The sequence below is a fragment of the Lepisma saccharinum genome, chromosome 8 (assembly GCF_977018435.1).
Source record: "Lepisma saccharinum chromosome 8, izLepSacc3.1, whole genome shotgun sequence".
Classification (NCBI taxonomy): domain Eukaryota; kingdom Metazoa; phylum Arthropoda; class Insecta; order Zygentoma; family Lepismatidae; genus Lepisma; species Lepisma saccharinum.
The window spans coordinates 89,237,473-89,309,561 of NC_139236.1; the positions used below are offsets into that span (position 1 = coordinate 89,237,473).

A 72,089-nucleotide genomic window follows, 5' to 3' on the forward strand; every position below is an offset into this window, starting at 1 on the left:
TCATGGAAAGTGTTAAATTGAAAACCTATCACCGCAGCGTTTTTCGTCTAGTGGAAGGACCTACTCAAAGTTGGCTACTCTCACCTGGAGCTGAAGTGCAATGTTGCTAAGTTTACGATTTCGGGACTTAGAATTCTTTCGGGGCGGTCAAATAAGATGTTGCGAAGTGTACACTGTGATAATTTATTGTCGGAAGAGATGGTAAGGAAAGTGGTGTAATCTCAGTCACCAATCTTGTCAGTTAAAGTCCAAAAGTGTAAGTGAAATGGACTTCGTGTGCTATGAAGAGAGCCATGCTAAGGTAGGCGTGATAAGTATTTCTTATACAAATAAATTTTTATCCACCACACGCAGGATTTCTTCGGGATAGGATATACGTGCACGATCTTTCAATCGCTTTGGATCTATGCCTGTAATTATGCAAGAAAGTTAGAGTTTCCTGTATTGATATACAACCTACAGGACGATTCTTTTTAGAAAATAGCGACAATGTTGTAATACACTGTTTTGCATTGGTGAATCATTCTAAATAAAATATTGTAACGAAGTACTTAATGTTAAATATTACAATTGTAAAGTTAATGTTCTTGGTTACCATGATCTAGTAATACAAGGCCAGTCAATTAATGGTTGAAGACAGTATGGTGTATGGACGAGTCCATTACATGTTATTTGGTATAAAACTATATGCACCAAAGAAATACTGTAATCGCGTGCGAGTTGTGAAATGCTCTAGGTTAGGTACAAACCTATTCTTTCTTTGAATAAATTTATTTGAATAAATATAACGTGTGGGAAACTTATTTCATTCTTTTCTTGGAAACATAAGAAGGTTAGAGACAAGCACGTAGGTGCATTTTCAGGTCTTATGTAACATCTCACTTGTACTAATGCATAATTTGCCTTTCATCTTGGGGGGGGGGGTTATCGTCGAGCTTGCGGGTATTTGAATTAGTTGTACGAGGGTGGTCTGAAAACTTAACCATAAGGCTGTTTCTTCTTAACATATGAGGTCAACTTTTTTTTTTGTGTTTGACACTGATTTTTTTTAACTTAAGGCTTATATGGAACGAGTTCGCAAGGACAATCGCAATGTTGCGTGACCGTGCGTTGCCTGACGGTGTGTCCAAAGTACCGTGGTGCGAAAATTTTTGAGTCTTGAGTTTTAGTGATTGAGACATTGTAGTGAAAGTGTATGAGGACACATAGGGACGGGGAAGCCTCGTTAGCCTAGTCTCGTCATAACAGAATAAAATTTTATGTAATATATTTTGCGTAACGATTTGAAAGGTTGATACATTTAGTGCAGTTCAAAAGCAGTAAAGTTTTGCATTATATTAAAAAAACATTCGGTTACTCTGCTCAATTTTATTGTATTCTAAGAACATGCTACTTTGTACATCCCGTATTGCAATATTACTGTAAGAAATCTGCGTTAATTAGAATTAAATATATGTGTAAGTAGTTGGTTACACCTTCAAGATATTCAACTTGAAGAAAATTTTACGGAGATCATAGAATTATTCTTTTGTACGAACAGATGTGCATTTTACAGGCGATTGTCATGCCCTTCACCAAATATCTTACTGGTGAAAAGTATATGGTGAAGATTGAAGTCTTCTTCATCAACTTCTATTTCTTCCTCCATTCTTCTTCTTCTTCTGATTCATCCATCTGATGCCCTCTCGCTTGGATTTCGTCTTCACTGCGCGGATCCTCTGGATGCTGCAAATAGGATAAAGTAATTGGATAGTTTGTTAACAAGGATATTGTAACAATTCTCTGAATGTTAGTGACAATGGTCCCACATTAGCATGCGATGTTAATTGGAAATTATCCATTGTCTCGTGCTTTTTAACTATACTTATCCTGACACTTCGTGTCGACAGAGTGCCTCTTCTCTCGTCTTCAGGTGAATGAATTTGTATTTTCCGCTGGTGCGGATCGAACCTTATCACGGGGGTAGGGGGGAGTTTGCATGGAGAAGGTGTTTAGCGCAAAGAATTTGTAGTAAAAACCACTTGTCTGTTGTAGGAGGGAGGAGGTGCTCGCTTGAAACTTACTATTAGAATAAGTATAGTTAAAATCATTAGACAATGGATAATGTCCACATTTAACCTTGCTGTAGATATTGTACTGTTTGAATCTGAATTTTATTCCTCAATATAAACCATATACACGTACTGTACATTGTTATTTGGAGGGTTCAGTACAGTTCAGACAAAAATATAAATACATCATTTCTATAATTACAATTTAAGTTTTCACTAACGTTATAATATTCCTGATTAAATAATAGATCACGGCGCAGTGAACTGTTATTCACAGAATGGTTGTTTTGCGTCACTTTTCTAAGTCTTGGGTTAATTGTGAAGAACAGGATGAATAATGAACTGGATGATACATGAACGCAATGATACATGCATCTTGATCAGGGTTCGAACCTGGGACCTCGTAACGCGTTACGCTGACCACTCCGTTACGGAGGTCAGCCCTGGCTTCGCCCTTTTTTCCGTCTGACTCTTTTAACTGTACAGGTTCGAACCCTGTCAAACCAAAGGAATGAGGTTAGAATTCTGATAAGAGGCCATACTTATCGTTTAAGTATCTACATTGTGTATCTTCTACTGTCTCAAAAGCTAAGGTTACAGTAGTGCTTGAATACTTCTTACCATGCATATTTCTTCAAACATTCCCGTTTGGACTGAGGCTGGGGAGAATCTGAATATCACTTTGTTCAAGCGACACGCCAGCCCCTTCCTCCGACAAGTACTGGGGCCACCGAGGGTGCACAGGGCGAATGGAGCTGCAATTAGAGAGACGAATGAATGCAAGTTATGATTCACCCTAAGTCGGCACCTTGTTGGTAACCACGCGAACTTAAGGTAGTCTTACCACAGGCCGGTACCCAAGGAGTGGGACCATGCCCCTTCGAACTATGAAATATTTTAATGTGAACCTATAAAAGCCTACGAAAATAACATTGAAAATTTGAGATTTTACAAGAATTTCGATTTTGTCCTTGCATAAATGAATGGGTTGTTTGTAGACAGAAGGAAGCTCTAGAAGTATGGAGTCTGCAAATTTGGTAATTTTTAGTTTCATAAGTGGTGGCGATGATGGGGGCACTTGCCCCCCCCCCAAAGTTTCGCCACTTTTACCCCCGCACTATGCTAAACCTTATCTACAAAGTTAAATATACTGTCTTTGCCACCCCAGTTTTGCACTTTGCCATCCCCCCGGTTTTGGAACCCAATCGGCGCCACTGTAACCATTGATACAATAAGAAGACTACATTCACATTTCATACAAAGAAGAGAAGAGGTGACTCACTCCTAAACCTAGTCTATAACAACAACAAATAGTGTAAACTTCCGTTAGAAACATGATAGTGCAGATAAGGAACCTGCACCAGTCACGAGTGTAAAATATTTTTATCGAAATAAAAAGTGCCTCTACAGATAAAACGCAATAAATTAAAACAAATGTCTAGTAGTAAAAAAGGTTGAAGTGAATTTGATGATATAAAAATGTGTCTTAAAATGGCTGTAATATTAGGGTAAGATATATTTCCTTATCTATGTGAACATTAGGATGAGTAATAGCATAACATTGAACATATTTGTTAATTTGTTCTGCAGATGAAATACTTGCTTACTGACTCTAAAAACCCATTTTATCTTCCTATGATATAACTATGTAAACATTCTGATATGAAAAATATTATGTACTTACGTGTCCAACATTGGCCATCCTCTATACCGCATATCATGCCTTTCTTATCACATATTTCACATCGTGGATCTTTCACTTTTGCTGTGAAAACAAACATTCATGTATATTACTATATACACAATATGGAAATCCTCAGTATCTCATTAAGAATTTGATGGAAAAACAAAGCTAATAATAGTAATCAAACTGTAGTTTCGCTACGTAAAAGCTTCTTTTTTTCTATTCTCTTAACATTTTGAAAATTTTTCCTAAGAGTTAAAATTAATTAAATATATTTTAAAGTAAAATTTAGTTGTTTACGGATATCACCCTTTTAAGTATTTAAAACATTGTATAGGTGCATTAAGTTATTGCTAATTTCATATGAAAAAGTAAAATTTCGAGAAACAACATACTAAGATTTAGCCACGGTTGTACTGCGTATCGTACCCAAGGTATTGGGCAAGAAGTATAAAGTCTTAGCATAGCAGGTATCAGAGAAAGGAATGCTGAATAAGTAATCAGGCAAAGGTCGGGTGATTGACTTGGAAGGCGTATGTGGCATGAGTATTGGAATTGTCAGGAGGTGTGATCAGTTGGCGAGAATACGAGAGAGAGTAAGGACTACGGATTGTGAGAGAGAAGCAAAGTGGGGAACGACTATTGGACGATGGTGTGTGACAAGAGACAAGTGATAGTTGAGAGGACAAGCTAGGAACAATCTCCATATATTTGTAAGGCAAGTGATATCCTTTCCTTAACCAATCCACATCGGTTCAGTCATGGAGAGTATAAAACCCATATTCAATCTAAGCTAATTTCTATCGCCATTCCTTTAAAAGGTAACCTCTTGCATTTATCACATTTAGGCCAAGCGAGTGATAACTACCTGAGAGATGAATGAGGAATAGCTACATCACCCAATTAAATCTAGAGGTTCTAGGTTCGATCCCAAACGCAGCATGGGAGTTGCGTTACGTGGTGGAGGCTGCTTAGGGCTTCTCATCCATTTTTTTGCAAATGCGATGCGAAAACACTGCAGTACGTGAAATCCTGCGATTTTCATCATATTTCGGGATGAAAATAGAGCCTTCTAGCTTTTCAAATTACTTACGTGAGATATGGTGCCGGAATTTTCACTTGTTAGCGCTTCACGTTGTGTTAATTATCAATTGTTACCAAAGATCAAGAAAAGAAAGCAAAAGGTAGGCCTAGCAATATGCTACGCGGTAAGGCGCAAATAAATAAGAGTAGAGTTTTAACTAGGTTATTCGGCGATTGGCTTGTGAAAAGATGAGAATTAACATTAGGATGTTGCATAAAGGTTGGTTAAATATTTTAAAGATGTGTTCGGTACTGTCGTCACTCTGTTACGCGATTGTTGAACCTAACTTATCAAATTTTTGGGAGAGTAAACAATTGAATTGCTGATAATGTCCTGTCAAAGCCACGGGGGGATGAGAAAAGAAAACAAGCAACTTAGTGCTAATTTTAAGCTAATCAAGCATTTTTCCTGCGCATAGGCTAATCATAGAATTATGGCGCAATCTAGATTTATCCACCCCGACATTTTCAAAACTATCCAGTTTCAAGGTAACATTCACGAGGATGTATTAAAATTCATTGACAAATTTGAAAGTTTAGCTATTCTTAATGAGTGGAATGACTCAAAGAAAAGGCAAATGCTACCGGCATTTTTGGCTGATTCAGCATTGGAATGGTTCAATACTTGGAGTCGAACTCAGGAAGCACAGGATATAGATTTTGTAACTTTAAAAACTAAAATTGTGGAAGAATTTACGGAACCGGGGCACACTTTTCAATTAGAAGAACAAATCAGATTACGCTTCCATCAGGAAAATGAACCTGTTTCAAAATATGTAAGAGAAAAACAGTTATTGTTATTAAAATTAGATCCTGCCATGGACATTAGTGAGCAAATTAAGCAAATAAGCGGGGGTTTACAACCTAACTTTATGAAAGAAGTTTATAACAGGGAATATGATTCAGTGCATGAAATGTTACGAGACCTGAAACATGTTGAACAATTCAAATATCTCGTGCAAAAACGTAAAATTCTAGAAACTGAATGTGAGACAATGAAAGCTCTGTCATGTTCTGAATCGAGTCGAGCATACATGCCGACTCAGCAAGCTATCACGTTGCAGCGCACGGTCAATGGTCATGTTGACATAAGTTATTCTCAGGCTAATCGGGAGATCGAGGAAAGATTAAATGCACTGCAACAAGACCTTGATCAATTACAGTCGAACGCGGGACTCCAGTCTCATGAGTCAGATTTAGTTTTGCAATTTCAGAATCTTGAGGCTAAAGTAAATGCACTTGCAGAACATCGGAAAAAACATTCATTCACTGAGTCATCATTCTCATATCCAGTTAGAGAATATGAACATAGAGATAGAAACAATAGAAGAACCTATTATCATAATGGTAATCATAGAGCTCAGAATAGAAATACATGGCATAATAAGCACAATGATAATCTCGACACACATTCGCAAAGCTCGCATAGGGGGCGATGCCGCAATGGCGGTAACCCTCGATTTCAGCGTTCGCATTTTTCATCTTCATCGCCGCGAACATTTTTGGAGCAACAACAGGGACGCGAAGATCCAAATAACCATACTAATCAGGTTGTAAATACAAATCACTCTACTTTTCGTAAGAACAGAAGCAATTTTAAACGAGTAAGACCTGCATATGACGGGGACCTAGGTGCAAGGCCTTCTGGAAAAACTCTAACGGTCCCTACTTTTCCTTCTGAAGATCTGATTTACATCAATGTGAAAGTAGATGGGGAAATTCGACAGTTCATCCTGGATAGTGGAAGTCAAATTTCGGTAACTGGAGATAAGAACATACCAGTCAATGCCAAGCGATTTAATATAAATACTGCGATTAGAGGGGTCACTAATAGTCAACTGACGGTTAAGGAAATTGTGTTACTACCATTTTCTATACATAACCAAACATTTGTTCATCCATTTAGAATTGTTAAGGATTTTAATCAAATTACTATATTAGGAAATGATTTCTTGAAGGGACAAAAGGCTAAGTTAGATTTTGAGGAAAATAAGCTTACATTGCATAGATTCGGTACACCTCCTAGAAACCAAATTAAAAATGAGAATAAGAAAGCTTTTGACGTGTCAATCAAAGTTTCCCATTTATTACAGCATGTTTTGCAACCAGAATATGTAGCTGCTAAAAAGATAAAAGTGAAACCCAGGACACATTTGTGCATTCCATTGAAATTGGCTAATTCATATGACAAAGATAGGACACTCTTGGAACCGGACCTACAGTTTCAAGAGAAAACGGGATTGATGGTTGCCAGAGCAATTATTAATCCGGATTCGAATCTCATTTGGATCACAAATCCTTTAAATTATAATGTTACAATTAAGAAAGGCACTATTATCGGGAAAGCTGAAACATGGGATAGGCCAATCATGAGTAACAATAATGATGAGAATAAGGATGAAATTGGTGAACAGGCACAGGTTTTCGCGACGGAAGAGTCAGGGAACGTCAGTGACGCACGGGCGGACCCTAGTCGGTTTGATGTGAATCCGAATTTAGAACCCCAGCAAAAGGAGCAACTTTTGGCTGTTTTAATGAAATATCCACATGTTTTTGCGTGGTCAAAGGATGATATAGGTAGAGCGACGAATTATAAACATAGAATTCAACTAAAAGATGACACAGAATTTCACTTAAAATCCTATCCGATTCCAGTTCACCTTCGTGATGAAATTAAAGATCAGATTGAGACTTTATTAAAGCAAGGTGTTATTTCTCCTACAAAATCACCCTTTAACTCTCCAGTTATCCTTGTAAAGAAGGCAAAGGGGGGTTATAGATTATGCCAGGATTATCGCAGATTGAATGTTTCGTCTGTATTTGACGCTCTGGGTGTGAATAACATCAATGAAATATTATACAATATGGGGGGCAAGAAATACTACTGTACGGCAGACTTGAAGAGCGGATTCTTTAATATTCCTCTCACCGAGGACAGTAAAAAATATACAGCATTTACAATACCAGGAATGTCACAGTATCAAATGAACGTTGTGCCACAGGGCCACGTCAGTTCATCAAGTGCGATGACCCGTTGCATTCACCTTGCTTGCTCAAATTTAGATCCCAATCACTTTGCGCATTATGTGGACGATTTATTTTGCTTCGGAAATACCTTTGAAGAAATGCTCGTAACTCTGGAGAAAATGTTACAATGTTTACAGGCCGCGGGATTGAAGCTTGCAATAGAAAAATGTCACTTCGGATACACTGAGATTATTGCTTTAGGACATAAAATTTCAAAATTTGGCTATCGGATCAATGACAAAATCATTGATTCTATCAAGAAATATAAGACACCGACAACTGTGAAACAAGTTCGCACATTTCTCGGATTAACATCTTATGTCAGGAAGTTTTTAAAATCATATTCCGAGATGGCACTTCCCTTGCAAAAATTGATAGGAAAAAAGAAGAAATTTCTCTGGGGGGAAGAACAGCAAACTGCGTTTGAGAGGTTGAAAGAGGCTTTACTTACAGCTCCTGTATTAATGGCATATGATCCATCCAAAGAAGTAAGGGTATACACGGATGCAAGCAGTAAGGCTATTGGCGCAGTGATTTTACAACCGAATGCGAACGGTGATTTTCAGCCTATTTCCTATTGCAGTAGAGTTTTAAAAGACCATGAAACTCGACTTTCAACCATCGAGCAAGAATTGTTGGCAATCATATACGCATTTAAGTCATTCAGATTCTTTTTACTTGGGAGACATTTCGAATTATTTACCGACAACCAAGCAATCACATTCATTCGCTCCTCAACGCAACTTTCAAACAAATTATTTAGATGGTACACGTTGATGGCCGAGTTCGATTTTACGCCAATTCACTGTAAGACTACACAAAATATGGCGGATGCTATCAGCAGAGAAACAGAACATGATCCACAGGGAGAAGACGAGGAGCTTCCAGAGCCACGTACATTGTTATTGTTAGATGAGACAATTGATGTTGCTATACACCAACGAGAGGATTCTTTTTTTGGAAATATCATTAATATTTTGGAAGGAAAAGAAGACGAGGGGGGCAACAACCCACCCAACCCCTCCCTGCAGAGGCAAGCTTGCTATTATGTTATGGAAAATGGACTTCTTTATAGACAACATAAACTGGGAGCTACGACTAAAAAATTATTATGTATACCGAAGTCACTTCGCAACACTGTTATTGAGACATTACATAGTTTACCAGCTGGAGGAGCGCATTACGGCTTCACTAAAACATACAAAAATGCACTGGATAGGATTTACTTTCCATTTATGAAGAACCATATTCAGAAAATGGTCAAGGAGTGTGTAATTTGTCAGCAGAATAAGAGCATAAAAGGAGCGCCATATGGAGAACTTTTAACGTTCAACTCACAGAAACCATTCGATAGAATCGCTTTAGATTTTAGCGGACCGTATCCACCAAGTGGTTTGCTCCGCCATAAATACATACTAAGTGCAATCGATCATGGTACTCGATTTTTAATTGCTCAATCAGTAGCAGATACTTCAAGTGAGACAGCAGCTAACTTCCTTTTTGAAAATGTAATTCTACGCTTTGGTTGTCCTTCTCGTATAGATACGGACAGAGGTACTTCATTCACAGCAAGTTTATTTAAAGAACTATCGGAGAAATGTGGAATCCATCTTAAATTCGCTCCAGCAGCTAATCACAATTTAATTGGATTATTGGAACGATCACATGCTATTTTACAGGGACTTATGAAAAACTTCGTGAACTCAAAACACACAGACTGGCTTTTATACTTGCAATCGGCAGTGTGGTCGTACAATGTTAATTACCAGGAGAATTTGAAGAACAGTCCATTTTTTCTTCTTCATGGATTTACGCCTAGATTAGTCTGGGAGAGCGGACTACATTTAACGCCCAGTGTGAATGTAAACAACGAGATGAGATTCAAGATTCTCGAAAAAGCACGAGCAGCAGCTTATGAGAGTCTACAGAAACGCCACCGACAAGCAAAAAAGTACTACGATAAACGTCATCAGTCCATTGAATTTACGCCAGGAGAATTGGTTCTAGTATACGATGGTAGTCATCGTGTACACACCGCTAAATGCTTTTCGGGAGTATATAAAGGACCTTGTAAAATTATAGCAAAAGAAAATCCCAATGTTTACAAAGTGGAATATAAGACAAAACGGGGACAGACAGTCGTCGACTCAATTTCGGTCCAGAGATTGAAGAAGTACTACGCTTCGGAACACGGTAGCGGCGATGAGAATGTAAATGGTGATGATGAGACTGAAGAACAGGAACAGTCAGGAGTGAATGAGTGAGAACATACCTTTTACCCTGTACGTAACTTCCTTTTCAGTAATCTGATGCACTAAATAAATTTTACATCTTGCAAATATATTTTTTTAAACTAACAAACACTAAAATTATGTGAAATATTATTGTTTAGCCCTTAAAAATTGCACGGAAGTGTAAAACTAGTTATTACCACACTAAAATCATTAGTTATAACACGTAGACTTCGAGGTTTCATAATAATGAACAACAAGTACAGTAACGCGCAAAAATAATAATTAATATTATTGTATTCACGGATAGTGAACAAAGGGAATGGTGATGAATATAAATTGCGCGCAAGGAATTTTCCTCAGATTTTTGTAGGCCTGCAGAGAACTGATGGAAATAATCTTTTGTGAACTACAAAAGATAAATAGTGTAAGTCAATAATAGACTTTAGTATTTTTTATGAATAAAATGTGTTAAACACATTCGGTAAGGAAAATGAGAATTAAAATTCTCTATGATTTAGCGTGGTTAGTCAAAATAGGGTTTAAACAAGTACACATTTTAATATTTCAATTGTTAAATTTAAGTTAATTACATTTATAATTTTAATAACTAAATAAATGACAGAAATATGAGATTATCAGTTTTATAAGATTTAAATAACGTTAAAATAAAGCTAACAGTTATAATAAGAGCTGAATATGCATACAGCCAGTAAATTTGCCAATTAAACGAGCTACAGATCAATAATAACTAAATAAGAGCGATAATAAGAATTATAATATAGATAATAATAATAACGAAGAGAATAGTGAACATATTGAGTACTTTGATATCGATAAAGCTTAAATAAAATGTATCACATGGAAATAATATAAATATTAAGATTACGTTTAAAATTATACGCATTTTACATTGAGATTTAATTATTTTGTATATCTTTCTTATATAACTTTACATAAAAGCTAGATCTGAAATCTAATACGAAGATTAATCAGTCAATTAAGAGCATAGGAGAAGTTACAGCTACGATCGTGAGTTATCAGCAGCCACTTGTCACATTTTATTAACAATTTAACGACACAGTCATGAGATGAATTACGACAGTCTTAAATAAGTAAAGTATCTTTCATTAAACATGTACATTACTTTGATCCATCTAATTTGGGATACTTCATTCCAAATACGACTCAATTAGTTTATTGAATGTTATAATCAAGTTACTTAGAGTACTTCCTAAATTTTTTCCGCATGGTAGAAATTTCCCATCTTGTAAAATTCCCATTTAAAATTTCCCTCACATGTATTTCATACTTCTCGAAGCGATATCCAAAGTCAATTTCAAATGCCTTCATGGTAAAATGTCTTTCGTCAGCAAAAGGATAAAGTTCAACTCGGATGCAACGGAAATCCTTCCTCTTTAAGCAATGGGGAAACTTGAGTTACATTCAGAAAGACCGAACAACTGAAGAAATATGCAAGTTAGGCATTCTATTCGTTTCTTGCGGCAACGATATCTACCTACATCGGCAGGAGCAAAATTCTCTTTGACATGAAGTAACCAACACGTTGCAAATTAAACAGCAGATATCTCACATTCCACATTAGCCGGGGAACTGAATAAACTGCCGATAGAGCATTCTTTCAACTCAGGCTATCGACTTCAAGGATACAAAAGAACATGCAACCTTATGTCCGTTCAGAACGCTATTTCTTTGTGAGACAACATTTGGAATCTATATTGGAATTAACTTTTCATTTTTATATCATTTAATGTTAGGTGCATATACATATAGTTACACACTACCAATTGTCAACTTTCATTTTTTTTTCTCTCCATATTTTTTTTGTATACACAATTGTATATTATTTTCCTTAAATATTCTTAGGCTGATTGCAATATCATTAGGGGGGAAAGAGTCTATAATGGACAACGAGATTTCGGATTCTTAGAATATTATCTTATGTATTTCAATTTATGTGGACAATATTAGCAAGTGCAAAGGAAATTTTACAATTAATTTTTATTAATGACGATATTTTATCAATATTATACTAACAGAAGGACGATCATTCGACACATTATTTTTTTAGGTAATATTTGAAGTATTTCATTTCATTCAATTGTTATTTATAGATATTTTCAGTCAATTTAAGTATTCATATATTTTCAGAAATCAATTATACGTAATTTAAATTTTGCAGTAGTATACAGTATACACTCACAAAATCTTCAAGAGTATTTACAGCATTACGTTCAATTCATATATAAAGTTCAATTGCTTTTAGTAATTATTAGTAGTTATATTTATTTATTTATTTTTCTCTTTTCAAGATTCTAATTATATTTGGTGTGTAAAGGATGGCATTAATTAGAATTTGGGTAATTTATAGTAAGAGTAAATGTTATGACTGAATCGGTACTCCTTTTCAAATTCCATTTCCTCAAACATAACAACCCTCAACTACAAGATTTTTTCATACTTGTAATATTTACAAGTACTACTTTCTTAAAATAAGGGTGACTTAGAGGCGCCCTTGTCTCAACAAAACCTCTACACATACCGACATATTAAGTTCTCTCACAAACAACATTACACTAACGATCAGGAGGAAATGCCTGTTCGGTATATGATGCAAATTTCCTTTCCAAAACCTACCTGAATTGCCTCACAGATAATTCAAATTTTAACGGTGAAATGAACATTTTAACATATTTGAAACCATGTTAACAGTCCTCAGTTCAGCTTTTTCACAGATGTCAACGTCTAGAGATGGTCACCAGCTAAAACCTTGGAGAAATAAGAAATCAACACGATTTACACCTGAAGGACGCAGAGAAATTATTTTGATCTACGAACATTTTTGATAATTTCTCAAGATTTTTATTTCTGAGATTTTTCTTTTAATTTTTCGACACGTGGAAACAGGAATTACAATTACACCCTTCATCAATTTTAATTACGCAGTTCAGCGAAATCAGTTGATAAGCACCAAATCGTTTAACACGGATCTCCTTCATTCTATTCTAATTAACTCCTACTAAAGTCAAGTAGTAGTGAGACCTGATATTCAACGCTGATAATACATACATCGATTTGAAGGAATATTTACATACAACTAAATACTTCACATTCACAATTCCACGATATGCAGTTCTCTACTATACATTTTTCATCAATGACAATATTTGTAGCTGCAAAGTTAATGCATCAAAGTGAAAAACATTTTTCACGGCCACAAGGAACTAATATATACATATATACGTGGTTTGGTTCAAGAAGAAACTTCATTGCTATACGCAGAGACTATTAAGTGATGATAACAAGAGTAAAATTATGGTATTTTACTTGAACTCTTTATGAGAATCAGGATAACTCAAGGATTATTTTATGGACAAATGTTAGTGCTGTGATTTTATCTATCGAACACTATTATATTCTTATTTTCAAATACATAAATTCATGTACATATATTATTACTCAAGGACAGTTATTGATACAGTGTATATATTTTGATTAACTTCAAATTTTCTAATTAAATATTTACTGTGATACTTGACATATATTATAAATAAAAACAACAGCGATATTTAAATGATACAATAAAGTAAGAGACGGTGAAATTTACATCGATAATATGACATACGTATGTGTGCAAGTGTAACTCGGATGAGTATCACAAACGTTGCTGATTTTGTAAATATTAACTTCAAAATATTTAATAGTGTTGTGCAGTGTCAGTGTTTACAGGATCAATTACATACTACTTCGCTAGTGTCTCTTTGAGACATCAATTTTGACAAGATCCATTCTTGTGGAACAATGCTTTTATAATTTTCTCACGTGGTGTCAGAGTATTGCATGCTTATGCACGGCCTACGTTACGTCATCATGTAGTATTGGAACTTAGGTGTGGAGCGTAAGACTCTCAATGAATACGCGCACGAGCAGATTGACGAGTTAGCATAACAAACTCAAATGTCAGTGTTTACCTTTCATATGCTGACAAGTTTTGTTTATTTATTTTGTTTGTTTATTGGTTATTTTTCTCCATTCTTTTTTTTTTCCTTTTAAAGAACTATATTAATCAAATTACATATTTTTGGTTCTGGTATGTTAATCCAATAATTTTGGGACTATATTTTATAATAATAAAAAAAATCTCTCCATAGAAAGGATCGATATGGAATGCAACTTTAAATCTTTCATATTTAAGTGAAAATCAAAAGATTTTCTTTAGGGGGTAGAGGAGCGTATCGTACCCAAGGTATTGGGCAAGAAGTATAAAGTCTTAGCATAGCAGGTATCAGAGAAAGGAATGCTGAATAAGTAATCAGGCAAAGGTCGGGTGATTGACTTGGAAGGCGTATGTGGCATGAGTATTGGAATTGTCAGGAGGTGTGATCAGTTGGCGAGAATACGAGAGAGAGTAAGGACTACGGATTGTGAGAGAGAAGCAAAGTGGGGAACGACTATTGGACGATGGTGTGTGACAAGAGACAAGTGATAGTTGAGAGGACAAGCTAGGAACAATCTCCATATATTTGTAAGGCAAGTGATATCCTTTCCTTAACCAATCCACATCGGTTCAGTCATGGAGAGTATAAAACCCATATTCAATCTAAGCTAATTTCTATCGCCATTCCTTTAAAAGGTAACCTCTTGCATTTATCACATTTAGGCCAAGCGAGTGATAACTACCTGAGAGATGAATGAGGAATAGCTACATCACCCAATTAAATCTAGAGGTTCTAGGTTCGATCCCAAACGCAGCATGGGAGTTGCGTTACGACTGTTACTGTGGTAGTAAGTTGCAGTTCTAACTACGAACTAAATGCTAGCCAGTACAATTGGTGTAACACTATTCGTCTACTGAGAATATAAATGCTCTATGTCCATTTTTTTTTTCAGGGGAGCCCTTTAAAGTTTGACATGATATATTTATTGAACCTTTGTCAGCATTGTGCTGAAAGTTTGTATCATTGCAAAGGCTGATATGTTGAAGCTTCTCTGAAAGGAAGTGGTTGTTTGGTTAGGTATTTATGCTGTAATTCATTGTTGAAATTTCAGATAGAACAATTGCGCACAACACTAGTCTTGATTTGAGAGTGCCAGTGTTCTATCTATCAGATATAACGCTGCATTCTGGAAACGAGATGGAGATGAAACAATTATAAATTTGTCATTCGGTAGCAAAGTGAAATAAATAATTCATATTTTGGGAAGTCAATCAACTAGTTTGATTCCACTATTATTATAAATTTTTGTCTGTTAACCACAAAAGTAAGAACTGAAGACCATTACTATAGCTAAGCATCTCCCACAAGTGACTGAGGTTAAAATGCAAGTGATTTATCTCACACTCGGATGGTGCTTGTAGCTGGTTGAGGAAATTGGCATAAAGTTTCATTGGCTGTTGGAGTTTGCATTCTTGTGGCTGCTTCCACATTCTACACATGGACCAAAAAGACACTCAATATATCAATATTGGTTGTATGTAGACATCAGATGAAAGCAGAGATGAAACAATTGCATTCTCAATGAACGAATTGTTGTTGATTTCATACTTATGGAATTGTACTTTGAAGAACATTCATTATAGGAACAAGTTTAAGCAAAATCGGACTATAGTCTGTGAGATACGGCCGTTTACAGTTTTCCAATTGAATTCCAATAAAAACATTTGATCTTCATATGTTTAATAATATGTTTGGTAACAATACTTCATAACTTGACACAAATAGATATCTTCACCGGAAGTTAAACTTATTTCCGGTATCCAGAAGCTCTTGAAATATCAAGAGTCTGGCAAAGAGACAATATCTTATCAATCTCTTATTGAGTTAGTATCCAAGGAAACAGGTTGTGATTACACGGAACTAAGATTAAGATGTAGGAGGTGTTAAGTTTATGGAAAAGACTATTTTAAAAAAAGATTGAGATTGTATTTGTGTTGTGTATGGCAATAGTGACATTGTATTGTTGTGAGTGTACATAGTGATAAGGCTTCAATAAATCTTGAGCATAAGGTAAGGCATTATGAATTCATATCTGTCATCATCGCCTATTAGTGCAACCATAATTTAAGGAGAGTCTCAAAACCAAGGAACGGATTTATATGTAAACACATTTATGTATGAAGCTGAAATCAGTTATATTTTGTATTATCTTTGCGCATCATGGCATGTAAACTAGAAAAATTCTGTTTTATTTTCCATATTTGTACATGGCTCATGTTTTACATATTTTAATTATCTTTACATATTATTTCCATATTTCAGAACATTTCTCAGCATATATTCGACATTCGTTCATTAACTAACAGTTGGGCTGAAAAGTTCGTAGGCTGACTCATAGATGGCGTTACTAGAATTAAATCCATGTGATTTTTACTTAGTACTAACCTACAAAAGATACGTGTATAAATTTCACAGCTGCCGGATAATTAGTACGTGAGATATAGCATTGTGAGTGAAGCAGCTTTTGTTATTGTGAAAAAATGAATAAAAAAGAATTTCGTGTGTTAATAAAGCATTGCTTTTTGGCGAAAAAAAATACTGTTGAAGCCAAGGCTTGGCTTGATAAACATTATTCGGACTCTGCACCAGGAAAATCAACCGTGGAGAAGTGGTTTGCTAAATTTAAACGAGGCGAAATGAGCATCGAAGACGATGCACGCAGTGGACGCCCCAAAGAGGCTGTTACCGACGAAAACATCAAAAAAGTCCACAAAATAATTTTAAATGATCGTAAAATGAAGTTGATCGAGATAGCTGAGACTTTAAAAATATCAAAGGAACGTGTTGGACATATTGTGCATGAATATTTGAACATGCGAAAGCTGTGTGCAAAATGGGTGCCGCGCGTGCTCACAATCGATCAAAAGCAACAACGTTTTGATGATTCGGAGCAATGTTTAGCGATATTCAACCGTAATAAAATTGCTTCCCCATTCAACATATTCTCCAGATCTGGCCCCCAGTGACTTTTTCCTGTTTGCAGACTTTAAAAGAATGCTCGCTGGAAAGAAATTTAGCACTGATGAAGAGGTAATCGCCGAAACTGAGGCCTATTTTGAGGCTAAAGAGAAATCGTATTATAAAAATGGCATTGAAAAATTGTATGACCGCTATAATCGTTGTATCGCCCTCGAAGGCAACTATATTGAATAATAAAATCGAATTTTGTCAAAAAATATTTTTTACTATGTTAGCCTACGAACTTTTCAGCCCAACTGTTACATGTCTGCGTGTGACCGACAGCGTTGGGTGAATTTCTTGCGAATAACTGACAAAGTCCGAAGCGACTTTAAACAAACTAAAGTTTGACTTTTTTATACCATCCAATTGCGATAAATACAAGTTTTCTGTCATCTGAACATTAATGTGTTTTTTTTTGTAAAAAAAACTTGAAATTTCTGTTTATTTACAATTGTTGTCAACAATGGAGAATGAGGGCTCAAGCATCGGCTCCTGGTTGTCACAAATCTTATTTTGGAAACGTTAACTCCAGCAGACATTGCGATATTGAACGCAGTTTTAGTCGATGTAGATCCATCTTAAGAGACAACAGAAGGAAATTCACGTTCGAACACTTAAACAAAATTTTGTTATCCATTGTTGTGGAAACAGAAAATGAAAACACATTTGCGTAGTTTCACAATTTATGTCAACGTACTGTATTTTGTGTAGCTCGTGTAGCGTCATATTATAAAAAAAGGTAAATGTTTACAATTTTATTTTCATATTTAACTCCATATTTTGGTGAAAATAATTGAATATGCATTTACATGTTTAACACATTTTTGCTACATATAAATCCATTCCATGCTAATAACCATACCACACAAGTAGACTGGGCACATTACAAGAGCAAACTGAAACTGATTTCAGAAAGGAACGTCACAACCTTCAATGTTTATGTTACAACCGAGGATTGTCTGTGAGTGTACAATGATGTCAATTCGACATTTATGCTAGCAGAGAGGTATTCATTCAGTTACACCAAGTCTTGAATATTTGTACATATTAGAGCATTTTACACCAAACTTCATGTGAACTAATGAAACAAGAATCAGCAAAGGATCATATTATAGGGTGGCCCGAAATACGAACTAAAATACTTTCGATCATCATTTTTTTTCTTGTATAACGTACGTTATCATTGGAAGTAATGGTACTTACCAGCTACATTCTCGCACTTTGTTTTCACCTCATATCTTATGTAAGCGGATGGGGGTAGGCAGGGATTGTAATATCCGCAGGGTCGACCTTGAAAAACCAACAAAAAAAAATCTTGAAACAATATATAATATGTAATCTAATTATTATTATGTGATGTGTACGTACTGTATATAGCAGGAGCGTATTTATCAATTCTTTTCTGTGATGATTTTTGCGCAAATTTTGTATTGTAATCGAAACATTCACAATATGCGAGTAGTTATTGCAAAATAAGAATTACTGAGCAGGGGTGGGTTTGCCACTAGGCTATCATAAGCTGTAGTTTAAGGGGCGCAAGTCCAGAGGGGCGATTAGCCAAAAGTGTCAAACGCGATATAATCAAATGAAAACCATTCTCGTTCATTATTTTGTTATTCACTCTCTTTTTCTCGCATTCACTATCTCATTCATACCCTTTTGCACAGTCACTATCTTTGTCACTCACTCGCTTTCTGACTCTTCAATTCTCTGCCATCATCCCTTTCTCAGTCATTCCGTCTATTCACAATCACACTCTTATTTTATCTCTCTAAAAGAACCAAAATGATAGATAATCTCTCTTATTTATTACTATCCTCTACTTATTATTACTATACATTTCTACTTGCCATCACGTTCCAGATCAATAATATTAATGGTTCTTTTGCAGAATTCATTTTCCTTACAGGTTTTGTTGATACAAGACACAGACATATCTGAAAAATAAACAAGTATATATTCACTTTTAATGAAAATTGTGCTAAATTTATTTCTGTATTAGATCTATTTACATCATATGTTTAAGTGAGATCGAACCTAATTTTGTTTATAATCAAATATTAACTTTCACAACAGACTTTGTATTTTGGAGACCTCAGGTTTACAAATCGAAGGTCGTCCATTCTAATTGAGGGTTTTCCGTGGTTAACTTCTGTCTCTAAATGTCACGGAGTATTTCTCCCATTTTGTTGTAACCTTTGTCTAGTGCCAAATCTAGTAAAATTCTCTGTTAGACAATGACTGTTATACATTACCAGCTCTATCTGAACACAAATTAATATTTAATTGTATCAAAACACTGAAATCGGCTTGTTAATGTAATATTTCAAACTTAGCTCATTAAATCTTGTTGGTTATACTCTTGTTCTTGTTTGTAACTTAACTTTTAATTTTCACTTTTTAAATAGTTATTTTTGTTCAAGGGTAACATAGTTTATGACTATCTTCTATGGGATAACTTTGGTTTCTACGTTTTTATGATTTTCATGGGTATAAAAGTATTGTCGATGCAAATTTTGGTTAAATCCTGTGACAAGCTGCACAGCCTTAATTTCTTCATGGAAAACATGCCAGGATGAATAAAATAAATAAATTTATACTTTAGAACTAAATATCCTTACCCATTCCTGCTTGTTCTTCATTTAAAATCATGTAGGTGTTGGACGTTGCAAAGGCTTGGGTAGCCATGAGGCACAAAGCAAACGTTATCCACATGTTGTGTCCAGCTGAAAAAAGACAGTTTCCCATTTACGCATTGTTTTCTTCGGATGATTACATGAATGAAGATGTACAGTTAACGAAAGAATAACGTATTTCGTAGAACGGACATCACGGAAGGCAAACAACACATGAACAATGTGAACTTTTTGCAAAACAGAAACTTGCTTACTGTTACTTTTACGTGACATTGCTTTATATATGGTCAATGTTGTCGTTTGATGTGCAAGGGAAGAGTCCGGAGCTTGAATTCAAGTTATGTTTGTCCAAAGTTTCTATGTAACTGTCAATTTGTGGAGATGGGAGCTCTGTACATTAAAAGATAAAGAAAGAGCACTGTGATGTTTTATGGCATTAGCCTGTTGCGTTTTCTACACAAAAGAGCTTTTTATGAATGTTCTAATGCGATTTTTGGAATCCAAACAGAATAAATATTCTTGTATTTCTCATACAAAGCTTAAAGTTTGGACAAAATCTTGATTTTATTTCGTCAATATGATGGAGATATGATTTTACAGCAAACTTAATTGTGATTTAGCATCAGTAGTGTTTTTTAATCGTTTGAAATGCCAATGAATACAGTGTGTGTGAAGCGTGCTCCAGGTGTTGATATCTAGAAGTGTTTGGCTATTGTGAGAAGTGCAATTTGTAATGTAGAAACCTTTTGGTATAGGCAATAAATTTTGAAGTGGCATTTCCAGTTACGGCTAGCCATTGTATCAAAAGTCTTGATTGCTAGTCGTCGGTGAGTTGATATTTTCTTCTTTTATATGTTTGCAAGATAATCTTTATTGTTTGATCCTTAACCGGGAATATTATTTAGATTAGCATGTTAGTTTGCACAAGGGACTAGATATCGACAGTACTCGAAGTGTAAATGGCTAGGTTGCGAGGGATGTTTGCTTTAGCTTTGGGGTTTGCTGCGGGATGTTCTGATGCTTTAACATGGGGAGAATGAGAGTGTTGGGGAGATGCCATTCACTTCGAGCCCTGGTTATCAGATAAACATGTTACAGATAACTTATTGTGAACTCTGAGCTAAGGACGGCACCAATGCACCTTGGAAGTCACTATTATTCATCATCAGCCTCATCTCGAGTTTCAAAAGCTTGTATTTTTCTTATATTAGTCTCGTCTTGAATTTGGGAGACCTGTCTTGGCTTTATCGAGAAATTGCAAATATTGTTTTCCTCGTTGCCGCAGATGAAAAGTCTCTATATCCTTGATAATAGATACAAAAAAAAAATATAAGAAGAAAGTTTATCAATGAAAACCAACACCGTAAGTTCTTGCACATCAAGCAAATTAAACTTATCTATTAACACTTAAAACACTCTCCCCTCGTCTGGCATGTCTGAAGTAGCATAGTAAAGTAGTTTTGAATTAGGCGAAGCTTTTTTCATCCATAAACCTTCCATTGTTATAAAGTAGAAGAGGCTCTTGTGTTGCAGTGGCCAGCGTAACGTGCTTCGAAATCAGACACCCCATGTTCGAACTCTGGTTTAGGGATGGATGTATCATCGTGTTTGTATAATATCAGTTCATCAGTCAGCCTCATGGTCGTGATTAACCCAGTTGGCTTCCCGATGGCGTAGTGATAACGTCTTCGCCTTGTAATCATCCTTAATCCGATGCCCGGTGAAGGCATATAGTGGTTCGAATCCCATTTTAAAGTTTAGGTCCAGTCCCGATTAGCCTATCTGTGTAAAAAGTGAACTTAAAGCTCAAAAGCGATTAAGCCAAGAGGTAGAAATGAGACTAAATAGTTATAAAAGAGTATCTTGGTCTCGCCTTGACAAGTCTCGAAGGCCATGTTCTCGCTCTTGTTGCTGTTTCGAGATGTGACCGACGTTTTCTCCACATTTGTGGCCCAGCTTTATAGTAATATTTCTAACAGAGGTAAAACAAACCACAACATAATCACTTACCTCATACGCAACCTACAGCTGCACAAAAATCCACTTCAATACTTGAAAAGCGGCGTCACTAATCAGAGAAATAAAAACTCTGTCTAACACTTAGTTCTCCATGACTGCTTGGGACCTTCGAAATCGAAAATACGTCCATGTAAAACCCATACGATGTTGTTAACTGTCCGCAAAATGCATTCATAATTAATAGTCTAATTTGCACACCGAGAGCTTGAATTAGAATACAAAAGGCCTCATTATTTTCGATTTATGGCCACCATTACTTTGGACACCTATCAGCCACTAGTGCGGTCAATTGCACAGCAATTAAAACACAGTGAAAAAGGCGACACACTAAACAGCCAACAGTTATGGACGTTTCGAAGGGAATCATGCTGATATGCAATCTACAAACTCGATGTTCAAAGGAGACTTTAAATGCAAAATAGATTTTTGATAATTGAAGGTGCAGTTGTTGTCTTGTATCGAATATGTGCTTTGAAATGGTTTCATAAAGATGGAATAGGCGCACAAGTGCAACCATTTTTCTAGCCATAATTAACCCAAAAAGAAGTGTAAATGTTCAATATAAATTGGACAAGCCAAAGCAACGGCTAATGAGAAACACATGCTCATGCCAAAAGTATGCATGTGTATTTTTTGTTTTACCTAACTAGTGGCCGAACTTCTTAAGTGGTCGACTGTATATTTCCCGGGTTCGAGTTCCGACCTCTGCAAGGATGTTCTTTGTGATTGTTCATTCTTCAGTTCATCTGATCATCACTCATCCTTATCGTCGCGATTAGCCAAAGATGGCAGAAAAGTGACGCTAAATAACAAAAATTTAATACCAAACCGCATATTATAAGTTTGTTTGCCTATAATAACAAAGAGATGAATTTACTTTTCAAATTGTAAGTAGCTCATTTTGATCTGAACTTAAATTGTTCCATTAAATCATTAAAAAATGGAGCTTTAATACCGTTTTCGGAAAACAACTATTTTTTCATGTCGATGTAACAGCGACGATGGTTTCCCCTGGCACTTAACTAGGTACTATATTACGGAAGGTACTTTGAAACATTTCGGCATGTTAAAAATTATCATCTCCGACGTTCTGGATGTTTTCTTTGTTTCCTAGAAAGTGCGGGTGGACAAAGCTGACAGACGATGTATGACACACACTTCGGTACATAGCAAGTATTGTATAGATACATGTAATAATTGTAATATACACTGCTTCACAGCGTGCTGCATGAACTAAATAAGTTCTACCCAATACTTTACCTATACCCAGTTCATAGTATCACAAAAATCACTATTTTCAGAACTTGTCATATTAATTTTATTCACTTTTCTTTCCAACTTCTTCGCGAAGCACAGTTGCTTCTTTACAATATGTAATGGTATGTATATATTTTTGTATATTCACACAATAGTTATTGTCGATGTATTGACTAATGAACGAGCTCTGTTCGTGGTTGTTTTGCAAAATGATACATTCTTCGAAGCAACTAAGCAGGAAAGAAAGCTGCTATCCCATCTGTAAGAAAATATAGTTTTTAATTTATGAAGAATTAAAGTGTGAAACGTTTTACAATGGAATAAAAATGTCTTAAGTTGTGAACTAGAGTGTGACCAAGACAATTGGAACATGATCGTTTTAATATATGATTGACTAATATAATTATGTTGTGCACAAGATTACTTTTATTACGCGCCTTCCCAACAATTACAGTATAAATTAACTGAGTTGAAAGGAAACCGCGTATTGTGTGACCAGCTACTAGGAAAATTAGACAATGACTGAACCTCAACGGGGTTCTCGAAGATACAAGTGTTAGCGTACAGATTAGTGAAGTGTTAGCGTGCAGAACAATATATATAATACTTGATTCACAGTTTTGCTGCTGAAAATACTACGTTCGATTTCCAGCAGGAGCATAGGTATTAATTTTCCATTTAATAGTTATTTATTCTCATCGTCCCGATTAACACAAAGAGGTGGGAAATCATTAAATACCAAGGATAGTTAATGAATAAAAAAATCACCAATTGGCTTATTTTTGAGTTTTTGTTTCAAGTCGACTTTATTCACAGAAAGGCGAATCGGGACTGGATCTACAGATTTAAAGTAAGATCCAAACCACTATGTGCCTTCTGGGCTCCTTGATTAAACGGCAACGACGACGTTACAACTACAACACCAGGGAGGCCATTGGCTTATGGTTTATTTTCAAGAAGAATCTGTAACTCAATTGACTTTCCAAATGCGACATTATCCTGCAGTCACGTACTTGTTCGGCGGTCCTACAATCTGCCTTTTGTCATACTAATGAACTAAGGTAACATTAGGAATTAATACTATGTTGTTATTACATGGAGAGAGTAATTTATCAATTAAAAGAAAACTCACGAAGCAGTGTTCCTCGTACATGAAGTGACTGTCGCTCTGGTTGAAGTCCACTATTCTCAGGCGACATGATCTCCCTCTGTTGGGGCAGGTCGCGTCGCCTCCCTTCTCACACAGCCCGTACGGCGCTACAATGACAATAAAACATTTCAGATATCTACGTCATCTGGATATTCTCATTATTCATTGATTTCAGAATGGACGTAGGAGAAGTTGAAACCCTTACCGGGAATTGACTCCCGGTCAGTCCGTATTTAAATTCATCCGGAAAAAGGTTTCTGGACCGTAATTAAATTGATCGGGAAGAAAGGTTCCTGGGACCGAATTGAAATACTTTACAGATAAAAAGGTTATTTACGGTCCAGAACCCATTTACGCTTGCTCATTTGCTCTCCTGCACCGGAATTGAATTTATTTAAAATTCCTGGACCTTTAACAAGCCTGTTGTGCAGGCCAACGAGGCTCTGGCGTCTGGACACACGGCCAGTGTAATATTCTACAGGGATGTGTTTTGTCCTTACAGGAGCATTTTCGGTATCAAAAGTACTCAATAAATCAAACGTGTGCAGTGGCGTGCCCAAAGGGGGAGTTGGTGGGGGTCATAGCCGTCTCTTTGGTTTAGTAATCCTAAAAAAAAAAGCACGTCAAAGGCAGGAAAGATGGTAAAATGAACTACTACTAACAAGTATACGTAAATCCCCCCCCTCCTTTCGAAAAATCTGGGCACACCACTGAACATGTGCTGAGAGCCCCATTACTTCCTCAGATTTTATCCTAGGGAATTTAATTCTCAAGATTGATTGATTTAGTTTATTTTACTTTGCGTTTTGTGCCTCTTGGCTAATTTGCGAAGATGGGGATGAGTGATGAAATGATGGAATTGATGAATGGACATTCACAAACAACCAAGCCCGAGCGGGTCGAACCCCGAACCCTTGGCGTCGCAGCGCGATGTGCTAACCACTCGGCCACAGGGCCCGGCAGTCCTCAAAAGACACGTGTTCATTTTAGCTACGGTAAGGGACTTGGTCCCGTATAATGTGACGAGTAAAAATAGCCCATAATTTTCATTTAAACAATCAATCTATTCGATTGAAATTTAAAATCTTAACTGCGAGTTAATATTAGGGAGCAGAAAAGTAGTCTGCTCCCTTCCCCCCTCGACATACTTGCAAGGGTACAATGTGCCTTGCACCCACAACTACAGCGCCAATTGTGTAGATATTATACCAAACCTTGTCTCCTTACATATCATAGAAGGCGAAATTTTCGTGATATTGTTTCTAATTATAATCTAATTTAATATAATCCATTTTATGTAATATGTTGTACCTTTCTTTTTAATTTAGATGCTATTAATATAGGTTATGGACAGGATACATGTGACGAACTCACCTCTGGGTTCACATACGTATGTTGGTATGCACCTCAAGCCCTCTTCGTTACACTCTGAACAATGTAAGTCGGCATCTTGCGCTGGAAGATAATAATTTAGCACAATGTATTAATTCATTTTGTTTTATACACACTCATTTATTGCTATTAAAATATGTGTACACAAGTGTTTTCAAATTTCAAAAACATAAAAGGCTAAACAAATTGCATTACGTAAGAATAATTTGACATTAGAAATTGAACTGTAAATTAGTTTCTCGTCGCAATGCAGTGGTCTCAAAAATTTAAAGGAAAACTATATTCTCAATTTTTTGCTTATATAACAACATGACAAGAATTAGTTCGTTAGATATTTTTAGGATTACTACAAAACAGCGTATTATTTAGGTAAATTGATGAAACTTAACAAATATGAAGCACGTTGGCTAATATTCATTTTCAAAAATTATATTATTCGTGACGAATTATAGGATATTTTACTTTCTTATTTTTTAATTTCACAAAATAATGTCTGTTTCTGTTCCTAAATTGTGAGTAAATGTTTCAAAACGCATGAATACTCAATATTAAAGTACTTCGGTGCGCTGTGCAGTAGTGGCTAGCCTACCGGATTTGTAGCAAAATCACACGTCTGTCGTGGGTTTGATCCCTGGCACCGGCAATAAGAAAATTGTTCATTTAAAGACGAGAGAAGAGCTGGTCTCTCAAAACCACCCATACAAATATTTCTGGCGACGACCATGGCCCTAACACTGGCAGATTACAGCATATATCAGTGCTTTCTTTCATAGGTGAATTATGTAAGTATTATTGATTATGTGCCAAAATCAGGGTGCTTACAAAGTACACAGTAGTCGTTAATGATGCATTTCTTGTCTGTTTCTTCGCATCTCAGACATTCATCGAATCGAGATCCTGCAAGTAGAAATCATGCACACACACATCAGATTCCTAAAGTTGCTGACCAAGGCAGTTTATTAAAAATTAAAAGCACTTTACACGTTACGTTTCTATCTATATCAGGATCTTCCTCAGATTGAGATTTTAATAAACAGCCTTGGTCAGCAACTTTAATATTTAAGGCTTAATTGCGTTGCCATCAGATACCTTATCAATTTTTGTCAAGTGAATATCATATTTTTTGTTAAATTTATCTTGACCTTGGAAATATTATGTACCGTTGGTTAAAATCCATGTAAAAATGTTATTTTTAAATATTCCCCTAAAGCAGATTTATTATATTTTAAGCAGGCTTTAGATTAGTAAATTTTAAATACCAGTAAGAACAAATAAGTTAGTGATGTACACTTTAGCAAATTATCTGATGTAAAGGTGGTTCTTTTGTCTGGTACGTATTAGAAACAAATCTATATTTATATTTCGCTATCTGTTTACTATAATTTCCTCAAAAATCCGTCCGAAAGAAAAATTATACAAAGTAATTATCACATCAAATGATTCTATTGCAAAATACTTATTTTAAACTTTGTCCTTCAATAAAATGTTGCATTTCTAATATTATAAATTTTGCAAATCTGAATGTATCTACTCAAAACAGTAAATGTTCCTTGTGAATAGGCCTACATGTCTATTAAGGGCACACAAATATGTAGTTGTAACAGTATTATAGTTATATGCAGAATAACAGAAATGAAGTATGTGGAGAATATTAGGAACTTGAAACGAACTTGAAAATAATTTATAAGATTCCAAGAAAACATACTATCAAAATGAATTTAAGAAAGATGAGTTTGGTGCTACATACTTAGCATTAGCTTCTCACATGTCGCCGACATATAGAACGACTGTTCGCCTTCGATTCCTCCGATCCTTTTCATGGCTCGCTTGCAATACTCGTCCTCTGGACACTTCATGTTCTTGCAGACGACTTTTAGACCTGCGAGAGTTCAATATTTAAAAATTCTCGATGCTATGGTTCACCAAACCAAAGTTCTTTGAAAATATATTCCTGCATAGAAAATTTGGAGCAAAGAAAACTTAACATTATGTATCTATTCACTACTGATTTCCATGAAATTTTACTATTTTTCATGGATATACCAAAACAGGAAAGAACCGGGGAGTAGGTGGAGTGGCTGTAAATATTTATTACAATACTCGAGCACAATTGTTCACCAATTTTGTTAACTTATTTGAACATTATCCACCTGAGAAATATAAGTTATTCGCTCCGAAATGTATTTAGGAACTCTTCTAAACACATGTTCTTCAACAATAAATAGATAACAGATTAACCGAGAATGTATCATGAACTTCATGGAATTGACTTGGAGTAAAATGTAAAATTTGAATCTTACACCTAAACACATGGGAAAAGATAAAGTTTTTTTATACCAAACTAATAGTTGGGATAGAAAAAAGTTAATAAGAGTTCTACTCATTGTATGAACCCCTCTGATTAGTTATAGAGAATCATCTTTAGGTATAATATAATCCATATAGTTACATGAAATTATGATATTGTATGAGAACGTTAAACCAGTGATCGCAGACTGAATAGTAAACTCTGAAAACATATCCAAAGCAGATAAATCTCATGTTTATAGCGGTTCATAGCTTTAGTTTATTGTTTGAAAGTTCTTTGAAGTCAATAGATACTCACGTTCTTTTGCCTTATCCTCGTCTAAACAGTTGATGTCAAAATTCAGTCTCGATGCCCAAGCCACCACAGCCAGGGCCAACAGGAAGTAGAGTGTTGGGCAGTTGTAAAGGTGCGTGAAGTCTGAAACTGGGAGATCCACAATTGAGTACCCCGTAGGCTATCCAAAGATAGAGTAATAGCTGCTAAATTACAAATATTAAAGAGAATTTTGCAGAACCATCTAATTTAGTGGTCATCGCAGTCATGGCAGAAGGCGTTCTTTGCTATAGACTAGAAGGCTTATCTTGAGAGGCTTATCTCACCACCCTGTGCGCTGTCGTCTGCGGGCTACCTGATGAGGACTATCCGGGAACTTATCTCTAACTCTTACAGTGACTTCTAGAGGTCGCTATGACCTGAACAACAGATATAAAAGGAGAAAGGAGCTACGCTTTGTTCAGTACGAGCAGAAAGGGTAAGTCAAAGAAGCTTAGTGACTTTGAACGTGGCCTAGTTATCGGAGCAGGAAATCGATCAGAGACATTTCAGTCCTCCTCAGTTTGCCCAAATCAACTGTTAAGTGACGTTATTGTGAAATGGAAACGTGAATGCACAACAAAAACAACGCCACGATCGGGTAGGTTACGTGTAATGATAGAAAGAAACAGCCGTGCGTTGAAGAAAATCTTCAGCCATCGTGTGGTGTGAAAACATCACCCAGGAGTTCCGCAACTGACTCAAGTTGCCAACCGGAAGTGGAGTAAGGAAGCAGTGACAGGGCACCACCCTTCATTGTCTTTTTAACTTCAGTTTTAACCTTTCTAACCCCATGTTTTACACTTTGACTATTCTTACCTTACCTTCTGAAGATGCCACTTCATGTGTCGAAAGCTTGAGTAACTGAAAAAGTAAGTGTGTGCCTAAACTGGACTTCAGCTACTTCACACATCAAGGGCCTCCCCGATGGCGCAATGGTAACGTCGTCGCCTTGTAATCAAAGTGACCCGGGTTCGATACCCGGTGGAAGCACAAGTGATTTGGATCCCATTTTAAACTGTATGTCCAGTCCCGATTAGCTTTCGTGTGCATAAAGTGGACTTAAAACTAAATTAAATATAACGGTATGGAGCATTTATATGTAGGTCTATACCTATTGATATATTATGTGGGTCTCCCCGATGGCGTAACAGTAACGTTGTCTTCGTGTGATCAAGGCATATTGCAAAGTGGTTCGAATACCACTTTAAATATTGTAGGTCTAGTTCCGATTAGCCTATATGAGCATAAAATGCACTTCGATATTGACTTTCATATTATATTCACTCGAAAAGCAAAGAATAACTTCCATTTCATAAATTCAAAAATTTAAAAATCGGAATGCTAGAATGTTATCAAAAAAGTTTGTCTTGAATATACCTAAGTTAACCTATGTACGGACAACGAAGTTAGTAATAAGGTGTGTTTCATACAGTGCATATTGATACACTTGTAGGTTTAATTGTATCGTCTGCAAATATGTTGTATAAAGAAACAAACTGCCGGAGTACTAAGTGAGGCGAGTATACAGTTATGTTAACCTCGAGTAGACACATTTTAAAGTGGGATCCAAACCACTATATCCCTCCAGCGGGTGACGTCACAGCGTCATCGCATCACTATGCCATCAGGTAGGCCCAGAATCTTTTTTCCATATTTCCCTCTGCAGTCTTTCCTTGATTTTATTTCAACAATACTTACACTAAAATTGTTTGCTTCAATCTTTTTCTTGCAGTATATTATCGTCACAGCGTAAAATATACTTACGGAAAAAATACTTTGCGTTTTGTCGAGTCCGCATCTTGCTTGAAGGAAGTTTACAATTGTGTTACTATTTCAGGTACAATGTTTTAGGTTACGACTTTGGTACATGCTGTCACAGTCAATATAATGTCGTTTGTCTTCTTAAGCACATCGAGTGATGTAATTATATAAAAAAATTAAAGAATAAAAGGGAGTTCGTGACTGTCTTTAGTATTAATAATTTGTCGCAAGATTAATGAGGCTTTGATGCTCGTTACAAATTATATTACATCATCACTATACAAGCACAGACTTACTTTCACCTCATCACCTCTCGTGTAACTCGGTCTCCCCGATGACGTAGTGGTAACGTCGTTGCCTTGTAATCAAGGGGTATAAAATATTCTTGCCGAAAACAGCAAGAGTTGATATGAGTTGAAATACAGAAAGATATGAGCTGAAATACAGGAACATATACAATATACTTTTTCTTCTGAAGACATGCAACCCATTAGGTAATTGGTGACGTGAAAGCTTCTGTTTTTCTGCAAATTTTTATTATTTCATTTACAGTTATGTTTGCACATGAATACATGTTTGAAGTTTTTTTCAGTACAAGTTACTTTTTATTTTGCCTCACATGAAGGTATCACTCTTAGAGTTTCAAAAGAAAATTGTTCCATTTTCGGACTGAAAGAGAAAGAAAATCATGTTATTTCATGGAAGAAGAGGGAAATTTTGTTGCATAACGAGCATATAAATGAGTTCTTTTACTGAATGTCGATTTCTACCAACCTTTCTTGTGATAATTAATGTGCTCCCTTTATGGTGAAGAAATAGAGCATAATCGCCATATCCGACAGCAGAGCTATACTCTGATGAAATGTTGATGGGACAAACACAGAGTTACATCCAAGGTTCGAACCTTGGACCTCTGATTTCGTCGGACAATATGCTTACCACACGGTCAAGGAGGCAGGATACTAAAGCAATTTGAGAGGTCATTTGACTCCTATTGTCGTAACACGCTAAGCTAACCACTCAGCTACATGGACTGGCAATTACGATTTCAATCTAAACACCTTACACAGACATTAAAAATCGAAATATTTTCTGCGTGAAGTGTGATTTACTCCTTGATACTCACCCAGGGTATCCTTGGTTGAGCAACGCTATTCTTGCACTTACCACACACCGTTCCTCATAGTACATGTGCTTATCTGTCGTGTTGAACCCTTTCATTACGATCCTGCATGTCATCCCTCGCCCCACACAAGAAGTGGGCCCAGAATCTGTGCACAAGCCATAGTACTCTTCGAGATCTGAAATTAGGGTAAAGATAGTAGTAGGATAGGAGCCAAAGAAAAAAATCTATCTATATATATATAAAAATGGATGTACGTATGTGTGTGTGTGGATATTTGTTTGTTCCGGCATAACTCTCCAACGCCTGGAGCAATTTCAACCAAACTTGGTACACGTATCACTTGCAATCTGAAAAGAATATTTTGGGGTAAGACACCCCTGGCACTCCTAGGGCTGGGGTAGGAAGGGGTGACATGTAAAAATAATCGAGAACCACCGATATTAAATTCCGCACAAACAGACATCCGCGACTCTATGCAATCCGCACAACGATAGTGTTTCTCGGGTTGTCTAACATTCAGGCTGTGTTGCGAATGGAATCCATAGTCTTCGTGACATTCCCAGTGCGGTTCAACTCCATGTTCCTCACCTATCGGCATGGAGGGTGAGAGGGGTTCAAAAATAAAATGCCACAAATGACCTAGATTAGTGTCGAATCCATAGTTTTCGGAGTCGCTAAGCTAATTGGTGACATTCACGATAATATTTAAAATTAGTTACATTTTACACTATAGTTAGAATTCATTATTTTCCCGTCTAATGCAAGATTGGGATAAATAAACACTCGGGCAACGCCTTGTTATCAGCTAGTATATATATATATATATATATATATAAAGAAACTGTTGGTTCAAAATGGGCAGGCGTCTAAAGTTTTCATTTATTCTAATCCAAAAGTAATAATTATTTGAAATTGACATTGGAAATTTGATAAGTAAATTTGATCCTATTAAATCAAGCTGATGGAATCGTACCTGATCTAACTAATAGAGGACGTGGAATCCTATGGCAAATTCCTTTGAATTTATTTAATTTTAGGTAAACATTTAGGAGCAGGAAAATATTAATACTTTGCAATTAGAGTGAAGATATTTTTTCTTGAAATTATGATACACATTTTACACTTTTCTTTTTTGTTAAAAACGTTAAGATCTAAATTTCTGAAATTTTTTAAAGTTATCAAACACAATTTTAAAGCGAGAACTTCCTTTACATAAAGTAAGTTTATTTTAATTTTCTCAGTTGATTGATTGAATTAAAAAATTTGGGTGCGTCAGCACTTAGGCTATTGTGCACCCTTTACATGATACGAGGTCCAGCCCCTTACCTTATATAAAATATAACTAGTAACACAATTGTAATGTCGGGGATTAAAATATTCTAACTTCAGTTAAAATCTGATGCTGTAAAGGGGCACTCCGCACAAAGGAGGACAAAACACAGGACAATACACGCAAACTCCTACGAAGATTATACTGGCCGCGAGTCCAGACGCCAGAGCCTCGTTAGTCTGCAAAATGAAGACCAGAGTGTACTACGTGGAAGTGAGATTGACAATTGGGTGTGCTACGTGGAAGGTTCACCCTTTACACCCCTTAATTTTCTTTGCGGAAGAGACAGGGGATGGATTTTGAATAAAAAGTGATTCTATTTTGATGTAGAATTCTTTCTCATAAATTTTGATAAATTCGAAAAATTGTTTTTTACAGCAGAATTTGTTGAAATAGGTTCTCCCACAGAGCGTTCGTAGAGAAATAATGAAAGAACCTTTTGACATTGATAAAATAATTTTCCACTTAAACATTAAGAACGTTATAGAGGAAAACGAATCCATCCCACTATTGGTGAAATCTTACCATCTGGAGAAAGACACTCCCCCTCCATTTTGCACGTAGCGTCCTTGCAGTTGTCACACACAAACATCTCGCCATCTGGAAATGGAATCGAAGGTTGTCAAATGTAAATCAACACAAGATAATGATTCTTCAATAGACACACAAACCAGATGATGCAAGAAAATGTCTAATATTATACTTGCAGTCAATGAGGTTTCCTTTCATAAGTGCTAATGCTATCCGCTTACTATTTTTTTTACTATTAGAATTCCAATGAGGAAGATGAGTAATGATTTGATTATGTTGGTGAGTAGACACAATGAACACTCATATCCAGACCAGGACTCGAATCCAGGAATTTCAGTCCCGTCCGCAGGAATTTTTCCACGGAAGGGCATATTTTGCCCCTCATAGTGTTGCCCCCTCAAAAACGTTCCTTCAGTTTGTAGTTAACATGTTACTGCAACCCTGTATACCCTTATAATATTTAACAGCAATTATGGACACAGAAATGAAATTATAGGTGTCAAATATATAATTTTAGGTTGGCATTTATTTTCGAGGAATGTGAACATAGCCCCACACCACCCTCTCGAGCCGTCCATAGCGGCAAGATCGAAAATCTACCACCTAACACGCTCGTTCATCGAGCTGACTCGTAATTTATTTATCCATCAATCCTACATAGCTTTTAGGATCTGACTATTAATTACGATTAAACAGCATGAAACTATTTCCTTTCTTCTATCAACTCTATGGACTAGTTAAGGGCCTATCTTTGCACGTATCTTTCAGCAGCTAATGACCTATTACCTGGTTTCATGCAACTTCTGTGGTAGTGGCAGATTTCCTTCGTGTCCTTGTAGCAGTCTTTGCAGTGAGCCAGATCCAATAGTTTCTTGACTGAAAGAAGAGCAGTTTCATGGAATAATAAGCACTACGTCAACTGCATATACAGGTATTACAGTTATAAAAATAATGCTAACTTCAATATTTTGGGGCATTGAAGAACCAGTTACAGTTACTGCACTCACGATCATAATCATATTTTATTAATATGTTGCAATCCAGGGAAAGATACTTCTCTGAAAGTTCAAAGAATTGAACACACACAGATTGTAAAAAGAAGCGAATTCTCTGGAAAAATTAAGATATTTCCAGATTGTCACTCATATGCAGGAAACTAATTCTGGGGAAAATTTAGATATTTCCAGAGCTATGGACACTCATGTGTAAGGGACTAAATTGTGAATAAGATTAAGAGATTTCAACATTTGATGCCTTTCCTGTCTTGGGAAACTATATTATTGTTTCCCTCGCTCAATATAGGAGCGACGTTATTCCTGTAAATGTCTGAACCTTCTCCAGAATGCACTTTGACACGTCCTTTCCCATTGCACTAATATTTATTGTTATTAATTACCTTTCCTCTTGTACAAATGTTTATTGTTCTTTCCTAATTACCTTTCTCGTTGTACAAATGTTTATTGTTATTAATCTTAATCTCTGTTATTCATTTTGTTATTCTTATGGTATTTAATATTTAAACCTATCACTGATAATGTCAGGTTACTGACTGACCTTTATGTACATATCTTACATGACCTGTTGCCATGGGAATTAAGATTGTGTTTTGTCTTGATTTTGGAGTTCGGGCTTTGAGTTTTAGAGAGTGGTCAAGTTGAATTGTAAGAAGCGGTTATGAGTGAAATGGATTTTATGCATATAAGTATTTATTTTGCAAAGAAGTAAAATATACTTCTTTCCTTTGTGAAAACTTGACTGTGATTTTTATTTGACGAACGAAGAGAGATATAACCAAATAGGCTACCCTGAGAGGCATCACGTGAATTCTACGAGTCTTCATGTGATCATTTTTATTGTGTTTTATTTAAATAATGACGTTCCTTTGACTGAAAGAACGTGTCAACTTTCGACCATATGAGTGATGTTAGCTCTGGAAATCGAAATCTTCTCCACAACTCAGGTATGTGTTAACCCTAGAGAAGATCTTCGTCCTTAAGTACCTGTGATTTTTCCTTTAAATCAATAAGGTACTGAACAGCATCGTTTTGATTTTTAGGTGCAATCAGCATTCGAATAAGCGTAAATTTGTGATAGAATGTTTTTGTTATCGTTGTAGTTTACAGTGCACAGAGTTTACATGTGATACTTACAGACATAAAATTGGCTACACCTGGCCTGGGCGTAAAACACGGGGTCGTGGTTTGGGTTAGTTGAGATGACGACACTCTTCAGCTTCCTCATGCAGTACTCGTCGTGGGGACACGCAATGCCCTCACAAATCTGCGCAAGTCCTAGAAAAATGTCATAACTTGTGGCTAATCCTATCACAAAACATGTACGCTACATTTTAACGACTTGGTTTTGTAGCAGTATTGAAGAAAACGCTCAGAAATACATTCGAAATAATATTCAGCTAATCCATTTCTCACGGCTGTAAGGTTTTCCCTCCATTTTTGAACTGTAAAGTTAGTGTGACTTACTTTTCTTTTCCAGTTGTAACATAAACAGAAATAGTACATCAATAATTTCCTACAGCCAAATTCACACGAACAAAAATAAAACCTTGTCGGATAACTTGATGGAAATATGTTGTTACAAAATTTGTGAAATGTCTGCACGTGGATAGCTTGAAATGAAACACTCTGGTCCCTGAATGAACCTTATGCATTGAAGTGGATACTGTGGTACGTTTAAAGAACAACGTGTTTATTTTTGAAAATATTCTTAAATTCAATATTAAAAACAAAAAATCATGTGCCACGGATGTTACGGATGATCTATAAATTTAAGTCCAATATCAAATATACATGCTAAAGGAAAATGTGAAACAATAAACTCCTTGGATCCATACAACATTCAACATATTTTAAAGGCGTTAAACAAAAAATAATCTGGTTAAATAACAAAATTGTTCTTGAAATATTCCCACTTTTCATGGTTTTTCTCTCTTATTAATAAAGAAATTAAAGATTTTCTTTGAAAAAATGGTTTGGTGCCATTGACCTTTACAATTACCTCAATCTGTTTAATAATTACTAATTGTCCACACTTACGCGTGTTAATTTCATCCTTGGTGAAATATTCGTGGCATCTGATGGACACTGCTGTCAATGCCCAGTGCAGAAGAACTCGCAGCAACATTTTCTTTGGCCATGCAGTAGGTGGGATGGTCCCTCTACGTCAGAGAACGGCTTCTGAAGAGTACAATTGGTGTACTGGTACAGCAATCACTAGGCTATGCCTTCTTGAAACAAGACCTGTCGCTTTACATGCAACGTCATCATTGGTAGGCCATTTCTCGCAACGCGATGTGAAGATAACGGTCACAAGATATCGTCAATTGTACAGTAGTTATTATACTTTATTCACTCACATTAGAAAAACTCCGTTAAAACTATACCCTGTCTCGGGGTTCTGTGAAGAAAGGCCGCGAATAACGACAGAGAAGGGGAGAAAGCTAGTGGGCAGTTCAAACTGTTGGTAGCTGCAGCTGTGTTTTCCCCTCAATGCAGTCAAACTCGCACACCATGCGTTCATTGGTAAAGCCCTCTCATGTCCTACTTGCGCAGAGAACTTGTTTTCGTTCGCTTGCTTCAAAGATTCCATGGACAGAGTATATGTCAACAAATACGTGCGACTGTGAGACTGATATCGTTGTCGTGACCTACCAATGATGACGTTAGATGTAAACAAAATTATCTACATCGGCCTTGATATAGGAAGGCATTTACTGCGGCCGCTGGAAGTAGATAAATCATGTTGCAACACGTTCTCGTTGATGAAAGAACATGTCAATTTCGTCACCAGACTGTCAAATGGAGGTGTTTACGAGTGTTAGAGTCGAATTACTTTCGGAACATCTCCAGCGGACTACGCGAGTCTGTCTAACGAGCCTAGTGGGCGTGTAGAGCCTGAGCAGGGGGCTTAGCGATAGGTTCTGCGTTGAGATTACGTCAGCGGCTCGCTTCGTTGATTGGCTGCTTCGAGAGTTGTGACTCGTTCCAAGCTTCAAATGCATTTCAGCCAAAGATGTTTCGGAAATAATATCCCTCTACTACGTACACCTTCCAACAAATTGCATCCCATTTTTTGAAACCAGGCGTTAATGGCTCCCTGGAAGAAGTCCCTGCTCTGAGAACGGTTCCAGTCTGTTCCTCTTCATCCGATGCAAAGTGGTGAGTCTGAAGTAATTTTTACTGACAAATCGAAAGTCACAAAGGCTCAAATCTGGACTGTGAAGGGGTTGTTCAAGCACTTCCCAGCGTAATATGAGTAATTTGGCGGGGGTAAGGGAGAACGTGCCGCCCAAATCCTTCGTGCTAATTAAAATTTACTTCTCTTAACCGTCTGGGGCCTGAGGAGCAAGGTAATGAGTAATTTTTTTATGATTTCGCAAATGTAATCGTTGTTAAGCAAAATTGTCCTGGACCCTACTTTCATTGGATAGAAAACTTGTTGATTCTCCCCTCAGAGTTAAACCCAAAGTTCAATTCTGGTCTCCGATTTAAGATTGAGTTGATGTTTAAAGTCCACTTTGTGCACAGTATGGCTAATCGGGACTGGACCTACAGTTTAAAGTGGGATCCGAACCGATATGTACCTCCACCGGGTATCGAACCCAGGGGTTCTTGATTACAACGCGACGACGCTACCACTGCGCCATCGGCGAGGCCCTAATTCTGGCCTTCGAAAGTTAGGTGCCAAGTTAAACGGAATTGCTTCACAAAGTTTGAAATATTCTTTGCCACGTGGGGTTGGGCACTACCATGCAGTTCAAAGGATGGCATTACACAGTTTTGAGAAGGGATACACGAATAGTATCGACTTGCTGATCAAACCATGCTTTTGTCTGTGCGAATGTAAGCGTACATTCACTGGCTGAATGACCAACAATAGTGTGTCATCTCATGTGATTATGTGCCAGGCGTAGGGCCTCGTCGATTGCATGGTGGGAGGGTCGTCACCTTGTAATCAAGTGGATCCGGGTTCGATACCGGTTGGAGCCACATATTGATTTTTAGCCCACTTTAAACTGTGGGTCTAATCCCGATTAGCCTATCTGAGCATAACGTGGACTTGGACAAGTGTCAGGCTCTTACAGCCTGGCTAGTACTGGCTCCACGTAATACAATTTATTCAATCGAATTTACAGATTTACTGTCATTCTATTTCATCGTAGCAATTAACCTAAAGAGGTGTAAAAAGCGACCAGTTCATTTAATTTGATTGATTTTTTTTATTTAGCGTCGTTTTTCTGCCACTTTTGGTTAATCGCGACGATTAGGATGACTAATGATGAGTTGAAACTGCTGAGGAGACATTCATAAAGAACACTCATGCCCGGATTCAAGCACGGGACCCCTGGTGTCAAGCGCGCTGTGCCTAACCACACCACCACGGAATACTAATGCGTATCGTTAATCTCTAAGTACTTACTTCGCAAAAGCCGTTGTTTCGTGGATTGTAGGGTTAGTCCTATATAAAGGCAAACCATTTCTAACTCCTTAGGAGTTAGAATGGTTCTTCTAACATCCAAGAAGCTTAAACATTTTGCAATGAACAAGTTAAAACTGAATGCATTATTTACGGACAAGGTTGTGTAACTTGATTGGACGAGTTATCAAATACAGGTTTCATTTATTACCCTTCGAGTGGCTATATTCACGGGCTGTCAATTAAGGAATATGCACGTTGGAATTTTATAGCCCGTGGAGAAGATTATGACTTGCCAGAGATTAAAAAATGTATACCTGCTTGTCAGAACGTACGGTAAACTAATGTTCCTTACAATATGGTATAACCGATTAGATTTGTTGAATTTTATAAGCTTCATGTTGTGTCAACATAATATTGTAACTGATTAATGGATTCTTAATGTTTGTGTTTAACTTCTTCAAATAATAAGAACATATTCGCAGCTCTGTTGAGTTGATAGATTTTTGTGAGGAATTTGCAGAAAGACATATGCGGTAGATTGGGAAAAGCAAACAAATTATATTTTTCCAAATCAGCATATTAAGTAATAGCCGACCTCGCGTCGTTGAACTAAACCTTATAAAGAAAATATGGTAAATGTTATTATTATCATTACACTTGATGGGCTGCAGCGACATTTTCCCTTTGGTGAGCCCTTGTGTGGATTTAAAACTGCTTTGCTTTCTGTACACTTTTTTAACTTACTCCCATTAAAACATGGGTTGATTGTATTACTTTTCAAGCAATTTTCTTCAAGTGTACACAAGAAGTTAACTATTTTGAATTGAATTGTTTTTTTAAGTCCACATTATGCGCGTGCAGGCTAATCGGGACTGGTCCCAGTGTACAAATACACGGGGGGATGCCGGGGATTTTTCCCTTCAAAATATTTTATCCCCTCCAAAAGAAAATTATTTTTATGCCTGCCAGCGATGTTATAATTCCCCCTTAAAGAAAAGGGAATTGAAAGCATCTATGTAACAAACAGAATTGAAAAATCATACGTGTCCATTAATGGCCCAGTCATCAAGGATTTTCATACCGAAAGGTATGCAGCTTTGTGGATTAGAGATGCCGAGGCTTATTTTCCAGGTATTTGCACTAACGCATTTGCATGTTTTCAGCGGGAAATTTGGAATTCTGCATGCTTCTAAATTAAATGTTATATTTCCGGAACTAAGAACGTTAGAGGTACAAATGATACCTCGTTTTGTTCAGTATACTTTGGGCTATAATCCTGATGGAAAAAGATTCCGTAATCAGTTAGAAGAAGAAGAAGAACAGAAAAGGGAAAGTAACTATTTTTTTACACGAAATTTGAAATTCATCGGAACCCCACGCAGGCTACACCAGGACGTGAATTTCCAAACGGTACCCGCATAATGCTTGGTATGTTTGCCATTGATGTGGAAAAATTTACGCACTTATTTGTAATACTTTCGGAGAAAGATAATAGTTTTCAATATAGAGCAAGACAATTCGAAGCTACAAAAAAACTTCTTTGTTACCTTACCTTGACCTGCCTGGCTGCCAAAAAAAAATCATAATTTTTCGGACATCGCCCCCCCCCCCTTGAAATAGTAACAATGAAATTAGAATTTACATATTGTTAATTACATACCTCTAGACTCATGCAGAACTCAAAACATGTATCTCCGATCATTATCCAAGTTACAGTGTGTCACAAGCCGTCCTTAATGGAAGTACCTGCTGTGACACCCGTATCACGACCAGTCCTTTAAGGGGCAACTCAGCAACTTTACCGAACATGCATTGAAGTTAACAAGGAACTTGCAGGGTAGAAATTAAGGGGGCGCCAAAATCAACCTCACCCAGGTGAAAGTTTTAACTTGAACCGCCCCTGAAAACATTTGCCATTTTCTTAATATCTTAATTATTTGTTATTGCCTGTATGTGAAATAATAAGCTTTCCGAAGCTTAATTATAGCTGGAAAATATTTTTTAAACATACTATAATGCTTTGAAGACATAATTTGGTTATTGCAAATTTTTAATATATTTATTTTCCTTTCGCAGAACACCAAATATGTCCTGTCCAATGAGGTCACATGGTAAGTACATGAACCAGTTATTTTTGCTCGTACTCATTATGAGACTGTCCTAATACTTACAGCAAAAACAGAATAACCGGTGACGCAATAGCACGTGAGGGCCAGGGGCTACCTACCGACTGCCGGCCTCACTCCCACCTGCCGAGGTGGGAGAACCATTACGGGGTGACGTGTGGTCACCACGACGAATCCCTAGTCGTTGTGTTAGGTGTCCATGACCGGGTTACTCTACTCATTCGTAGCTCCTCAATTTCCTCACGATGGTCGGTAACCACCGGTCCCATACACAGGCCGAAATCTCAGGAGAGAAGTTGTTACGCTTCCCCCAGGAGACTCGAACCTGCGCGCGTCCCGTAGCCGAAAGCATGACGCATTAAGTTCGACGAGCACCGAGACGCCGGAAGCGCGGCAACAGAACGGATCAGTTTCGGTTCCGGAGTCTCAGTGGGCCATAACTCTCAAGATAACCTGCAGACTTCTAGCCGAAAATTCCGGGCTTCGGTTCCGCACGTTCGCCTGTAGTATGCGTTACTCCATTTGATTCCAATAGAAGCAGACGACAGAAGTTCTTTTGCTGGATTTGTCCGTGCTTCCTCGCGTATCAGTGGGCGAGGTCCTTTAGACTGCACGGCGACGGTGCAGGACTATACTTACAGCAATGCCTTTAGAAAACGGTCTCTTAACTGAGGTAAGGGTTTATCCTGTGGCGCAGTGGTTGCGTTGTTACCTTGTAATCAAGGGGTCCCGGGTTCGATACCCGGTGGAGGCACTTAGTGGTTCGGATCCCACTTTAAACTGTAGGTGCAGTCCCGATTAGCCTTTCTGTGTATTAAGTGGACTTAAAACAACAATTCAACATTCAAAATTAAGTCGCTATGTGCAACAAATGTCAATAGCCTTAGGGCAAATACACCCACAATAATTTGCTTTCATGCTTTCTTTCATGAGTAACACAGCAAATGTAACAGTGTGAAGTTGTCTGCACATAAGTGCACTGTCGATTTCCTAAATAAATATTTTATGCTGGTATGTTAAGTGGAAATTCATCAAAGCAAGGCTAATGCATTTTTCTTTCATAAATTGACATAATTATACGCGTGATTTTGGTTTCTTTGAATGCATTACAATACATACCGTCTTATCCGAATAATTGCAGGGAAGGACAAGGAGTTTTGAATGCCTTGCGAGTCACCGAATACTAAACAGTTGAATAACGTGACAGAACAGATCTTTTGTTATAGCCTGTGGAGAAATAGGTTCTGGAAAACATGAAACAGGGTTGACTGTAATCGCAAGTGTTTATTGAACAAACTTCCCAGAATCCTTCGTGAAGATCGCACGACGTCCAATCATCATTCAGGGTAAATTTCCTTCGAATCAGCAGACTGGAAAAAGAAAGGAACGTAAATGCACTCTTAATTCCTTTGCGTGAAATCGTATGTTACTTAATCGTGTTGCTTACTTCCAGTTAACAATCATTATCTCAGAACTAAGGCTCCTTGAACGCTTGCCGAAGGAATTGATGTATTCAAACTTTGCAAGAAACATTTTTTTTAATGCTACATGGTCATCAGGATTGGGCTGAACCTAGGTGGCTACGGGAACTGGGGCATACAATACTCGCGGGGCCTATAATCAAAATTTATCAGGTTATTGTTCGAAGTACAGATGTCCTATATAATTATAATATAAACGTTAGAAATTAGGAATTCTTTATTCATGAGCAAAGTTCAGCCTGTGGCTGCTCTACCACTTAACCCGCAAAATCTAGTACAATAAAACAAACAATAATAAATTACTACTATCATAAGAATTCCATTACATTTATCGCTTCTAAATATTTCAGTAATTAACACTAAAAAAAGATAAAATACAATTTTACTCATTCACACACATCAAAATGTTCGTCTCTGGTTCAAATCTGCTCATTTATTTGGTTTTGCTTTCAACGTAAGCATGCTGAATCTAGTCATGTGTACCGAGGCTCTGTCACTGCCCATTTAGAAGTACTTTTGTTACTGCCCTTTTAAAGCTGTTGTATGTCGCACGCGAGGTAGCATCTGGTGGTAGCGCATTCCAACAATATGCTGAAGCAATTTGAAGGATGACAGGTATATGGATTTTATAAATCTGTCCAGATGAAGTTTCATAGTGTGTCGAGTCGTGTACTTGTGTATGTTGTGTCTAAATTGGAGTCTGTCATATAAATATGTGGGTGTTTTTGTTTGCAGAATTTTGAATATTGTGCAGGCCAGATGTAGTTTTCCGCGTCGTGTCATATTCAGACAATTAACGTAATTTAAGTAAGGCAGTATGTGAACTCTTCGTTTCAAGCTAAATGCAAACCGTATGCAGGAATTCTGTACTTTTTGTACAATTTTAGCATTAGTTTTTGTTAAATTAACACCGTGAACAACGTCACAGTAATCGAAAATGGGAAGAACGAGAGCTTGCATAAGACGCAATTTAACATCAGTTGAAGGTAAGTGCGTTGATTTATAGAGCTTTTGAACTCTGAGACGTTACGTGGTTTTGCCAGTCAAGTTTCTGATTAAATATGACACCTAAGTCCTTAACAGTTGTGCAGTGTGGGACCCTCACATCATTATATTAATTGATAAACCAATTATTTGAATTTTATTTGAGGCAGTTCTAGAACCAATTAATGTAAAACAGCATTTACCGGGGTTAATTACAAGACCATTACGTTTACACCATTTATATACATATAACATCAAGGTCACGGTTCAGGAGATCAATTGCTGGTTTGGCATTTTTGGAGTCTATCGGCATCATCAGCTGCGTGTCGTCAGCATAACATTATTACATTTAACTTATATAATAATACGAAATATTTATAAGTTAAGAGCAATAAGCAGAACATGCTGAAGGTTAAAACAGAATAAATACGTAAAGATAATAAAAGCTTCAAATTATTGTTTCATTTCGATTCTGGTGTACTCCTGGTGTCACATTATATTTAATTACAAAACTAGGTGTGTTCAATGTCAAACTGTTACTCTAACTATAAAACTGGCAACATTTAATCATATCCAAAAACATAATTCTGTTTTTTCTTTTCATGAAATTTTGACGCTGTAGTGAATTTATATTCTTTGATATAAAATAATATTTTCACTTTATGATTTCATTCTATAAGTAAACGAACAATACATTGATTCAAATATTTGTTACAGATATTTGAATACTATCTTTATGTAGTACTTCGTTTAGAATATGATGTCAATATTTTAGTATATGTTTAAGTAGCTATGCCAAAATTATCGACGAATGCAGGCTATATCAGATTAGTTAGTTAATTGGAAGCACCAGCGTTCTATAAACTAGTAAAAAAACAGCACACAAACAATAATTTTTCTTTAGCGTGGGGCCTCGGACGAATGCTAATGCTACTTTTATTAGCAACGACTGTAACAAAACATAAAATATTGAAGGAAGAAAACTATATAACAAATCTCTAATCGCTTGACATGCAATTATAATGTAATGTCCAAATGAAATCTAGATGAACATTTTGACTTATTGAAAAAATGCCGTTTCAGGCATTGAATTTTATGTGCATTGATTTGAGGTAAGGATTTCCAGTTGTGAATTACCGTAAGTAAGAGAACTTACCACACATCGTTCCTCGTACACGTAGTGTTCGTCTGTGGTGTCGAAGCCCTTCTTCCAGATCCTGCAGGTTTTCTTCTTCCCGATGCAGGAATTGGGACCCACGTCCGAGCAGAGGGTATGGAAGTCCTCCGTCTCTACAAAGGATATTCGACTCAGTATAAAGAATATATTTGTACACGAGTTTTAAGTGAAAGAGAATTTTAACTGCAGGGTGATTCAAAACACCCTTAACACCCCTAGACTGGATGCAAATAGTCGTGATAGAAACAGGTCAGGCCTATGGGGAACCATATTGGTGTGTTCCAAGCGTACTTCCGCCATATTGTTGGCCGCCATATTGAATTCAACTCAAAATTTTCAAATGGGAAGTGGGTGATGTGATATATCAAATTAGGCTACAATTTCAAGGGAAATGCAGTGGTGAACGTTTTTTCAACCTATCTTTAACCAGGAAAAAGTAACTTAAATGAAAACAACAGAAGATCGCAGTTCGTGACTTAAAGCGCTGCTTCCCGAACACCTTACAAATATTAATGGTGTGAATTCATCTGCAACTTACCTTCAGAAGTGAGACATTCGTGCTCTTTTTGGCATATGTATTCCTTCTCCTCGTCGCAATTGTCGCATACTTTGGTGGTTCCGTCTGAAAGAACGTAACAGAATAGACGACACAATTACAGACGAATATGAATATATATATTTTACTCTGTAGTCTGATAGATATAACTCTTTCCTTTCCGCGGCAAGGCAGCAACTAGCGCGCCAATGGAGGAACCAATCGCAGAGCGCCTTTGAAGCAGGTAGTTGAGGCTGATTGGGTGTTTGAGTCAGTTGCGCGCCACAACGTCAAACGCTTTGGCGGTAAGCATAGACTGCGCTAGAATCCAGAGGGGCAGATTTACAATGAAGGGTGACGCCGGAGACCCTGGTTCGATTCCTGGGGTGGATGATCTAAGGTTGGAATTTAAAGCGGCTCTGGGGCTCACCCAGCCTCAAATCAATGGGTACCTGGCAGCAACCCTCATGGTAAAGGGCGGCCTGAGTGTGGTGCTGATAACATCACCTCCAAAATAACAGAGATAGATAATGTGTGAGGGCATCCCCGAATGCGCAATGGTAGCGTCGTCGCATTGTAATCAAGGGGTCCGGGTTCGATACCCGGTGGAGGTACATAGTGGTTCGGATCCCACTTTAAACTGTAGGTCAAGTCCCATTTAGCCTTACTGTGCATAAAGTGGACTTAAACCACCAAATCAATCAATCAATCGATAATGTGTGAGGCACAACCCCCACATCCCCTAAATGTGCTTTCATGGCTCGAGGCTATATGCACGGGGAACTTTACATTACCTGCTTTGACGGCTAATTTCGACACTAGGAACCATCCGGAAACGAAATTTTATCCTGAGTACATATGCAGCCAAGCAGCACAGGCTTACAGTTGCCTCTAAAATAGCCGTAAACAAAATACATAAATTAATCTATAACTAATCAGCCCCGAATGGTCTGGTCTCGTTCTCGTCTTGATTTTTACAGCTCAGTCTCGGCACAATTCCTACAACTGCAACCCAGAAATGTACATGACTGTACAAGTATCTTCCTTTATATTTCAGGCCATTGCTTAGGCTTATATTGCGTTCATGTTTTAGAAACGAGCAGATTATTTTTAGTATGGCTAATACTTCCAACATGCAACACTTACCTGGTTTTGTGCAGGTTCTATAATACAAGCATGTCTCTTCTGTATTGTTGTAGCACTCGAAGCAGTTTTTTTCGTCCACGTTCTTAGTGACTGTTGGTATATAAGACAATAAGTGAACATTGGAGGGAGAAATTTCATCGACAATTATTATATAAAGACTTCACAAAATCGTGTGCATGGTAGAAGAAAGTCTGATATTTTGAAATATGAAAGGTAATGTGGAATATCACGCTTCTGGCTCCGGCTTCACAAGTCACATGTACCGATAACAATGAAGCATTTTACTATTTTACGTATATTTTATAATAAAGAAAAACACAAAAGTAAAACAGATAGAATCATGACAATCAATATTCATCAATTAATGGAAATCAAAACCGAAACAATTACTTAATACACTGTACACAACTCAACTATTCTTCTTATAATTTATTGATATTTTGATCAGGATTGATCCTTTTGTTTTATAATACACACACACACACACACACACACACACACACACACACACACACACACACACACACACACACACACACACACACACACACACACACACATATACTAATATAATAATACTACTGGTAGTAGTATTCTATATATTAGTACTAATATATATGAACTGACCTCCCTGGCTACTACTCCATGGGTCCCGGGTTCGAATCCCAGCCTGAGTATGAATGTCCTTTAGGAGTGTCCCTTCATCAATTTTGTCATGTCATCACTCATCCTCATCTTCGCCATATCCAAAAGTGGCAGAAAAGCTAAGTAAATTAAGCAAATTAAAAAATATAAAAGAACCATAATAGAGAATAGATATAGGTTACTAATTGCCGTGTAATCTGTTATCATCCCACTGTACACTCCGTTTGAATTTTAGTTACAGGAATTCCATGTGCGGGTGTATTGCATATTTATACGAGGGTTGGGGAGTAAGTCATGGCAACCCAGTGATAATTCGACAATCGAAGGATGTATTAAAATTTTGTTATATACAACTGAAAGAGTATCCATTATGGATATTTTGTTGGTAGGAATCATGAAAGAAAACCCAATCAACCCTGTGACATACACATGTATTAATGTACAAGTTACAAAAACCTGTCTGACCCTGTGACATACACATGTGCACGTGTTACAAAAACTTGTCTCATTATGACAAACCTTTCCTCGTATTTACTTTAATACCTTGTTAAGAAAGAACATTTTCTACTTACATCTTGTGACCTTCACACATTTTGCATAGGGATAGAAGATAGGGTCTTCGTCACTGGGGTTCAGAAGTATAGTCTTGTACTTCCTCTGGCAGTATTTCTCATCAGAGCACGTCAGGTTCTTACAAATTGACCCAAGTCCTGGACATGAGAACAGAAAGTATGGATGAATCATGAAAGTCATAATTGCAAAATAATTAAACTATTCAGCGTGGATTTCTGGGAATCTAATCTGAGGTCAATTTCTGAACACATTTCTGATAGGCAATGAGACACATGGGGTTGGCGAACACATTTAGGAAAGGCAGTGAGGCACGTGGGTTTGGCGAACACATTTAGAAGAGAATGGGAGATGCCTGGTTTTGGCGAACACACTTGGGTCAGGCTGGGAGATGCATGGAGTTGGCGAACATGTAGACATTCCGGTGTTGGTTGTCTTTGGAATGTCAACATCCTCACTTGTCAGGTTAGATTATGTCTACATATGCGCTACCTTGCCTCTGCTGTGTTCGGTACTTCATATAACTGAATAAGCGCATAGAATATAGCAATTTTGGTATAGATAAAATTTTCAAGTACAATGCATATTACATTTGATTTTCAAAGTGTCGAAAGCGACCGAGAGTCCCGGACATTAAATCTAGTCTCGTGTCAATTTTCCAGACTTCTGTGTTTTGTTTTTAAAATGTCTCTGTCTCAGCACCACTCCTAACAATAATTTAACAGGTGCAGATAGAGATGAGCGTGAAATATAAGTATGTTAAAAGGTTGATAAATACAGAATACGATACATACGTCCGTTGATTTCGTCAGAGGTGAGATAGTAGTAAGCAGTGGCTCCCATGATGCAGATTGTCCAGCAGAGCACTACATGCCATTGCATCGCCTCTCTACTCCAGGTTGCAGGTTCCTCCTTCCGCTCCCACCAAAACCATGTAATAAATTCATGAAATAACTTGATTATTGGTGTAAATACACATAGCACGAAGTAACCAAATCCATGGCATTGCTGAACCAGAAGGTTTATTGCTGCAGCAACACAAAACTTCAATCCCTCCATATCCTGGGCTAGATCTATCCACTCTCATCCATTCTTATCAATTTCCTTCAGGTCAGTTCTCCTCTTGCCTTTCCTAGGTCTCTTACCATCAGGTTTTCCAACAAGAACCATGTATACCCTATCCAAGCTATCTCTGGAAAAAAGAGCCGCGCATAGCGTCATAGAAGGGGAGTATATCGAGCGGGCAGAGTTAAGCAGTACACACTGCTGGGAAGGCTGGTAACTGCAGTCGCTTCCCCTCCCTCCCCCTCCACGCAATCCCGTCCCCTCTCACGTGTTCCTTGGTGGAGCCGTCTCACGTCACTACTTGCGCATAGACTTGTTTTCGTTCGCCTGCTCAGCCCCCCCGTGGCGGAGTGGTTAGCACATCGCGCTACAAAGCGGGTTCGAATCCCGGCCTGGGCATGGATGTTTGTGAGTGTCCATTCATCAATTTCATCATATCACTCATCCCCATCTTTGCAAATTAGCCAATAGTGGCACAAAAAAGCGAAGCAAAATAAAGCAAGTCAATCGTTCGCCTGCTCCCGAGTTAGCTAGGACAGGGTATATATAAACTTCCCTTTCCTCTCCATACATGGCCTTCCCATCAAAGTATTCTTCATGTAATTATTCTAATAATGTCAGGGGATGAATTTAGATTATGCGGTTCAGTATTGTGTAACTTCACCACTCTCATTTGAATCCAAATACCTTCTAAGATTGTTTATTTTTAAAAATTCCTAAGTTCTGTTCCCTATTTAGTGTCACACTTTTAAAATACAACTGTCAAAATTCCTTTTGTCTATGTTTTAACCTTTACATTCTTTGATATTAGACGAGAATGGATAACGTGCCTTACCTGAATTGATCTGTGTACTTGTGTATAGGCATGTTGGTGTGTCTGTATGTGTGTGTGTGTTCATGTGGCTTGCTTCACTCTCTCCCTCTTCATTTATCTCTTTGCTGATAACAGAATAGAGCCAAAACGCAGCACTAGATACACAACAGATTTTTGAAATTTGACTGGTAATGAAAAATATCATTTTGAGAGACCAGTAATAGATGTCTATCAGTATCGTTACAAAAGCAATAAATTTAAACACGAATATAAGTATTAACAACTAATTGCTTATTACTAATAGTGAACAAAAATGGGTTTGATTTGTTTTGTTATTTATTGTATTTTTTCTGCCACTTTTGGCTAATCGAGATGATGAGGATGAATGATGATATGATGAAATTGATGAAAGCACACACACAAAAAACACCCATGATCAGGTCTGGATTAGAACTAAACTAAAATTAATTGAATAAAATGTAATGGTACTTAATGAAAACTATTTCAAATGTTCTGTAATTTAATGACATTTTGAACCATCTAGAAAAGAATTTCATCTGCAACTTTATATATATATAATTAAAGTTTTATTTTAAATTTACTAAAATAATAAATATTGTTACTACGTTTCCCTTATATATTTCTGTATATGAAAGTAGGCCTTGTTACATCAATTTTTTAAGGTTTTTGCACCCTGCTGGGAGGGTAGAAAAAGTAATAGTTGCACATTTTTAAAACTTATTTCTTTCTAGCCACAGATCGGTGATTACGGTCCCCTAATCCAACACTGCACTGAAATAACCTTAACAGCTATTTAAAAGCCTTATATATTTCAATGAAATCTTCCTGTGCAGACAAATAAGACAACTTAGTGTAAGATAGCAGGAGTTTGCGTGTTAATTTACCATTGTACCAACCTTCAATTCCTTTGTACCCTTTTTCGGCTGTCTGTTGAGGAAAGTGTACGTTTGGTATTACCAGTTGGGTAATAGAAAAACACTTCTGTTTATTTACGATAAGGTTGGTACTAAAGATAACACAAAAATCAAGATTTAACATTTATTTTTTATAGAAGTCGTAAAATTAGAGGTTTTATAACTTGCTTGTATGTCAGACAAATGACTGCACTAACATGAAATGGACAAGAACTGCGATGTTTATGTTATGTATTCTCACTTTTCAAATGGCTTAAATTGTAGCAAAATGTTTGGTTTCGAACATAACTCGCCAAAGCTTTTGGACAATTGCTGATACTGAATTTTCTGCATAAATATCGATTTTACAGGTAATGGACGTTTCTAATTGCTTTTGCTAGTTATTAATGTTCATCTACAGACAAGTACAGTATGTGAAATACAAAGGAATATATCTATATCTATAAGTCTTCTGTGAACTTCTTCACTCGTAAATTTTGGGTTTGTTTATTACCATTATAACCATCACATATTTAATATATCACATACTTTTTTCTTTCAAGATTACTCGTATTTGGGAGACACATCCCATGACCCCCTCTACATCGCAAGGGTAATGTGCATATGAAGTATTTACAGCCTATTTACAATATAGAAATGTATATAATGAGACAAATGATAAAAGTCCTTGAAGATAAAATTGTCATTGCAACAATTACAAATCAATTCTGTTGTGAAAGTTTTTTTTTCAATAATTACATTTTTCCTAAGAAACAGTCTTCTCTTCTTCTAGTTCTTGTTTCAGAGAGAATCGAGTTTCGTTTTTCGGGACAACTAAAATTCTTTGTAGCTCTAATTGGAGAGGGAGGGGGGGGGACGAAATTCATCCAAAGTTAAAGAGTAACTTAAATGTTGAAGGCCCATCCAAAATATTCATTGTTGAAGTCACATAAAAGTCCTTGCTTTTCTGAAGAAAAATACACTGTGTAATAATATGATTTTAACAGCATTGTACAAATAATTCCCCATATACACTCGCCTTCACTTATATTAAATTATTATCAAGGAAATGCTTTAATTGAAAAAAAAAGTCAAATTTGTGAACGCCCTCAATGAACGTCAAGCGAAAATTTACCGAAAGCAAAATAGTCAAACATGCCCACATGAATGTATTCAACCTTGAAACTACACTACAGAAAATTACTTGTACTTTGAGACTAAAAACACAAAGCTATTTGAGGAACGATTGGATCATGTATTTTACATGCACTTTAGTACATCCAATATAGAAATAACATCAAACAAATTGAACCCGACAATTCAAAGTTTTGACAAGAATTCTCAATAGAAGGATCATTTTCTGTCTTGTCTTCACACTCGGGGACTCCGTATAGATTAGGAATGCTCATATTCAGTTGTATTTGGTTGTCGTCACACACTAATGGGTTACCTGTTAAATTCAGTACTCGCAGTGTCTGCATTGTCAGAAGTACCTCGTATGCTGGTGACTGCAAATGATTACCTGATAGTATCAATGTTTCCAAGCTTCCAAGGCCTAGAAATGTATCGCTGTATATGGTGCTTATGTTACAATCCCTAATGTCAAGCTTCAATAGCGACTCTGAGTATAAGAAAGTCTCGGGCGCAAGTTGTAGAGGGTTGTTTCTGAGGTCAACTTCCAGTAAACTTGAGATGTGGCACAATAAATGGGGAGGAACAGTCTTTACTTTGTTGTAGGAAAGGTCGACTCCTTGGAGACTGATTAAATAATGGAATGCATTGGGTCCTATCTCCTCTATGATGTTGTGCGAGATGTATAGCTTTTTCACGCCTTTATTGGTGAACGTGTAGTTGGGAAGAATAGATATGTTATTGTAGGATATGTTTAGCTTGACCAGCTTCTGCTGGTCGCTCAGATAATCTTGTAGCTTGTTCAGGTTCAGTCCCGAACAGTCTGCAACACGGTCTCCCTCTTCAATGTAGAGCGAACAATTAGTTTTCTCTGTTGGTCGACTCTCATCGTGAAGACTTCCTATCTCGTGCTTTTGACTTGAAACTGTTTCCGTAGTCTCGGCTGTGCTCTGACGAAGGAGGATGAACAAGAGTAACCAATGCAGCTGATGCATCTAGGCTGTTCCAGAATCTTCTAGCTGATCTCCTAGAGACAGAAATACTGCAGTTATTAACTTGAAATCACAAAATGTTGATATCTCGGTGTAGTGAGTCTGTTTGTGTATCACCGGGACATTTTCAACATTATTTCGTGCTTTTTTTTAAGTCCCAGGAGAAATATTATGGAGGGGGAAAGTAATTGGAGCTCGGTTTACTACATAAGCATGGGCGTCCGGAAAGGGGGCCACGGCCCCCTCCGGAAAATGAATGTTTTCATGAACTTATATATTACACACACATATATATATATTTCATTTTAGTCACAGTAACTTTGTTAATTAATAATTATTGGAAGGGTGTTGCAAGAATCTGGTAACTTCAATCTGAAAGAGTGTTTTTTCAAGAGGAAACACTATTATGGGGGTAAATGTGCCTCGTTTGCCTTCCTGGAAAAAATGCTGTGGACGTCCATGTACATATTATGTATTTGTACTCATGATAGTTGGTTGTGCCATGTAGTGCTAACATTAGAGAACACCAGAGCTTTGAGTAAAGAAGTGCTTGGTCAAGATTTGTTGATTTAAACCACATTTCGAGGGACGAGTTGACAAAGAGAATATATTCTAAAATCTCATGCTCAGGAGATAGTAGTAGTGCTGGTGACCCTACATGCACTCGCAAGATTTTTTTTTTTAAATATAAATATTTTGATTAATGTGAACGTTTTCTGTCGTTCTTAGCTCATGGAGATGTGTTACAGCGAAATGATGATGGTTTTATGTGGTACTATTTATCATACCGTGTTATTGTATTAGGTTAGTGGTTTGAGAATTAAAATTATTAGAATTTACACAAATGTTTTGACTTTATGAGTGTGTGTTCATGTAGAAACTGTACTGCATTTATTTTAATTTTACTCTTCAGATATATTTTTCATTGTGTTAGTAAAAAATAATGTGATAAATGGTTAATACACTTTTTGACTCCTCGTATGCAAACTGTATTACTTTTATTACTTATTTTACTGTAGTCACTTTATTTTTCATTTATATTTTTTCATTTTTGAAATTGAATACAACTGTGAAGAAAAAATGAACACTATAATTAATGGTTAAGTGGAAAAGAAGGCATTAATGCCTTAACTTTGCCATGTTAACAAAGTCGTAAATAAATAAGTAAACTGCTCCGGGCTTAAATATCTTAGTTCTTTATGGTTTCCTCATCTTGAAGACAATTTCATGTTAGGTTAAACACCGAAATATATCGATTCATTAAAGGAAGTCGACATTTTAAAGGGCTTACCACCACATAGTTGTACTCAATGATGAGACTGTGTAATAAGGTGACCAACTTTCGGCCATGATTTTAAAGTAGATTTCCAACTTTCAGTATTGAATTTACGGGTGATTTAGTCGCGAAAAATTTTGCCATTAGAAACTTAACATGACGAACAGTGCAAGAAGATACACACACAACACACACGGCATTTTTATGCTACATTAAGCTAAAATAAATGCATTTAATGCTGGAGATACGAGTAGGAGTGTTTTAGAAATACTAACCTTGTGGATGGATGCAGCAGCTAATCTTGATCAGTGTCAGTTGTTCCTGGTTTGACTTTCAAAGCTACTGTTTCGTAAGCGACCAAGTAGCAAATATCTTCCGTGCAATATTTATCAGTCACCTATTCGTTGTGCAATATAGAGCACGTCCTTGTTTATCCAGCTGCAAAAAATAAAAAGAAGTTCCACCCGCACATTGTCCTTGATATTATATCTGAAAATGTCTCTCTTATCTAAAGTTATCTGATGACAGGAGATATTTCTGATAGAAATTGGGTTTTCTTAAGACAATTTTCCACACATTACTACAGGAAGTGAATAACTAATTCGGAGATAGTGATGGAGTTAGATTATTTTCATAACATCCCTGACTGTTCTGCGTTTGCAGCTTGGGAGGGAGTCATAACTCCAGAAGTTTCCAATCATCAACCGCGCCGCTGACGTCATCTCAACCCAGCACCTATCGCTAAGTCTCTTGTTCGCGCTCTACTGTATTGGTAGGCTGGCAAATTAGACTCGCACAGTCAGCTGGGGATGTTACGAAAGTAAACAAACTCGACTAGAAATGGCAAAAACTAGATTTTTCCTTACAACTGTCAGTTAGAACAGTTTACTTTTTTCGTGACAAATTTTACCTTGTTCATAATTGTTTCCTGTCCACGGCTATACACGTATGAGGAGAGGGTTTAACGAATTCAAATCCCTCTAATTGGTTTAGTAAATATTTTGCACTAGTTGCTCAAATCGTATCAACATTAGAGCAAATCACTATGTCATTTGAAATAATTTGAAAACAGTAAAATTATGGTGTAGAGGTGGACGTATTGAATTAATATAATGGTATTCAAGTACATAATCTTATTGTATTCACAACGTCAGTAAAACTATTTCAGAATTTATTATGTTACTGTATGTGTGCATAAGTCATATACATATTCAAGAAATTAAAAATGTACAGATTTATTGGTATTTCGATATAATTTAAAAATTTGAAAATAAACATAATTATATGTATGAAAATGTATATTGTAATTGTAATGATTATTGCACATCGATATGCATTAAGCTATTCAGAAAGCACTTCGGTTATTTCGTTCGAGTACAAACTAACTGAACTTTATTTGTTTTAATAATAAAATAACAAACTTTCTGTCAAATTCCAGTGGGGTCGACGAATTGATTTGACCTCAGTAATGACGCTCATGGATAATGTCCGAAATTAGAATAGAACTATTTTCTTGTAACAAGTGGACACGTAGTGCTCTCAGTTCATTCTTTGTACGAATTACCCTGAGAATAAAGAAGCTACAAATGCAAGTAATTGGGTAAGAATGGAAGGGTAGAGCATGAGGCAAAAATCTGCAGCAGATGTGGTAGGATTGGTTGTTGGGGCGTCAGTGGTTGATGCATCAGTGGTAGTTGGGGCATCCGTAGTAGTTGGGGCAATAAATCCTGTCTTTGCTTCAATGAGTCGAACCAGTACACGTCATCAACTTTTTTTCTGATTTTCTGCGCGTTAGTGTCACATGTTGACATCTGTGTTAACGGATTACTACACAAATACAGTTTCTGCAGGCGCGGTGGTATTGCCTCGTGGGATACGAAATGTAGTTTGTTGTTTCTTCAATCTTGTAAGTTCGGAGAATGTTTCTTTGTGTATGGCACTTATAGTACAGTTGCTGAGGTCAAGCTCCTTCAGCGACGGGGAGAGTAAGAAAACGCCTGTCGGGAGTTCCAAAGGGGTTGTTCACCAGGTTGACTGCTATCAAGCTCAAGATGTGACAGAAGAGGTGAGGGGGAATCGAACTCAGTCTGTTCCTGGAAAGGTCTACCCCCTGAAGCTTCAACGAGCAAATGAAGGCATTGGGATGTATCTCTTCGATGTTGTTGTCATGCAAGTAGAGCTTGATCAGCTTAGGGCCGTTGACCATGCATTCGTGAAGCTTCGTAATATTGTTATGAGACATGTCGAGGACCTGATGTTGTCGCCAAGGTGGGCGAGTGGGCACTGCTACTGGCGCCCAGAACAGTTCGCTATGTTGTCGCCTTCCTTGTAATCGATGAAGCATACCGCTGTTCCCGACTGTTGATTCTCAGCTGACGAGAAATAGCTTTCTTCTTGGACACAAAGACGGTCTTGGTTGTTCTTCATTGTAGGTGCATCTGAAGTTTCCAGGTTGGTAACCACAGAAAATATCAACCAGTGTAGGAATTGTATTTCTCGCGTCGTGCTTTCGACAGCTCCTGTAGACAGAATTGTTTGGCCTGTTTTAGCCCGTAGATACCAAAGTGTTTCCGGTAACAAATATTGTGTTTATAGCTTGAAAACTTGACTGTTACTAGGGTCAGTCAATTATAAACCGAAATTTCTCCATAATATTTTATTACATTAAAATATTGCAAAAAGAACAAAACAAACGGAACATTTTTCTGTATACGTTCCGCAAAGACGCTAGGAGCCCGGGGTTCGAATCCCGGACTGGGCATGGGGATTCTTGGCGAGTGTCCCTTCATCAATTTCATCATAGCATCGCTCATCCTCATCGTGACAATTATCCAAAAGTGGAAGAAAACTGACATAAAGTAACTAAAAAATTATGATTAGATTGAATTTATGGCCACCCATTGCGAAGTTAAAGTAGTGTTCTGGGGAATTTGAGTCCAGCTTACCTGTTGTTTTTCCAACGGATATGTGTAAGCTTGAGCTTAAGTTGGTGTTTTTAAGTCCACTGTATGCACAGTAAGGCTAATCGGGACCGGACCTACGGTTCAAAGTGGGATCCGAACCACTGTGCCATTTGCCTCCACCGGGTATCGAACCCGGGACCACTTGATTACAAGGCGAGGATAAGTGTAAGCAACCAGTTGCTGAACAGAGGAAGCGGTGTTTTCCCTTTGTTGCAGGATAGCCGGCAAGATAAGCTAATTGCCGGCCCCGTGGCGGAGTGGTTAGCACATCGCGCTACGACGCCAGGGGTCCCGGCTTCGAATCCTAGTCTGGGCATGGATATTTGTGAGCGTCCATTCATCAATTTCATCACATCATCACTCATCTCCATCTTTGCAAATTAGCCAAAAGTGGCACAAAAAGCGAGGTGAAATAAAGCAAGTCAACCAATCAAGATAAGCTAATTGTTCTAGAATGCGGAATAGACAGACACCAATCGGCTTTTAACCGAAGTAAGTGTGACGTTGTTGAACGATATCAAGGATCCTTAATGTAAGATTGTTGTCAATGTTTGCATGTTGTTGAAGGATGTATGTTAACCCTATAGGTTTATATTAATCACGTATGCACCTATGACGGTGTTTTTTGATGTGTCGCGATATCAAAGAGATACCGCGAGAATCACTACATTAATGATGGAATATTACTGTAACAATAATATGAACACTGTTGATACCGTTCAACAACGTCACACTTACTTCGGTTAAAAGTCGATTGCTGTCTGTCTATTCCGCGTTCTAGAACAATTAGCTTATTCTGCCGGCTATCTTGCAACAAAGAGAAAACACAGCTTTCTTTGTTCCGCAATTAGTAGGTTACATTTTTCCGTGGGGAAAACAACAGGTTGACTGGACTCAAATTTCCCAGAATTCTACTAGCTAAGATTAAAGTCCGAAAACATATTTACGTAATCAATGTGGAACTACGTAGCAACTAAAATAGTCAGTTTCATCATAATTTATTCTTATTCACAAGAATCCATAATATTTTAGAATTAAAATAAGATATTAATTTGATACTTGAAAACTTCTTATATTTTAACGGTGGTACCTAGAATAATTATTGTCATTTCGTGCTTACCACTGACAATTCAAAAACAAAAGCAATATCTTCCTTTAGTGTACTGTCTGTACCTGAATTTAGGACAGTCTTCCTTTTTCCCAACAGCCAAAAAAGTATTTCGTACCTTAAGGGGGACGATATAAAAACTTTTTACATTTCTATTATTCAAAATGAGTACTAACCTTTAGCTGAATAGATCTGAAGTCTTGTCCGGATGAATAATTTACACACTCATATCTGTGGAATTTTATTTTTTAGATTATGTAAAAACATTAAGAAAAATGAGAAAAAAATTATCTGATTAGATCCCTTATCTTAAAGTTTTATGTGGGTCGGTTTGGACAATAGGAAGCATTCATTTCATTTTGATATCGAACAATTGTTCAGAAATACCTTGGTCATATTGTCACGTAAGCAATTTACGAGTTAGAAATATAATGGTTCGATTCTTTGTTGTAAAGCGATGACGTTACACATCTTCGTGTGAGCTGTCATTTTTATTTTACACAAAAATGTAGATCTTTGGCGAGAATCAGTGTCTTGCTGCATCCTAAAATGAGGAGGAGATGAAGAGGAGACATCCTGTATGATTTTTATATGAACAGGCAGTTCCTCCTGGAATACATTTCCATGTCGTCAATCATTTTCGAGTTTCTATCTATCGATTTCTGGAGTTCCTGGATATCCAGCCTGACAGACTTCCGCGCGTCCTCCGCCTCCCGTTTAAATTCCAGGAAGGCCGTGCTGAGATCCTGCAACGCCGCCTGGGTGGCGGCTTCCGTGCTTCCAGCGGGTGGTTTCCGTCTGGCGACGTCCCGAAGCCAGCTCTCGAAGGCCCGAAGCCTCTCCTCCACGCTTTCCACGCGGCTAGCAACTACGTTGATCGAAGCTTTTCGCATAATTATGCTATTTAGTAAGCTCGTGAACTGGTAGATCACTGGTGATGAACTGGAAGTGATGATTTCCTATGCTGGCACTAGTTTGTTCTGGTAGTAATGTATGAGATGAGTTTGCGCAAGCGAGATTGGAGGAAAAATCGGGAACTCTTGCTGCATGTCCACTACTCGTCCGCCATTTCTTCTTCCAGTACTTCCTTGCTTGCTTGATTTGGTGTTTTAAGTCCATTTTATGCACAGTAACACTAATCGGGACTGGACCTAGAGTTTTTAAAGTGTGATCCGAACCACTATGAGTCTCCACCGGGTATCGAACCTGGGACTCCTTGATTACAGGACGAAGACGCTACCACTGCGCTATTGGGGAGGCCTCACGCAGTGCACTTTGGGAAGAAACAGCATGATGTCTTGCAAACAAACTTGTCGGTGTTAAGGTAAGCATATGAGAAGCTTCCTCACAGCGAGAAATTTGCAATAATTTACACACATACATTCCTCATGTTGTCATGAAAATCATACCTTGAATTACTTTTGCAGCCAGCATATGCACAATGTTTACCTGGAATGTTTTCAACGCAGAATCTGATCTATTTGCCCGAAATATGGTCCACATTCAGAGAATTAATAACTAAGAGGCTAGCTCGGTGGCCTAGCGTGTTATTTGTTTGACTTTCGATCTCGTCATTGAAGTTATCGGGTTTGAGTCCGGGCTTGGGCATGGATGTTCTTTGTCAGTGTCCAGTTGTCAGTCAGTCTCCAGTCATCACTTTCATGTAATCATAACTTACATGTGACGTGCTACGGCACGTTGCTTGAATGCACTTGTGTATACCGTATCATGCCGCTCCTTCGGAAAAAAATACTATTGTTTCTCAGTCATTTTTTTAAGCTGAACACTTAAGTTTCGCCGAAGCCTTGAAACATATTTAGAAGCACCATGACTTCTTACCCAACCATTCATCCATCTTCTACTGAAAATAAATATGTTTTAGAATAAATGTTTGACATGAGAGTAATCAGTTGTTTTAACCTAACTAACTAACTAACTAACTCTCTAGCCTTCTTAAACCCGAAGGTTCATGGCTGCAGCAACACAGGCCTTCCATCTTTCCCTATCTTGAGCAAGATCTATATACTCTTTTCCATCCCTACCGATTTCCCTTAGATCCATCTCAACGTTGTCCCTCCATCTTCGTCTTGGGCTTCCTACAGGTCTCTTACCATCAGGTTTCCCAACAAGAATCCTGTAAACTCCTCTTTCCTCTCCCATTCTTGCCACATGGCCTGCCCACCTAAGTCTTCTTGATTTAATTATTCTAATAATATCTGGACATGTATACAAATTACGTACTTCTAAATTATGTAACCTTCTCCACTCACCTGTCTCCTCGTCCCTTTTAGGTCCAAAGATTTTCCTAAGGATCTTATTTTCAAATACTCTCAATTTATGTTCCTCTTTCAATGTAAGGGACCAAGTTTCACATCCATATCATAGTACAGGCAAAATTACTGTTCTGTATATTTTAACTTTTAGTTTCTTAGATATTAAACGAGAAGACAAAAGTTTATGAAGAGAGAAGTAACATGCATTTCCTGAATTAAGCCTACCTTTTATTTCCTCTTTAATATAATTTTCATTTGTTAATATTACTCCTAAGTATTTGAATTTGGAAACTGGTTCAAGCGAGTTGTTATCAATAATTAGATTTTGATTATTACCTAACACTTGGTTTCGGCCTGTAAGCATATATTTAGTTTTCTCTTTGTTAACTTCCAAACCTATCTTTTTAGCAGTTTTGAAAAATATTTTAGCATTATTCTTAATTGTATTCACATCATCCCCCAGTAAATCTATATCATCTGCATATGCTAACAACTGAGTCACACCATTTAATTTTAGTCCTTCTTTAGTTTCTTTTACCTTCCTAACAGCATATTCTAAGGCAAAATTAAAGAGCAATGGAGATAATGCATCTCCTTGTTTTAACCCATCATGAATTGTAAATTTGTCAGACATATTAATACCAACACGAATTTTACTTTCTGTTTCACTGGTGCATATTTTTATCATACTAACAAGCTTCTTAGGTATTCCCAACTCTACTAATATATTATATAATTTATCTCTTTTGACTGAATCATATGCTTTTTTGAAATCAATTAATAGCTGATGGACATTTTGATTATATTCCCACTTTTTTTCAAGTGTCTGTCTGATGTGAAAAATTTGATCTGTAGTTGATCTGTTACGTTTAAATCCACATTGATAATCACCTATAATTTCATTAGCATATGGTGTTAGTCTTGTTAAAAGAATGTTAGACAATATTTTGTATGCTGTTGAGAGTAGAGAAATTCCACGGTAATTATTGCAGTTCATTTTATCACAATTTTTAAACACAGGAACAATTATGGATTCTTTCCACTGTTGAGGGATTTCTTCTTTATTCCATATTAAACAAATTAATTTATGAATTTGACATATTAATGAATTTCCACCATATTTAATTAACTCAGATGGTATTAAATCAATGCCAGGTGCTTTGTTATTCTTTAGCCTTTTAATAGCATCTTTAACTTCAGTCAAGTTAGGTTCTGGAACTAAAGGTTCTGCTGTGTGTACTTCATTTACTTTTGATTTATCTCCTACATGGACATTTAAAAGGTCATTAAAGTAGTTCTTCCATCTATTTAGAATATCGCTTGGGTCAGCGAGAAAATCACCGTCTTTATCTTTTATCAAGTTTACTTTAGGTTGCCACCCCTTTCTAAATTCATTTACACCTTTATATAAATCTCTGATATTTTTATTTTTGCTGTTTGTTTCAATTTCGTTAATTTTGCTTTTCAAGTATATTCTAAACGTGCGGTTAACTTCTCGGTTTATTCTATTATAATTGTTCAGATTTGTATCATCAGAGTTATTTAACCACCTAAGTCTAGCCTGATCTCTTATTTCTATTAGATTATGACATTCAATATCAAACCATGGCTTACTTTTTCTTGGTTTATGGTATCCTATACTTTCTTTAGCTGCTGATTCTATTGCATTACGTATGTGCTCCCAATTCTTATTTACGTCTGTCTAATTTATATTTTCATCATCATTTAAATCCTGAAAAACATCAAATCTATTTGATAGTTTAATTTGGTAATCTTTCTTAATTCTTTCATCAGTAAACTTTCCTGTATCATATTTTATAACTTTTAGATTTTGTTGCTTATGATTTATCACTGAGAGTCTTTCTCTTAATTTAGCAATTACTAAATAATGGTCACTGGCACAGTCAGCACCTCTATGTGTACGAACGTCAATTATACTAGTATGTTGTTTTAAGAGTCAGTATAATTGTTATATTACTGAAACACTGATGTCAGAACGATGTTCGGCATTTTTCTGAAAGGTCCTGAATGAGTAATTATTTTAAAACTGAAAAGAAAAATTCAATTGAAGTGTCATCAATATTTATTTAAAAACAATAGTTAATAATATATGTACAATAATTATATCACAGTCTTACCTTTACACAAAATAGAAAATAATTTTGATCACACAAAGAACATGAATGATGAAAATATGTCTTCTGCTATTTGAATTGATTATTTTACACTGAAATTGGTGTTTAAAATTTTTTAAATTAGCTCAATTTTCTAAAATTATCATGCCACGAAAGTAAAAAAGTTCGGTTTGAACGGTAAATAATGTAATGAAAAGAACCATGTGTGATCCCCCCACCTCATCTAGCCTGTCGAATTATATTTGAACTCATGTGCACCAACGACAACAAAATAGTGATGAGATTCTATCGGGTGAGTTCTGGGGAAATCCAGAAACTCTCCAGAACAGAAGTCATTATACTTTTAAGGAACTGAAATCTATATTTGTTCTCTGCTCTCTATTTCTCTGACGGGGTGAGTCCGCTGGGGATGGAACTCTTTCCTCCTATAGTTGTTAGTGCTGCTGAACCTGATGATGTTTTGGGTAGATATGTAGTGGCTCCTTCTTGCTGCTGTTGCAAGAAGGGTAAATGCAGATTCAAGGTGGATTAGAAGGGTAGAACAGAAGAAGATATCTGGGCGTTTTGAATGGAGCAAGTCACTAGCTATTCGTGGCTTGAATCAGACGAGGAGACCCGATTTGTATCCAGTGCTTGCTTTATAAGGCCAAGAACGAGGACTGGCTAGAAGACGCTCCGGTAGACTCACCTGCCATCTATGTAGCACAAGGGCCATCACACACAACCAGAGTTGACTCTGTCGACAATGACGTCAGCTCTCGAAAATTTAGAAAACATTCTAAAACCAAGCTCAATGATATCCCGAGAAAACCTAATCATCCATTGACATGAAACCAAGTAGCACTCAGGAATAGAACGAATTTCCTTGAGTTGAAACGCAGGATTATAGAGGCTATCAAAATAATTCCCAAGGTCATGCTCTGGGAGAACAAGGCACTATCTCGACGTTATTCGTGGAACCAAAAAAACACTTTTCGATCTCTTGTAGCATTACAACAAACTCTTGAACTTCCTGTACAGTATGCAGAACCAACAACATATTTGTTATTGTTTTCTATTTTTGTTTTTTCTTACGGGTAAAAGTTAATTTTTGAAAGACCCTGTATAATTGCTCGTGCATTAACAAATATACAGGTTGTCCAAGAATTATCTTTACAACTCCAATTGTAAGTCTCATAACCAACCTTGACAAATGGATAAGCCAAGATATTACATAATGCCAATCCTTTTGAAACGATTGTCTGAGGTTGGGTGAAAATCACCACATGCTCTGGGAAAGTTTCCTGCATAACTGGAGAGAATACTTATACTTACAATGCCTGATCGCTGACAAGTCTTTTAACTTCAGTTTCGTTTTCTGTGGAATATGAACTTGTCGCAGTGCTCTCTGGGGTGAGTCGGGTCGTTGCCCATTCATTCTGGGAACCAAGGCTTTCACCTTTCACCTTGACATGTCGGTTTTCGTTTTGCATCTGACTGTCTCCATTTTCGTCATTTGACTTTCTACAGGAAGATATGTTTCCGGCGTAATTGATTGTTATGGCCGCGGCTATGAAGATGACTATTGCAAGCACAGAGAACGTCACATGGGATTGACTAACGCCTTCTACCTGCTTCCTTCCTTTCGCCACGATCTCGGTGGGTAGTTCGGAATCCGTGACACTTAAAGTACTGATTGTTGAAGAAGTGTGGATTAAAGTTGTAGAACTAGGACACAAAGTACCTGCAGGATCTTGAAGAGACGCCTGGTTGAGTTGAGAACAGTTCAGGCTCTTCTGAAACTTATTCTGGTACCACGTCTGGAAACTGCTGAACACACAACCACACACCAACGGGTTTCCCTCTATGCTGATGATCTTAACTTGTGGTACAGGACGAAACATGAGGTCACTGAGGTAATGAAGGCTGTTGTTGTCGAGATACAACTTCTCCAGGCGAGGAACTCCAGATAATGTATTCTCATCGATGGAGTTGATATTGCACGCTCTGAGATCAAGTATACTCAAGGAAGAACCGAACAAGGGTTTTCCTTCTGGGATCTTCAACTTAGTATTACCACTGAGACGTAGTTCCACTAGGTCAATGTTGCACGAGAAAGCATCATAGTTGATGTGCTCTAATTGATTGTGGGACAAGTTAATGTAAGTTAATGCTGAGTTGAATGCGCACCTTGGGACATATTCGACAGAATTGTACTCCATGTGCACTTTCCTCCACTTGATCTTCGTTGATATGCCTACCAAACTGGAGATGTTATTGTGCGAAATGTCCACCACGGTGCTTCTGCTGCACTTCTCGTGGAAGATGTCAGGGACTTGAGTGTAGTTGCTGTGAGAGCAGTTGAAAACGAGATCTTGATTCACTACTTTGCAGCTGCAGGTATCTTTGTTTCCTGAAGATGTCCCCAAAATGAGCAGAAAGACGTAAATGATGCGGAGTATAAAGTTGTTCATGCTTGTGGTGAGTCATTTCCTACCTGTAAAGAGAGAGAGAGTGCATTTAGAGGCAATGTCTGGCGATTTGATTTGATCTTTATGTAAGTTAGCGTCGCGTTTCTTCCATGTTTTGCTAGTCGCAATGACGAGGATGAAATCGATGAAGAAACACTCACCAAGAACACCCATTCCCAGGCTGGGATTCGAAATGCGTTGTATGCTCTGTACAGAAGAGATCGAATGAAATGTACTTCCTAACAACTCAGAAGCGAGTTGGAAACTCTTCATTACTCCTGTATAGATAAGGAAGCGGGGAAGGGCAGTAGCAGACAAGGTTATTACGTAAACATATTTCCGGCAAGCTTTCTGTTGGAGTCTTGGCAGTTTGTGGAAGGATTTTGTGTTCCTATCCCCCCTCCTCTCTCTCATTGCGTTTGTGCGCGCTTGTGTGTGTGTGTGTGTGTGTGTGCGCGCGCGCGCGCCGACACCTCTTTCATTTTAAATTGTGCTACTTTTGGCTAAACGCGACGATGAGGATGGTCGATGAAATTGATGAAGAGACACTCACAATGAACACCGAATGAACACAATTCCAAGGCCGGTGTTTAAGGAAGCTGTGCTAACCACTCTGCCACGGAGGCCGGAATCCTTCTTAATGTATAGGAGAAAACGTTCTTTGACATCGAACTAAGAACAGTTGATATGCGTCACGTCGGAGTTATATTTTCAATTGAGATTTATTCTTAACTATTCTTTTGCCTACATCAAAACTTCCACACAATAAGATTGATTTCACTAAGGACAACACCATTAGAGTCTATGCTTTGAGGAATGATTAAGCACACCATGATGACGGAAGATAATTCACATGATTATAGTGATGCATTACATCAGTGAAACATTAATATTCGGTCATGAAGAAAAATTGAAAACCGCAGGGACACAATAATCGATAGATTTATTTATTTTATTTCACTTGTCTCAGTGACAATTTCATCTTAACACACCTTTCATCCTCATCTTTGTGATTACCCAAAACTGTATTGGGTAATCACAAAGATGAGGACGAAAGGTGTGTTAAGATGAAATTTGTGAAAGGACAATTACAAACGTAGACGGATAGGACACAGCCCAAACTCCACAGACCATCATACTGACCTTGTGTCTAGACGCCAGATCCTCATTAGTCTGTACAATGCACTCCATGGTCACAATGACGTAAGCATTTGTAGAATTGATTTGTATATATTTTTTTCTTCGAAAAACGCGAGCTACACTATTGCGCATTATGTAATATGCCCATTACTTCTCAGGAACACTCGCGGCCATCAACTAGTTTTATCCTTAAACAAAATTGCGGGTTAGGATGTTAACAGATACTTCCAAGACAATATCTAAAGAATATTGTCACATACGCAGAATGTAAAACATTTTTATTTTCTCGTTTCTACTACATCCCTGGGGATTAAAGACGGCTGGAGCGTGGTGCTGATCATATGACCTCCAAAATGGCCGAACTCGAGAATATGCGGGGCCCTACTGCCACTGCCACATCCCCTAAATGCGCCTTCATGGCACGGTGCTATATGTACGAGGAACTTTACCTAACTTTTACTACTACTAACTACTCATGCCAGGAATTTTGGTATTTTTTATACTTTTTTATTTGCCCATTGCTAACCTGGTTCATTCCCAGCCATAACAGCAATTAGTCCATGCAATAAAAATATGTCAAATTTAAAATGAAACAGGTGTCGGCGCGCGCACAAACGCAATGAGAAAGAGGCGGCTGGGGAGGGGGGTGGTAGGAACACAAAATCCTTCCACAAACTGCCAAGACTCCAACAGAAAGCTTGCCGGAAACAAGTTTGCGTGATAGCCTTGTCTGCTACTGCCCTCCCCCACTTCCTTATCTATACAGGAGTAATGAAGAGTTTCCAACTCGCTTCTGAGTTGGTAGGAAGAGGGAAGTACAGTCATGGAAAAAAGTACTTCCCCCATATAGCCTTAATACCAGTTGTCTTATAGGGGAAGTATTTCTTTCCACGACTGTACATTTAATTTGATCCCTTCTATACTATCCACTCGGCTATGGAGGTCAGCAGCAGTGTGTGGTGAAAACAGTTGGAGGGGCATTCCAGCGTTACGTGTGTGACATTCACACATAAAAAGTAAGGTTTGTAAAAATGTGATTGGATTCAAATGTTCATAGTGAACTGATTTCATAGAATTATGAAATTCTGTGTGCTAGCAAATGGTGGTTCCATTTGGTTGCTATCTCGGACTACAAGTCGCTTCACCCTTCTGGCTCCGAGTCGTGAAAGGTCTCACGGTTGTATTGCAAATACCCGAGGTCATGAAACAAAAGAAAAATGATCAGCATTTCTAAACAAAGTGAAGTTTTAGAAAAATAATGCCTGCTTTGAACTAACCCAGCATATGTGTTAAAACAACAAAAATATTGACAATTTTAAAAATGGTCAAGCAACCAGTGCTGGAACATTCTGTATGGACTGTCCATGTGCATTCTGGACAAAAATTCTGGTCTTAGTACAATTTCTATGAACTAAAAGTGGATGAACATCATAGTAATGCTTCTCCCACTTATTCAACATTTCTAACAATATTATGTGTACTCATATTAGTGGTAATTAGTGAGTATTTTAGGGCTATTTGTCAAAAATATAGCTGTATGCCAGTGAAAAATTGGTCTGGTCTATACTGAAACCTGTAATATTTTTACTATGAAAAATATTATCTTTTAATATTTTTTTAATATTTTGTTTCACATGTATTGATTATGCTGTGTAACAATTTTCATTGTGGTAAAACCTCGCTATCAAACAATATATATATTACCCGAAGTGGAGTCTTTCTTTCATCACAACATTTTACTTTATTTATAGATTTTTCTACTTTATGAGTAGGTAAGAGTGGTAATATAGTCATTTTCTGTTAGGATTGTCCTTCTCCTCTCCAACAATACCTAAATCTTCAAAATAATCCACATAGTTTCCGAGATAATACATATTTTGTGTCACATGGTGTGTTCGTTCATCCACCCAATTCCCGAAAATCTTCAAATTTTCCAAAATTCGTAACTTTCAAAATATTTGTTGGACAAGTCTGGTATTACTTTTTGCTATATTGGACCAAGTATCTATTAGTATAAAAAATTTGAAACAAATCCATGACTATGAAGCAATCTGCTCTGGGTGATTTCGCGTGGAATGACCTTTATCTTATTTGAATGTTATGTAGCGATCTGCGCCAGAGATAATTCTTAATGCCTTGTTCTGGATACTTTATAGTGGACTTAGGTAGGTTGGGGACAACTGAGTGTTATTATTAGAAAGAAAACAGCGATATTGAAGGATAGGGGAAACTGTGAGGTCGTTTAGTTTAACTTATCATGTAAAGATACTATTATAATATATAATAGATAATAGTATATCTTGAAAGAGCGTGAAGATGCCTTGAAAACTTATTTCTGGCGTTGTAGTTAATTTTCAAAACTTGTGAATGAAAAACCAAAGGTTTAGTATGTTAGTAAAATTGTAAATGTTTTGAATTTATGCTTAGATTCTCATAGCAACGCAGATAACTTGGAGCATGGATCGAATTGTTGTAAAATATTATTTAGTGTTTGAACATTGTAGTAAGGATATTACCAACTCTTCTTTCGACGTACTCGGTTTCGTACAGGTTATATTGTACGTGAAAGAGAGATTGACATTTGGTATCTTGAGAAAGGGTCGTTACTTAGCCTACATCCCGAAAAGTCTGCATGTGATTCCAATCAAGAGTAGGTTGAATTTAAACTTGAAGAGCCCACTGGCCTCCCCTAATTTCTCAGAATGGTGTCATTACTCGGCTAATGATCTTGTGAGTTAATGCACATTACATATTTGGAAAGGAAAATTAATGTCGAATTATATTCGTGTTGATCTACTACAAGATCTACAAGAGAACGCGATAGAAATATAGGAAAGAAGGGAGAATTAATAACTCATATTTTTCTTTACTCCAGGGGAGTGGGAGTTGAAGTAACCCCTTTCACGCTTTCGTTGCGGGGTGCCTGCGTTCTATATCTATACTTAAAAAAAAGAAGCACTTGGTGTTAATTCACCACATATAATGGCACAGTGGGATCCATGAGTATTACCGTGCAAATTGTCCATTACTATTTTCATTAATTTTTCTCTGACATCCTGTGTGTTTTTAAGCGATGTATTTTTATGTATGTTGTTGCAGAAGTTGTCAACAGCTTGTTTTTAGTTTTCTTTTAATTCTTGAAGCTCTTATTGGGTCAAATAAAGTGCACGAACCTGGTGATGGACAATTTTCACGGTTATACTCATGGATCCCACTGTATGAGGAGGTCCACACTACGTTTTAGTCAAGGTTTAATCTCAGTGGTGTTAAATTAATACACATAAATTGTCATAATCAATACAATTTTACCTACTGTGGCCATTGTCTGTCACTTTAACAATTTATCAGGATACCTGACGTCAACCCCGAATACTAAAAATTTCTACAGCAAATTTTGAAAGAACATAATTCTACTCCTTCTACCTAGTCTGGCCATAAATACTGTTACAAACTTTAGGCTTGGACTGTACATCCGGTAGTCAGGCTCATGAACCATGCTTGTGCTGAAGTTCACTCTTGACCATTGTGTGATCAGCTGTGAAAGAGCAATCAGCAAAAGGTTTGTGTATCAGACAATCCAGAGATTCACTGATACTGGAGTAGCATGAAAGATGACCCAAGAGTTGGTCGACTTCCCACCGTATGAACAGCTGCGGCTGTTAAAGCAGTGACAGCTCTCATCCGCCGAAATCCCATCCGGAAGCAAGTGATAATGGCACAGGAGCTGAACCTTTCACAACAATCAATGTTCAGGGTACTTAATGAAGACCTTGGAATTGGAGCTTACCGGTGGAGTACTGGAAATTTCCTGACGACACAAGTGAAGAAGCAGAGGGAACTAAAATCGAGACGGCTCCTGCAGCGGTATGTTGCCAATGGGCATTGCAGGATTTTCTTCACTGATAAGAAATTGTTCACCACTGAATAAAGTTTTAACCGCCAAAATGAAAGTGTGTATGTTTCAAACTCCCGAGAAGTTTGTGAGATAGTTCCCAAAAATCAGATATGCCACCAGCCCTCCTCAGTCATGGTTTGGTGGGGGCGAGTTATGAGAGTTCCATCAGGCCTCATTTTTGAGAAAAGGGTTTAAAAGCCGTGCGAAATGTGTATGTGGAAAGTGTCCTGAACCCTCTCGTGACACTGTTGAACCAAACAATGTTTCACAATGAAACCTGGATGTTCAAGAAATATTCTGCCCCAGCTCATAAGGCAAGGTTGACGCGACGGTGACTGGAGACCAGTGTACTCGATTTCATCTCCACTTTTGATTGGCCATCTGATAGCCATGATCTCAGTACCTTGGACTACAAACTGTGCCAAGAGCTAGAGGGGACTGTCTGCAAGAAGAGACACCCCATAATTGAAAGTTAAAAGCGCTCCTTGATAGCAGCAGGGGCGGACTTTCCCATCAAGACCATCCGTGCTGCAATAGATGCCTGGCCAGGGAGACTTCGAGCCTGTGTGAGGTCGTAAAATGTACATTTTGAAAACTGATTGGTGCTATTTGTGTGTAATATATGTAAGTGTACCATACTAAACTAACGTTTAAAAATCTGAAACCATATTCAATTTATTCACAAAACAGTGTGTAACAGTATTTATGGCCAGACTAGGTAATATTTCATTTCTAATTTAACTAAGCACTTAAGAAACATACCTTGTATATAATTGAAGATTAGGCACTCACAGGAGATGTACTACGATTCCAAAGACGATTCCACGCAGGTAAAACAGCGATAGCGAAAAATCAGGCGAGGCAGGCCGTCTCGGTAGCTCAGTGGTTAGAACAATGGCACGGTATGCCAGAGACCCGGGTTCGAGTCCTGGTCGAGCCTGCATTTTTCGCTGAAAATTTCTACGTAATACCTTGGATATGTTTCGAAGGAATTATCTACACGGACTCGGAACAATGCTGCTTTCAATACGACGGAGATCTTGGAACTGCTTTCGTGACAATTATCTCTACATGGTTGAAGTTCAAATAGAATCCAACTACCTATGATGATGAGGCAATTAATTTTTTTGTTTTTGTTTTGTAAAGGGCAATGACAAGACCACTCTCAATCACTTTTACCCTTACAATACTTTCTTTGTCGCCTTTAGGAAAAAATTACTGATAAGGCTTCTCTCCCTTTGATAATCATACTTATCTCTGGGAATTTTAATCTTTCCTGTATGAAATTAAAAGTAGAATTTTCCCCCGGTTTACGATTAGACTATATTTCTTTGCATTATTGCGACAGAATTGTACTTTTATATTCAACAGTGTGAGTTCATAATCCCGATCTATCATTTTCAATGTTTTTTTTTTTTCGATACACGGGGTGACTCGATCACTGCATACTTCGGAAATTCGCATATTTCAGCATGCACTAAGGGGAACAAGCTACGTGTTATCAATACCCCATTTGGTGCATGATGTTCCTCGTACCGTCTCTCCCGTCGAGAGATCATTTTAACTCGTCTGAGAATTGGACACAGCCGTCTCACTCATGGTCTCTTGCTACAAGGACTGGACCCACCAATGTGTATGTAATGCCGTTTTATGTGATTGGAATATTCTCAGAGTTTTAACGATTTATCATCATCCATGTTTGGAGATGATGACGGTGTTTTAGAAAATGTTTTCAGCTTTTTGAGAAGAGCTGGTCTCTTCCAATGTCTGTGAGGAAGTTGTCTATCTTGCAACAATTCTTAGATTTTTTTGGCATAAAGATATGTAATTTTTTTTACAATTACCGTTATTTGTGACGTGAAACTCCTCCAAGAACTAAGCACTTGCAGACCATAATGACCATTCGAAATTTTCTGATCTTTGGGGAATCTGAACAGAAAATTCAGGGTTCGATACCTGGTGGAAGCACATAGTGGTTTGGATCTAACTTTAAACTGTAGGTCCAGTCCCGATGCCTTAGTGTGCATAAAGTGGACTTAAACACCAACTCAATCAAACTTTTACCAACTGGTCAAAAATCTCAATAAATTACAAAATAGTTGAAATGGTTTCATTATAAATATTTGTTTAGTTTTTGCTTTCTATTAATATAAACCAATTAGACTCCATTACTTGCATTTATCATTCATCTTATTTTACCTCTATTGTGCACATATTGTTATTGGTGTAGATCGTCTCTTGAGAGAGAGGGAGAGATACATTTCCCTTCATTCTTTGCGTATGTTAAATATTATGTTCAGTAAGAGATATTTGCTTATCTTTGTTCTTATAACATAAACTTTCTTCCGGAATTTTTTTGTAGGGTGGATTTTTTAGTACAAAATTCTTGGTGGGGGAAAATCCCCTTGTTCACTCCCGTGATTTCGCACCTTGCTTAGTGTTACGCAAAAAGAAAATAAAGGTTTGTCCTGATATAAGAAAAATGGAAGCACTATTCTGATAATGTCACTGTTCAGTGCACGAGTGGAATTCTTGCCTTGGGGTTTATATTGATGAAACAAGGTGTTTCCCATTCCTGTTCAATGTTTTAATTGTGAAGCAGGAGATATACAGAACAAAGTTATTGAACTAAAAACTACCCAAGATGAAACTTGTGGAACCATTTCAAATTACGGCAATATTTGATAAATAATTGTTAGCCATTACAGGTCGTAAGGTAGGTGAGCCAAAGGTGGCCATAGTTCCCAAGGTGGCCCACTTCACGAAAATCATATTACTATTTCACAAAGTTAACAAATGGCACTACATCTCCCTCTGGTGCACTATGCAGAAAACCAACTGTCTCTGGCTGCCAGCAGTCATTTCATGTAAGTCATTGTGTCAGGGATCGAGTAGTATGTTGTTGTTGTTTTAAGGTTAGTAAGAAATGTGTTGTGTTTACGTCCTTGAAAT

The 72,089-nt window shown here is 37.2% G+C and overlaps 5 protein-coding genes across 7 annotated transcripts; all 5 read right to left on the reverse strand.

Moving 5' to 3' along the window:
* Window positions 1-1,358: 1,358 nt before the first annotated feature.
* LOC145991641 (uncharacterized) lies at window positions 1,359-21,808 on the reverse strand. Its single transcript, XM_083127703.1, has 7 exons — window positions 21,703-21,808; window positions 19,678-19,782; window positions 18,907-18,993; window positions 18,260-18,346; window positions 3,736-3,816; window positions 2,673-2,806; window positions 1,359-1,725 (listed from the first exon to the last, which is right to left on the reverse strand). Exons 2-7 carry the CDS (start codon window positions 19,769-19,771, stop codon window positions 1,633-1,635), a joined length of 576 nt encoding a protein of 191 aa, XP_082983829.1. The 5' UTR covers window positions 19,772-19,782; window positions 21,703-21,808; the 3' UTR covers window positions 1,359-1,632.
* A 1,212-nt stretch (window positions 21,809-23,020) lies between these two features.
* Window positions 23,021-30,119, reverse strand: LOC145991288 (uncharacterized). Of its 2 annotated transcripts, XM_083127276.1 has the most exons (7): window positions 29,898-30,115; window positions 28,116-28,241; window positions 27,258-27,389; window positions 26,333-26,407; window positions 25,493-25,573; window positions 24,101-24,225; window positions 23,021-23,227 (listed from the first exon to the last, which is right to left on the reverse strand). In XM_083127276.1, exons 1-7 carry the CDS (start codon window positions 29,929-29,931, stop codon window positions 23,219-23,221), a joined length of 582 nt encoding a protein of 193 aa, XP_082983402.1. In that variant the 5' UTR covers window positions 29,932-30,115; the 3' UTR covers window positions 23,021-23,218. The 2 variants fall into 2 exon arrangements, with proteins under 2 accessions (XP_082983402.1, XP_082983403.1); XM_083127277.1 differs by lacking the exon at window positions 26,333-26,407 and having other exon boundaries at window positions 29,898-30,119.
* Window positions 30,120-30,403: 284 nt separating this feature from the next.
* On the reverse strand, window positions 30,404-41,656 carry LOC145991289 (uncharacterized). Of its 2 annotated transcripts, none has more exons than XM_083127279.1 (7): window positions 41,563-41,656; window positions 35,935-36,075; window positions 35,032-35,172; window positions 33,668-33,757; window positions 32,876-32,950; window positions 31,062-31,195; window positions 30,404-30,563 (listed from the first exon to the last, which is right to left on the reverse strand). In XM_083127279.1, exons 2-7 carry the CDS (start codon window positions 36,020-36,022, stop codon window positions 30,537-30,539), a joined length of 555 nt encoding a protein of 184 aa, XP_082983405.1. In that variant the 5' UTR covers window positions 36,023-36,075; window positions 41,563-41,656; the 3' UTR covers window positions 30,404-30,536. The 2 variants fall into 2 exon arrangements, with proteins under 2 accessions (XP_082983405.1, XP_082983404.1); XM_083127278.1 differs by lacking the exon at window positions 41,563-41,656 and adding an exon at window positions 38,318-38,502.
* A 57-nt stretch (window positions 41,657-41,713) lies between these two features.
* On the reverse strand, window positions 41,714-49,825 carry LOC145991642 (uncharacterized). The gene is made up of 7 exons (XM_083127704.1): window positions 49,777-49,825; window positions 47,776-47,912; window positions 46,984-47,121; window positions 45,767-45,856; window positions 44,624-44,707; window positions 44,065-44,198; window positions 41,714-41,813 (listed from the first exon to the last, which is right to left on the reverse strand). The coding sequence occupies exons 2-7, from the start codon at window positions 47,861-47,863 to the stop codon at window positions 41,781-41,783; spliced, it is 567 nt and encodes a 188-aa protein (XP_082983830.1). The 5' UTR covers window positions 47,864-47,912; window positions 49,777-49,825; the 3' UTR covers window positions 41,714-41,780.
* An 839-nt stretch (window positions 49,826-50,664) lies between these two features.
* Window positions 50,665-53,602, reverse strand: LOC145991643 (uncharacterized). The gene is made up of 2 exons (XM_083127705.1): window positions 53,449-53,602; window positions 50,665-51,932 (listed from the first exon to the last, which is right to left on the reverse strand). The coding sequence occupies exon 2, from the start codon at window positions 51,898-51,900 to the stop codon at window positions 51,046-51,048; it is 855 nt and encodes a 284-aa protein (XP_082983831.1). The 5' UTR covers window positions 51,901-51,932; window positions 53,449-53,602; the 3' UTR covers window positions 50,665-51,045.
* Window positions 53,603-72,089: the final 18,487 nt, after the last annotated feature.

Coding starts and splice junctions, on each gene's coding strand:
- LOC145991289 (XM_083127279.1), bottom strand. CDS start 36,022: ATGTTGCTGCGAGTTCTTCTGCACTGGGCATTGACAGCAGTGTCCATC. Junction 35,173..35,934: donor CAAGGATGAAATTAACACGC/GTAAGTGTGGAC, acceptor ACATTTTTCTAG/GACTTGCGCAGATTTGTGAG. Junction 33,758..35,031: donor GTGTAGCCAATTTTATGTCT/GTAAGTATCACA, acceptor CTCTTCTTTCAG/TCAAGAAACTATTGGATCTG.
- LOC145991288 (XM_083127276.1), bottom strand. CDS start 29,931: ATGCGGACTCGACAAAACGCAAAGTATTTTTTCC. Junction 25,574..26,332: donor TAACGACTACTGTGTACTTT/GTAAGCACCCTG, acceptor ATTATCTTCCAG/CGCAAGATGCCGACTTACAT. Junction 24,226..25,492: donor ATACGTATGTGAACCCAGAG/GTGAGTTCGTCA, acceptor TTGTCATTGTAG/CGCCGTACGGGCTGTGTGAG.
- LOC145991643 (XM_083127705.1), bottom strand. CDS start 51,900: ATGCATCAGCTGCATTGGTTACTCTTGTTCATCCTCCTTCGTCAGAGC.
- LOC145991641 (XM_083127703.1), bottom strand. CDS start 19,771: ATGTGGATAACGTTTGCTTTGTGCCTCATGGCTACCCAAGCCTTTGCA. Junction 3,817..18,259: donor AAAGTGCGAGAATGTAGCTG/GTAAGTACCATT, acceptor TTGTTTTCACAG/CAAAAGTGAAAGATCCACGA. Junction 1,726..2,672: donor TGTTTGAAGAAATATGCATG/GTAAGAAGTATT, acceptor TCCTATTTGCAG/CATCCAGAGGATCCGCGCAG.
- LOC145991642 (XM_083127704.1), bottom strand. CDS start 47,863: ATGCAATGGCATGTAGTGCTCTGCTGGACAATCTGCATCATGGGAGCC. Junction 44,708..45,766: donor TAGAACCTGCACAAAACCAG/GTAAGTGTTGCA, acceptor ACGTTCTTTCAG/ACGGAACCACCAAAGTATGC. Junction 41,814..44,064: donor TGTACGAGGAACGATGTGTG/GTAAGTTCTCTT, acceptor TTCTTTTTCCAG/TCTGCTGATTCGAAGGAAAT.